General features: G+C 40.1%; 3 protein-coding genes and 1 long non-coding RNA gene across 4 annotated transcripts in view; 1 reads left to right on the top strand and 3 right to left on the bottom strand.

The window, feature by feature from the left end:
• Positions 1-24,272: 24,272 nt before the first annotated feature.
• On the bottom strand, positions 24,273-39,295 carry LOC114479761 (zinc finger protein 2-like). Its single transcript, XM_028473604.1, has 2 exons — positions 38,599-39,295; positions 24,273-26,123 (listed from the first exon to the last, which is right to left on the bottom strand). Exons 1-2 carry the CDS (start codon positions 39,002-39,004, stop codon positions 24,664-24,666), a joined length of 1,866 nt encoding a protein of 621 aa, XP_028329405.1. The 5' UTR covers positions 39,005-39,295; the 3' UTR covers positions 24,273-24,663.
• An 11,495-nt stretch (positions 39,296-50,790) lies between these two features.
• On the top strand, positions 50,791-54,538 carry LOC114479760 (zinc finger BED domain-containing protein 4-like). Its single transcript, XM_028473603.1, has 2 exons — positions 50,791-53,486; positions 53,691-54,538. Exons 1-2 carry the CDS (start codon positions 52,243-52,245, stop codon positions 54,367-54,369), a joined length of 1,923 nt encoding a protein of 640 aa, XP_028329404.1. The 5' UTR covers positions 50,791-52,242; the 3' UTR covers positions 54,370-54,538.
• A 15,932-nt stretch (positions 54,539-70,470) lies between these two features.
• Positions 70,471-71,177, bottom strand: LOC114479767 (uncharacterized). Its single transcript, XR_003676016.1, has 2 exons — positions 70,989-71,177; positions 70,471-70,863 (listed from the first exon to the last, which is right to left on the bottom strand). It is a non-coding gene; the product is annotated as an uncharacterized LOC114479767 (long non-coding RNA).
• A 672-nt stretch (positions 71,178-71,849) lies between these two features.
• LOC114479765 (zinc finger protein 239-like) overlaps positions 71,850-72,089 on the bottom strand; it is a 26,064-nt gene continuing 25,824 nt past the window's right edge. Inside the window, exon 2 of the mRNA XM_028473616.1 lies at positions 71,850-72,089. This exon is cut by the window's right edge and continues 1,111 nt beyond it. The gene's annotated coding sequence lies outside the window, so the exon portion shown is untranslated.

Genomic DNA, 72,089 nt, shown 5'->3' with positions numbered 1-72,089 from the left:
GTTACATGGACAAATGTGCACAAACACTTGATGGCCTGAACCTGATGCTCTATTCCTTTCATTTTCATTATTTTATTAAACTCTTTACCAAAAACACACATTTCAGTGCAGAATAAAACAATATTATACTGTGTGTAAAACAATGTGTGACGTCTGCTCACTAGTGGCAGATTTGAATTAAAACATTTAACTTAAAGTAAAGCTGGGATTATCAGAGATGGTCACACTGCTTAGCAAAATCAAATCCTATTTGCCTCACGCCGACCTGGAGCGTGTCATTCATGCTTTTATTACGTGTCGCTTAGATTATTTTAACTCTCTGTACTGTGGGCTCGATCAAACTTCCATCCGGCGTCTGCAGTTGGTTCAAACCGCAGCGGCGCGTTTGCTCATGGGAAGGAGGAAACGTGAGCACATAACTCCTGTGTTGGCCTCTCTGCACTGGCTTCCAGTCAGTTTTAGGATTCAGTTCAAGATACTGTTGATGGTTTTTAAATGTCTGAATGGGTTGGCTCCATCCTACCTTTCGGAGCTTTTGTTGTTTCGTGATCCAGGTCGAACACTGAGATCATCCAATCAAATGACTCTGGTGGTGCCTATAGCTAAGCGCAAAACCAGAGGAGACCGGGCTTTTGCCGTAGCGGCTCCGAGTCTCTGGAACAGCCTTCCTCTGAATGTCAAAATGGCCCAGTCCATTCATGTTTTTAAGTCTTTGTTGAAAACCCATCTTTTTGCTTTGGCTTTCAACCCAAGTTGAGCAGATCCCATGTATTTTATTATTATTGTTTTATACTGTATATTTTGTGACTATTTTTACATTGTATTTTATAATGTTTGCTGTACAGCACTTTAGGCAGTTGTAGCTGTTTTGAAATGTGCTATATTAATAAAGTTGACATTGACATACTGTCTCTGATGTTTGCACTGTTTCTTTAAAAGGTTCTAAAATGTAAAGTAAAAAGATAAATAATAGAAAAGTTACATGTGACCTAAGAATTTTCAGAATATAATTACATACATCCTGGTCCCATTGAGTAACACTGTTTCTGTGTTCAGCCTCACTGTCTGTAATCAAATCTACAGATGTACCATATGTTATAAAACAGGATGATTCAGTTATTTTTCCCTTAAATCTTTCCCTCAGGTTCAGTGAGCAGCGTTTAGTGGCAGTATGAACAACAAAAGCATGTAAACACTTAAAGAATTCCTAATTATATTTACAGTATTAAAGTGAACAATCCAGGCTGGTAATATATTAGTGTCTACAGTCTCCCTGCTCACACACTCCTGAATCTGATGAAGTGTCACTAAACAGATGTGTGTGTTAAAGAACACAGAGAGCTGAAGTCATGGATTAAAAACCAAGTCACACTCCTGTAACTACCATCTGTAGTAAAAGAGGAGACAAAGAGAGCAGTGGTGCAGGTCAGGATGGATGAACCAGAAGGAGCACTATGATCTCTTTTCATTATTGGGGGGACATTAAACAGTACAAATTCAGAGAGCAATTGCTGAGGGGACAGACATAAAAATAAATGCTATACTTTTTGCAATCAGAATATATGTTAATCTAAAGCTAAAGACACAAACCTTTGTACAAATTATAAAGTGCAAATGACTATGCCACAAAACTTAGAAATATACAGAACTTTAGTATATTAAAAAAAATATTTTGGCATGAATGGGTAAAGTCAACAGCTAGTTAAAATTATTATCTTTTTTTAAAACCAAGGAATGTAGAATGTAACATCAAACTCAACATAACATTAGCCTACATGAATAATTTGTAAATCTGGACAGCTATCTGACTATTGAAATATGTGTCATATTTGAAGTAAGTAAATAAGTAGTTTATTTATAAAGCGCTTTTTGCAGATAAAATCACAAAGTACTGTGCAGAGTTGTGGTAAAAGTACAAGTGCAACACAATAGAATAATAAAACAAATATCATAATAACAGCAATATTAAAGGACAAATAAAAATTAAAATTCAGTTAAGTAAAAGCTTTTCTGTAAAGTGTAGTCTTCAGCAGTTTTTTAAAAGTGACCACACAGTTGAGCTCCCTGAGAGACTGGTGCAGGTTATTCCAGAGTCTGGGAGCTACAGCCTGGAACGCCAGGTCTCCTCTGGTTTTAAATTTAGTTTTTGGGGTCTTTTGGAGACCCTGACCTGAAGATCGAAGGTTTTGCCCTGAAGTGCAGGGGCACAACAAGTCCGAGATATATTTAGGGGCCTGACCATGTAATGCTCGGAACGCGAGAACTAATATTTTATATTCTATGTGAAACTTAACTGGAAGCCAGTGCAGAGTAGCAAGAAGATGATGTGGGATGTTCTAGAAGCACCAGTTAAAAGTCTGGCAGCAGCGTTCTGAACGATCTGGAGTCTGTTTAGGGTCGACTTATTAAAACATGTAAAAACAGAATTACAGTAGTCAATACGAGATGATATAAATGCGTGTATGACCAGTTGCAGATCTGATTTTGATAATAAATGCCTCACTTTAGAGATATTTGTCAGGTGGTAAAAACAGTTTTTAGTCAGCTGATGACAGTGTCCCTCCAAAGACATGGACTGATCAAAAACAACCCCAAGGTTTCTGAGGCTGGTTTTAACAGATGAGCCCAGATCACCAAGAGAGTTTTTAATTATAGGGATCTTTTTATCAGGAGCAATGATCAGAGTTTCTGTTTTGTTTGAATTTATCTGGAGATAATTTGATGACAACCAGTTTTTGATACAGGATATACAGTCTAAGAACTTTGATAAAAAGTGAAACTCAGTCATTAAAGGAGCAGTACAACTGGATATCGTCAGCATAAAAATGATAAGACACATTTTTAAAACCACGGATCAACCGACCAAGAGGCATCAGATACAATAAAAACAAAACAGGCCCCAGAACAGAGCCCTGGGCTACTCCACATGACAGGTTGGACATATTAGACATTACATCATTAATAGCAACATTAAAGGTTCTTCCATTAATGTAAGAGGTAAACCACTGGAGAACAGTACCAGAAAAGCCCATCTCAGATTTGAGTCGATCAACCAGTATACTGTGATCTACAGTATCAAAGGCAGCTGTCAGATCAAGTAAAACTAAAACTGTGTAACGACCAGAGTCAGCGGCCATCATCACGTCACTAGAAACTTTCAGAAGAGCAGGTTCAGTGAAGTGGATTGATCTAAAACCAGATTGATATTTATCATAAAAATCATGTTGTTCCATGTATGAGGTTAGCTGCTTAGCAACCATTTTCTCCATGATTTTAGACATGAAGGGAAGCTTAGATATGGGCCGGTAGGTTATAGGCTCCCCCGGATCAAGATTGGGTTTTTTTAAGAATGGGGTTTATTATCGCATGTTTAAAAAAGCTGGGGACCGAGCCAGATAACAGTGAGAGGTTTATCAATTTTACCACCCAAGGACAGACAACATCAAAAACATTTAAAAGCAGAGAAGTAGGAACAATGTCTACAGTGCTCGATGAGGGTTTCATCTTTCCTACTAAAACCTGAACATCCTGTAGGCTGACAGGAGTGAAGGAGGACCATGAGCTCACAGGGGCCAATGCACTGCTCAAGCTAACCAAGGGAGGTGTGATGCTAGCCCTGACATCTTGTACTTTATTTACAAAGAAATTTAAAAAATTGTTACAGTCCTCCTGTGTGTGTACAGGCACATGGGACGGTGAGGGTGCAACAAGATTTTCAATAGTATTGAACAAAACCTTGGGTTTTCTCTTATTTTGCAAAACAAGATTAGTAAAATAAGCAGAGCGGGCATGCTTTATTAATTCATTTAGCTCCATTATCTTTTCTTTTAAATGGAGTCCGTGCACCTCTAGTTTAGTGGTTTTCCACAACCGTTCCACTTTTCGGCATCTTCTCCTAAAGCTAAAAATAGCTTCATTCATCCACGGACAAGGTTTCTTATTAGAGCCTGGAGTATTTTTAGCTGGTGCTACTGTGTCCAAAACAGACAGACAATGGCTATTGAAGTTTGTCATAAAAGTGTCAACATCATCACAACTAGCAAATGTAGTTGGATCAAAAGAGGCAGAAAATCCACTGATTACTGCTTCATTAAGAATGCGTCTCCGCTTTTTCATATTAGAAATAGTCTGTACCAGTGTTATTGACAGATTAAATTTGATACAGCAATGGTCGCTTATTTGTAAGTCTTCAATACCTAGATGGTCAATCATTAAACCAAAAGAAAAGACCAAATCTAAAGTATGACCTTTAGTGTGTGTTGTACCTGACACATGTTGCACAAAGTGAAAAGAGTCCGATAGAGACATCAGCTCAGCTGCCATAGGACAGGAGGAATTATCAACATGTAGATTAAAATCACCAAGGATTAATACACTCTCCAGCTAAACAATAGATGACATAAACTCAGAGAATTCATCTAGGAATAAACGAGCAGGACCAGGATTTCAGCAGATTAAAACACAGTAAAAAGAGTGTTCATTTCCAACCTTACACATCTGGAGCTCGAAGGAGTTGAACGTGTTCATGTCCAACAGTCTGCAGCTGAAAGCGTCTCGGTATACGAGCGCTAATCCTCCTCCACGTCGTATAAGCCGTGGAGTTCCAAACACGGAGCAGTCCGGAGGGCACAGCCCATTAAGATTAACGTAGTCATCTTCCCATTGCCATGTCTCCGTAATGAACATCAGATCCAATCCGCGGAACATAAAAAGGTCATTCAGGAGGTGCGATTTGTTGGCTAGCGATCTAGCATTCTGCAAGCCGAGGCGTAGAGTCACTACTGGCTTTGCAGCGGTACCACCCTCGTCCTCGTCTGATGTTCGGTTCTTGAGATATTGCAATTTTTTGAATTTTCGTTAAATAATAACTTTTGAACGGAAGCTCGTAGAGACTCGTGGGTGATACCGTTGGAAAGCCGTACCCGAATTATAGCAGACGGACGTTGGTTGCATCCTTCTAGCACCTTCCTATCAAAAGATACAGGCCATTTTGTACCTGCCATAGGCGGAGACTGGAGGCGAAAATTGACTTAAGTGTTGACTTTGTATGGAAAATTGTGATATTCACAGAAAACCCATTTCTGGGCCCTCTGAGTCGATTGGACACAACTTCCGGTTTTTGGTTGAAGTGAGTGTAACTCCGCCCCCTGACTAGATAGGAAGGCGGGACCAGAGTCTGCCTTTATTATAAGGGACTGGCTTTCCAACAGTTTTGGTCCCGTGTCTCTGGGACATTCCTATCAAAAGTTATAGTTTTTCCCACAAGAGACTGCCAGAAACAGATATTTTAAAGGTTTTTGGGCTATAACTCGGCCCCCTTTAGGGTTAGAGAGACGGGACCAAGACTTAACCCCACATTATTGGGTACTAGCTTTCCAACAGTCTTAGTCCCATGTCTCTCGGACATTTCTATCAAAAGTTATACTTTTTCCCCACAGGAGGGCGCCAGAAACCAATATTTTAAAGGTTTTGGGGCCTTAACTCGGCCCCCTTTAGGGATAGAGAGACGGGACCAAGACTCAACCCCACATTATTGGGTATTAGCTTTCCAACAGTGTTAGTACCATGTCTCTAGGACATTCCTATCAAAAGTTATACTTTTTCCCCACAGGAGGGCGCCAGAAACCAATATTTTAAAGGTTTTTGGGCTTTAACTCGGCTCCCTTTAGGGTTAGAGAGACAAGACCAAGACTCAACCCACATTATTGGGTACTAGCTTTCCAACAGTCTTAGTCCCATGTCTCTAGGACATTCCTATCAAAAGTTATACTTTTTCCCCACAGGAGGGCGCCAGAAACCAATATTTTAAAGGTTTTTGCATATAACTCGGCCCCCTTTAGGGTTAGAGAGACGGGACCAAGACTCAACCCACATTATTGGGTACTAGCTTTCCAACAGTCTTAGTCCCATGTCTCTAGGACATTCCTATCAAAAGTTCTACTTTTTCCCCACAGGAGAGCGCCAGAAACCAATATTTTAAAGGTTTTTGGGCTATACATCGGCCCCCTTTAGGGTATGAGAGATGGGACCAAGACTCAACTGCACATTATTGGGTACTAGCTTTCCAACAGTCTTAGTCCCATGTCTCTAGGACATTCCTATCAAAACGTTATACTTTTTCCCCACAGGAGGGCGCCAGAAACCAATATTTTAAAGGTTTTTGAATATAACTCAGCCCCCTTTAGGGTTAGAAAGACGGGACCAAGACTCAACCCCACATTATTGGGTACTAGCTTTCCATCAGTCTTAGTCCCATGTCTCTATGACATTTATATCAAAAGTTATACTTTTTCCCCACAGGAGGGCGCCAGAAACCAATATTTTAAAGGTTTTTGGGCTTTAACTCGGCTCCCTTTAGGGTTAGAGAGACAAGACTCAACCCACATTATTGGGTACTAGCTTTCCAACAGTCTTAGTCCCATGTCTCTAGGACATTCCTATCAAAAGTTATACTTTTTCCCCACAGGAGGGCGCCAGAAACCAATATTTTAAAGGTTTTTGCATATAACTCGGCCCCCTTTAGGGTTAGAGAGACGGGACCAAGACTCAACCCACATTATTGGGTACTAGCTTTCCAACAGTCTTAGTCCCATATCTCTAGGACATTCCTATCAAAAGTTCTACTTTTTCCCCACAGGAGAGCGACAGAAACCAATATTTTAAACGTTTTTGGGCTATACATCGGCCCCCTTTAGGGTATGAGAGATGGGACCAAGACTCAACTGCACATTATTGGGTACTAGCTTTCCAACAGTCTTAGTCCCATGTCTCTAGTCTAGTCTAATCTTATTTATAAATGTTTAAATCTAAATAATATATGTTAAATCTAAATGTTTAAATCTAAATAATATATGTTAAATCTAAATGTTTAAATCTAAATCTAAATGTTATATATCTAAATGCTTAATCTTATATCTAAATGTTAAATCTAAATCTAAATGTTAAATCTAAATCTAAATGTTGAACTGAAATGTTTCACACATATGCTAATTGACCCCGCCCCTTGTAACCTCAACCAATACACAAGCAGAGACACAGAGTCGATCCCACCCAGCTCTTCACCCTTCGCCGATGCCTGCCTGGGTGATATGTATGGCTGGTTCTCTCCCGTCGGCGGAGCTCGAGCACGCAGTCATGGCAGGTGGACGAGCTGCACTTCACAGTACACTCCCAACACAACAGTGCAACACAGTTATTAAAATGTTTTTAATGCTGTAGTTTGATGTGACACACTGAGTTCTTCTGGGTATATGTGGTTTCCGTAGCTGAAGAGATAACTCTCTGCGTTTGAAGGCAAAAGGTCTTGGGGTCAAGCCCACCATTGACCACCTTTCTAATTTTGTCTTTTTGGGGATGTCTAGGAAGTTGTAAAGATTTTCATTCTGCACCCACCAGAGACGTCGTCTCAACTTCAGGCCATCACGTCATTTCAACGTTGGGCTGTTCAGCAGACGTATTCCAGACATCCCAAAAAAGACAAAATAAAAAAGGTTGCCCATTTTGGGCTTGAACCCAAGACTTTTTGCTTACAAGCATAGTGTCTTATCTATTCAGCTACCGTAACCGCATTTAGCGCAGGCGATCTCAGCGTGTCAGTTGAAACCACAGTATTAAAAAACATTATAATGACTGTGTTGCACTGTTGTGATGGGAGTGTACTGTGAAGTGCAGCTCGTCCACCTGCCATGAAGATTGTTGAAGATGTTTAAGGGGACATAAAACAAACAAAATTGTATCCTAAATTCATCGTGGTGCTGTGAGGATTACATTTTTGGACTTCTCCAGCGCCTTTAACACCATCCAGCCTCTGCTCCTCAGGCACAAACTGACAGAGATGGGAGTAGGATCAGACCTGGTGGCATGGATTACAGACTATCTGACTGGCAGACCTCAGTACGTCCATCATAGACAATCCACACCATCCACTGTACAGCGCCATCTCCTGGCAGAGGAGCAACTTCAGTGACAGACTGCTGTCATAGTCCTGCTCCACTGACAGACTGAGGAAATCGTTCCTCCCCCACGCCATGCGGCTCTTTAACAACTCTAGGGGGGGGGCGATAAAATCAACCATAGAACACTGGACTTAATGCTAATCACACCATGCACCCTCTGTCACACACGCACTTTATCACACACACACACACATCTACAAGTTGGACTCTAAGTATGTACAAACTGACCATTACGCAACTGTATCTTGCACACTGTCATCTGCACAACTGCACTTGAACTGGACTGGCAGACACTATACTGTATTTCGTTTTTATACCATTATATTTTACCTTAGTACTTTTTTTGCACTGTTTTAAATTTTCACATTGTACTTTCCCTGCATGCCCCTGTGTTCCCATACCTGTAAGCTGCTGGAACTGTGAATTTCTCTTGGAGATGAATAAAGTATCTATCTATCTATCTATCTATCTATCTATCTATCTATCTATCTATCTCTAATCAACAAATTCCCACTGTAATCATATTGGGTTTTTTATGTAAATAAAGTTGTAAAAAAAAAAAAAAAAAAGAAAAAAGCAAGGTAGTTAGTTCTGTGAGTTGCCAAGTTCACTATTTTTTTCCCGCTATCTGTCAGTTTTAAAAAAGTTACTTAGTGAGTAAACAGTGAATGAAGTTGGTCAAAAGTGGACATTTATGTTGTTATTTGGATGATGAAATTGTGGTTTTTGGGGCATTTCCGTGGATATTCAACATAATTTATGCAGGGAATCGTCGGCTATATCTGGCAACCACTGTGGGTCAGGAACACAGCAGTGAAATGGTGGACGGAGAGAGATGGAGGTGCTGATGGTAGAATGTTCTTCTAAAGGTGCTGAGGATTGTAAAGTGAGCATCAGGACAGCTGGAAAAACCGTGGGAGAGAAAACACAATGGACGCTAATTTACCAACGCGCTGGATGATGACTGCCGTCAAACTGTGAAGAAACACACTCCTCTATGTCAAATGGTTTTCTTTAATGACAGAGATGAATGAGACCTGCAAATACAAAAGTGCAGGAGCTTATAACTCTTATATAAAGCTAAAGCATATACAAGAACATAGAGAACAAATATAAATGAGCAAACACATGAAATAAGTGGAACAGCTCACAAACACGTCTTAGCAGGAGGGAAGCAGCAGGAAACATGGATGCCTCCTGACTAACTCAGACACCAACGAAGCAGAGGCCTACAGTGGCCTCTAGTAGCCGGTGGTAAACCCTGCATCCCCCCCAGTCCGTAAAGCTACAAACTTTAATAGGTGAACGGACTCAGTCCTGTACCCAACGGCCCGACTCCGGCTCATAGCGCTTACGCTGCCTCCTCACGCGGCCTGACAGCAACGGCAGGGAAAGCAAAGGCAGGGACGGAGAAGCGGAGGGCGAGAAGGGCGGGGTGATGGCCGCAGTTACATTGTCACCACCATGCGGTGGAGAAGGGGCATCGGTCGCAGATTCACAAGGCCCATCCACCTGTGGGGCAACCTCACACGGGACCATAGTACCTGGGTGGGCAGGTTGGGGCCCCGGTTCCAAAGACACTGGTGGCAGTAACATCGCAGCTGGACACAGACTGGCGCAGGGTGAAGCCGGTGTAAAGGCACGGAGGAACCTCCGATTGCACAAGGTCAGGCGCCCCGACCCGTCGACCCTGACACGATACTAATCATGATCCAATGACTCCACAACCACCCCTGACCTTTCCCATTTGTGGGGGCTTGGGCCCTGTTGATTCTGAAGGAAAACCGTCTCCCCGAGCGCCAATGGGCGAAGTGGCCTTGAGTGGGCACGCAGGGGCACACTATGGTAACCGTTCCAGGCATCAGTGACAGTCTTCCAAGTGTCTTTGGGGATACGGCGAGCGAGTTGGAAAGGGAACTCAGTGGCGAAAGTCTCACGCTGGCAGAACTTGTTGCGAGGGGAGAGGTCCACTGTACTGCGGGGAGAACCATCATGCTTCCGGGTGACTACCATACGATAGCACCACGTCACAGGTTCACCATAAGGCACACGTTCAATGACACCAAGGGCCTCGTCCCGGAGGAGATCATCATAGACCCTCTGCTGCCAGTGTAGGGGCACGGTGGCTGCAGTGTGGCTGCGGTGTGGCATGCTTTGGGTGGGGCTGTTGGGTCCACATGTATCTCGACAGGTGGCCCCTCCATACATGGCAACGCTCGATGGGGGCAGGTGTTAAATGTAGATGAGGCGTATCTCTCGAGCAGCCAACCCTTCATCCTGCCATTATATTCCGGTGTGCAAGGGAACGACAGTCCAGTGGGCCATGCTGGTGGGGCTGTACGCGCGAGCACTGAGCAGGATGAGTACTCTACTCTGAAAAGTCACTTTCTGAGCAGTTCTGAAATCGGGCCATTTTGGCCTACTTATGCATATTCATGAGTGGGTGTGTCTACAGACACTCACTCACTTCATGTCTCGCTCTTTTACAGAGTGATCAGTGATTGCCAAAGGGATTTTATTTTTGCTATCCACACACTGTTGTTATTGTTTTCAGCCAAAAAAACTGCACATTACAGTAAAACATTGAGTCCATCTCAGTGCTTGGTGTCTCACAGCAGCAGTCATTCAAACTCTCACCGGAGTGTTAATCTGCTAAGTCACTTTCTCCTCCTCCATTGCTCTTCTAACTACAGGAACAGTGCATTTAATGTGATAATCATTTGTTTTCTACAACCGCTGCATCGCATTGTGTCACAAACACCAATCAGCGATACAAGGCGATATAACAGGTTCGCTAATGCGCCGAACCACAAGACCAGTGTACACCTTTGCATGAACAAATAGTGCTTACACTACAGTGTATGTTCACCTTGGAGGCGCGGCACCAGCAGCTGTATTTAGTTTTACCGGTAGCCATCAATTCTTCGCTAGCGAGAAAAATAATGGCGGACTTTCGCAACAATTTTCATCAGATTGGAGTGGAGTCCATGGGTAGAGTTACAAGTGGAGGGGAGGGTATTTTCTTTCTCGGTTTCATTTGTGACGTCACAAATGTGTAAAATTTAAAACGGAGCAATTTTCTCTGTGTTGTAAGACTTACAAAGACCACAAACAAACGACTGGATGGATTTATTTAATATTTTGTGTTGTTTGTGTTTGTGGAGCAAATTTCTCCATGAATCGGTCTGTTCGACCGGAAACTTTGTCGACGGCTTCCATATAGCCCAAGTGTGTGTGTGTCTGTTATTTTGGACTATTTGGTGATTTCAAAACATTCATTTTAATTTCATTTCGCTCGGACGGCACATTCATGTTCACCCAGAAGTGAAACCTATGCAGCTTTTGACCTCAGTGTGAGGGGGAGCTGGCGCACCATCTTTATGTATTTCACTGCACAGCTCTGCTCCGGTGTGTGTGCCAGAGCTAATCACAGTGGCGAGCCAGAGCTAATCGCTAAAGACCTGGAGTAGCACCAGATGTGCGCGCACACAACCAGCAGACATGGTCCGCAGGCACATGATTGAGAGAGAGGAAGAGAGTTTAAGGCTCTTTCACAAGTTTTGAGCTCCTGTGGACTTCTCTTTTGAGGAAACATACTTTTTGACTGTTCCTTATTTGGTGATTACGTTTCAAAACATTTATTTTCATTTTATTTTGAAATCAATGTGGGTTATACGGAGGATTAGACCAGAGAGGGGGGAGGGGCGTCTGAGCAGCCGTGCTCATACTGATATACTAGCAAAGCTCTCATGTCTCACTTATTGGGCGTGAGAGGAAACCTGAGGGGTATTTCATCAAAACCAGTTCACAGTTAACTCCAGGTTAAACCTGAAAGTCTGGCTCCGTTTAAGCTGGGTTCTAACTGGAACGATGGTTTCATCAATGAGAAAACACCTTGGGTCAAACCTGCTCCTGACCAGGTTTAAGCAGCAGACATGGCTTAAGCTGCAGACGCACTCTCATGAAACCACATCATCATTTTGAAAGAAGTCATTTAGTGATGCTTTAAAACACTCAATATAGATCTAAAAAAGGAAAAAGGAGTCAGAAAGACTTGTTATACTTTTTTTTTTTTTTTTAATACTGCTTTAATACAGTATTTTAAAAGGAAATTAAACAGAATATCATGGTAATTTTTTAAATATGATTTTAAATCCAAAAACATGATGATAGAATCATTGTCTTATTACATGTTTAATGTGTACCGTATTTTTAATGAGATATTACAGTCTCCATGATTTTAAACCATCAGTAATAATGTATTAGGATACATACGTATCCATTGCCTCCGTTTACCACACGGTATAAATGTGTCAATTAATTGATCAGAAATTAATAGTGAGAAAGCTGTGGACATACAGAGAGGGAGGGGCTTCAGGGTCAGTCATAGGGCAGAGCACTAAGGCTCCCAATGACAAAGATACACTATCGCTTTTCGGGATGTGCACAGCTCACCTGCAGCATCTATAGTGTTGGATGTGACATCCAACAGCATCCAACAGCACTGCTGCTGTGCCCGCTGATCATTTCGTGCTGAGTTCAACAAACTATTAATCAAACACTCACAAGTCTCATAATTACATATTATTTAATTGTGAGTTACATAATCTCTTTTATTAAACGCTATTGGTGTTAAAAAAAAAACTTATCAGTGATCACATGCTTCACTTGTTTGCTATGATAAATTGACTAAATAACACCTTCTTTAACTAGGGATGTAACGATTATCGTAAGGCAGTTAAAAATCGATTCATAGGCATGGCGATTCAAATCGATGCTCTGAAAATTGAATCGCAGTACTTTTTTTAAACAGCAAAGGGCGCTATCTATACTTCTCGTCTAAAAGTGTAGGCGGCGGGCCGAATCTGTTACTACTTTCTTTCTGGTCGCCATTTACTCTTAAACATGTTCATAAATTATTCTTTACCCCTTTAGCACCGAAAGAATATCTGTAATATGATGTGAATATCTGTAAAAGTCAGGTTTTTCTATTAGCTCTGTCTGCTAGCATACATAGCATCTCTTTTTCACTGCAAGGATATCTGCATCCCAACCGACCACTGGGTTACCACCGCCCTCTGCTGGTCCAAACAAATATCTGACGTAAATACAGTGCAGACTGTTTTTTTTTTTTTTTTAAAGTCCAATTGCTAAGGCACAAAATACATTTTCAGTTGCACTTTAAAAAAGAAAAGGAACTATTATGTAGTTTTGCATTGTTTACTATAAAACCAGAATTTAAATTAATAGGCTTCTTCTTCATTTGTATTATTCCTTTATTTCATTCAAGATTTATTTTTAGTTAAATTGCATTGTTTTGAATATTTTATCAAGGGATTCTTTTGACAATTAAATATAAAAGGAAAATAGTACAGTATTTTCTAGTTTTTTCCCCCTAAAAAATAAAGGAATATTTGTCTACATTCCCTTTTTGTAAAATAAATCGTGAGAGAATTGTATCGGGAACCCAGTATCGTGAATCGAATCGTATAGGGAGTTGAGTGAATCGTTACATCCCTATCTTTAACCCTTTACTACTTTTAAAATGTTAAAACCACAGTCGGTCCTTTTTTTTTTCCTTTTTTTTTAACGTGTCCTTCATTTATTTTCACTTTTATTTCAGTAACAGATGACGTGACGTCCTGTTGGTCTCAGCATTGGTTCCTATTGGCTTCTCATTCATCGTAAAAGCGGCAGCTCATGCGCTGTCACTCTCTAATCAATAAATCTGTGATTGATCTCGTGGGTCTTATGAGGACAAGCACTTAAACTAAACACTGTCAGCTGGCTCGGCTTAGCTGGGGAGCTCCAATCTAAGAAGAGTTTGGTGAAATGGTAAAAGCCAGCATGGTCACGGACGGCTTAGCTGAATCAGGTTTAAACCATAAGCCTGGGTCTACTGAGAACACTTTGATGAAATACTCCACTGGTGTGAGTCACTGAGTGCTTGCATGTGCGTGGCTGAAGCGCTTGAGTGTGTGTGTGTGAGCCACAGAGGAGTAGCAAGACACACACACACCATGTTTCCTCTGGAAGTGTGAGGCACACACATGATTTAAAGGCAAAGTTATTCTCAGCCTGCTCACTAAGTTACATCTGTTTGTAAAATAATTACTAACCGTGGATGATGATCACCCCTGCACTAGGAAATGTTAAATGCTAACTAAATAGTTTGATTTGTACAAATTTGTGTCTTTTATCTTTTACCGCAACTGCAGCCAAAGTCTCACTCTGAACTGAGTTCAAAACTTGAGAGCCCTGTACTACTATTACAACTACTACTACTATTATTATAACGTACAGGGAAAGATGATTAACGCTGATATTTTCACCATGTGTTTATAACCTAATGTAAATGAGGAAAAACAAAAGAGAATAAATAAATGGTACACATGAAGAGGAAGCCTATTTATTTAAATTCCGGCTCTTTTTAAAACTGCAACTGAAAATGTATTTTGTGCCTTAACAATTGGACTTTAAAACAAATCCCATATCAAAGAAATAATATAAATAAACAAACTATGGCTTTCATTCTCTCTCTCTTGTTTCTCCCTTTCCTCTCTGTTCCCCTCTAACCTTGGATTTCACATGTTCTTCTTTCTCACATCTTTCATTATTGTCTTGGGGAAACAAAAATGCTTCCACACTTCTGATTTAATACACGGTGGTGCGTCCTGAATTTCAAATTGTAAATAGATAGTGGCCTTTGCTGTAAAAAAAAAATAAAATAAATAAAAACATTAGTAGCAATGTGAACCGTGTCACCTAAAACGTTACTGCTTTGGTTACATTAGGCCTGGGTGATATTACGGAGCGTACTTCTGCCCTGTTTAAGCGCTTAATAATTATTTGGTGTCTGTAATGCTGACATGTTGACTAGTAGTGGTGCTACGGATAAAAAAAAAACTCACGGTTCGGATCGTATCACGGTTTTGAGTCATGGATCGGATCATTTTTCTGTTCAGCAGAAGAAAAAAAAAAAGACCAGACAAATAACTTTGCTCTCCATTTATTTTGTAAAACACTTAGTGCAACCTTTTTCTGCTCATTAAATACAAACAACATTTAACTTGAGGTGTCAGTTCAATGCTTAAATAACATTTTGAATCATATTAAAAAAAATTAAAGTGCAATATAAGGCTGTCATGCCTTTTGACAATTACATCAACGTGTATGGGAATGATGTAACACCTTATACCTTCATCCTTTAAACAGGAGATTACCTGTAATTACCATACACGTAAGTGTATGGAGAGAAAAATATAAGTTATGACACCTTCTTTTTTAAACATTTAATATTTATTTATTAAGAGCTTTAAAAGACATGGATGGAGGAGGCATGACGACATTCACACAGACTTATTACACACACAGAACTGTTCCTTTCTGTCCCTCCCTCTTTGTGCGTCTCTCTTCAACTCTCACGCAATCACACACAGATACACAACCAGCGTGGGTACGTTCGCTCTCAGTCATGCGTGCGCACACACAGACACGCACAAGCACACACACACACACACACACACACACTGATGTCGCAAACGGAACAGGCTTCATCAAGACATTAGTAATGATGCGCGGATCATTATTTTCATTTTTTTCTTCTTCTGTCAACCAATCTGCGGACTACGAACCGTGGAGCTAGATCGATGCGGATCACGGATCAATGATGATCCGTTGCACCACTACTGACTAGCAAATGGTGTGATTTGGCAGAGAAAAAACCTTTGAATGTGCTGTGTATGGACCACAGACGGCACCGCAATGGTTAAAATGTGACGGTTCTACGATCGTCGTCATGTTTTAATCCATAACGATCTAATATCGTCAGATCACACACCCTCACTGTGAAGCAACGCCCGTTCCTGGTGAAGCTACAAACGGGGAGGGAGGGGCTTAGCAGCATCTGTCAGCTTCACCTGCTCACAATGTTTACCGGTAATTTGAACAACATCTCATCAAAGCTACAGAAGATCTGTGAGAACAAGTTGTGTGTTGTTGTGGATGAGACTGATTGTAGAGTCTGAAACATCTTAGGTTCATGACAACTTGATAGTTTCTAATATTCTGACCAATCGTGATAGAATAACTGATGCATCTTGTGTCGATTTATTTTTGTCTAATCATCTGGAATAATATCACCAGGATCATTTAAAATAGGGTATTTTAAATTAAGTTGATCAAAACTTAGTAAACCTGCTCAGATTCAGTAAAGTGATGATCCCTGAGGAGAAATTGGGTGACATTAATGCTGCTCTCATTTATACATCTTTATGACATTTTAAATAATTAAAAAGTAGCAGTACCTTTCAATTGGAGTTTACACATGGTTTTAAATTACACTTTTATTTTGACATACAGTGGATTTAAAAAGTCTACACACCCCTGTTCAAATGGCAGATTTTTGTGATGTAAAAAAATGACACCAAGATAAATAATTTCCCCTTTAATGTGACTTATAACCTGTACAATGCAATTGAAAAACAAACTGAAACCTTTAAAGGGGAAAAAAAAAAAAAACTTAAGATAAGTTTGGCCACAGCCAAACAGTTGTCCTGCAGCTGGATTCAAGTTTCCTACAGCTTATGGTGGTCACAGGAGTGAGCTCGGATATGACTTGCCCCCCCCACAGCAGCACTCAAGCATGTCAAGGTCACAACAACTGCCCGCTGGACGGCCTCAGGGAAATAATTACCTCATCTCAGAGCCAAGTTTCCATGGGCCACGCCCAACTATCCCTAACTTCTCAAGTCGAGACCCAAGTGAGTTTGCTCGGCTCAAGATCTCACTGGAGAACCTCTTACCTCAGACTGCAAGCGAGCTGTTTAAGTATCAGGTGTTGGTCGATCACCTGCACCTAGAAGAGGCCAAGCTCTCTCCAATGCCCTTCTCAGACACGATGGTAGCCCTGAATGACAAGTACGGCCAACCACATCAGATAGCTCTGAAGCGTATAGCTGCTGTGTTGGACGCACCGGACGTCAGGCGTGGAGATCTGGCTGCATTCGAGAAGTTTGCACTCCAGATACAGTCACTGGTAGGAATGCTGAAAACATTGGGGCACGAAGGAGAAATTGAATTACAGTGTGGCTCTGATGTTGCTCGTCTGCTAAGTAAGCTGCCACCTGAACAGAGAGCAGAGTTTCGCCACTGCATGTTCCATCAGGGCACACGCACCCACACATTACCGGACCTTTCAGAATGGCTGAAATATGAGTCTTGGTGCCAGGACTCTGAAGGACAGACAGTGGGGAGATGGGCCAGAGAGAAGCCGGTGTCCAAGCCGGAAGGACAACATGGCAAACGATCCATCACTGTCCTTCATGGTGCGAAGGAAGAAGCTAGGAAACCCGAAGTTCCAGTGCCAGGGAGCTCCTTTAAAGAGAACAAAAGCCGGCCATACTGTCCATTCTGTAACAATGAAGAGCACTACCTCTGCCAGTGTATAGCAGTATCCAAGCTGAATAAGGAGCAGCTGACAGAGTGGATTAGGAGTAATAAAAGGTGTTGGCGCTGTGCACGGCCACACCAAGCAGCCCAGTGCAACTTGAAAAAGACATGCAGTCTCTGCCAGGGGAAACATCTTCAGGTTCTGCATGAGATCAATGTGAGACCCCCTAAGTCATCTGCGGTGGAGAACCACGATACAAGGGCCACGACTGAGGTACTATACCTAGACAGACCAAGAGAAGGCAGCAGAGTTCTTCTGAAAGTAGTCCAAGTCCACATTCACCATGGTGACCAAACACTCGACACCTTTGCCATACTGGACGATGGTTCAGAGAGAACTATGCTGTTGCCAGAAGCAGAGGAGAAGTTAGGTGTGCAAGGGACCCCAGAAGACCTACCTCTACGTACAATCAGACAGGACATACAGACCCTCGGCGGTGCATCGGTGTCATTCACAGTTTCTTCTCCGACAAAGCCAAAGAGAAGGTTCAAGATTTCAGGGGCATTCACTTCAGCTCGCATCAGGTTAGCTGACCATACATACCCCATCAAGCAACTTCAGCAGAAGTACAAACACCTTATTGGCCTTCCCCTGCGTAATCTCACAAAGGTGGAGCCCTTGCTTCTCATTGGGAGTGACCACCCCATCTCATCACTTCCATTGAACCTGCCAGGTTGGGCCCTCCAGGAGGGCCTGCTGCCATTCGCACTAGACTGGGCAGGACACTGCAGGGCCCAGCTAGTGTAGTCTGTGACCTCACCCGACCACATCAGTGTCTATTCACCACAGTAGCCCCCCAGGTGAACGAGTTGATGAAGAACGTCGAGAGACTATGGCAGGTTGATACTGTTCCATTCAGAAGTGAGAAACTGGTTACTCGTTCAAAGCAGGACCAAGATGCCATCAGTATCCTTGAGTCCATAACCACCAGAGTAGAGGTTGACGGCATACTACGTTATGCCACCCCTCTGCTTCGTCGAAAGGACATGCCGCTCCTTCAGGCCGCTAAAGAAGCCGTCATCCCCAGTCTACGAAGTGTAGAAAGGCGACTGGCCAAAGATCCTGCAAAGGCTGAATGTTATCGAGTGGAGATGGAGAAGCTGATCAAGGCAGGCTCTGTCATTAAGTGTGGCCCAGAAGTACCAGTAGAAGAAGGCCATGAGACGTGGTATATCCCACACCATATGGTGAGTCATAATGAAAAAAATAGGCTGGTGTTCAACTGCTCTTATCAGCATCAAGGGCAGAACCTGAATGACTACCTGTTGCCTGGGCCAACTTCGGGAGCATCACTTTTGGGAGTCCTGCTACGCTTCCGGGAGCATATCGTGGCAATCAGCGGAGACATCAGAGGTATGTTCCACCAGGTTCGCCTCCTCCCAGAAGATCGTGCCCTGCTCAGATTCGTTTGGAGGGATGTCGGTTCAAGAGAGCCCCCTGCAGTATATGAGTGGCAGGTGCTACTGTTTGGAACGACATGTAGCCCCTGTTGCGCCATGTTTGCCCTCCAGCACCATGTCACCGCCAACAGCCAGCCAGATGACGAGGTGAGGGTCTCAGTTGAGAAGTGTTTTTATGTGGATAATTGCCTCCAGAGTGTTCCTACCATCACTGAGGCGAGGTGCCTTGTCAACGAACTACGAGCCCTCCTAGCATCTGGAGGCTTTGAGCTGCAGCAGTGGGCCAGCAATGAACCAGATGTGATAAGCCACCTACCAGAAGACAGCCGATCTGCGAGTGTTGAGTAATGGATGGCTCAGAACAAGACGGATGCCCCAGAATCCACCTTAGGGCTAAGCTGGCTTTTTCACGCTGATGTCCTAGGCTACAAGTATCGTCATGTAGAGTATGGCGTACCCACTATGCGTAATATTTACAAAGTGTTGGCAAGCCAGTATGATCCCCTGGGGTTCATATTACCCTACACTACCAGGGCCAAGATACTTGTCAGGCGCCTTTGGGACAAGCATCGAGGATGAGATGACCCATTGCTACCTCAAGAGCTTCTACAGCAGTGGGAGGCCTGGGAGGAAGAACGACAAATCCTGCCTGAGGTTACCTTGCCCCGGCCATACTTGCCAAAGGAGGTGGACATCTCAGGTCTGCACAGAGAGATACATATATTCTGCGATGCCTTGGAAGAAGCTTATGGTTCTGTCGCGTATCTCCGGACTACTGACAGACATGGTGGAGTGTATCTGTCATTCCTGATGGCCCGCTCTCGTGTCTAGCCCAAGCGGCTTCACTCCATACCCCGATTGGAGCTCTGTGCCGCGCTCACTGGTGCCCAGTTCTCACGAGTACTCGAGAAGGAGCTTACCATCAACATCGACCAGACAATCCTGTGGTCTGACTCTACAACAGTGCTGACATGGCTGAAGTCTGAGTCCTGCCGATTTAAAGTCTTCGTCGGCACTCGCGTGGCCGAGATCCAAGAGTTGACCGACGGGCACGTCTGGAGATATGTAGACTCAGCGAGAAACCCCGCTGATGACTTGGCACGCAGAAAAACGCTGAGGGAGCTTGTCGAGTCCAACAGATGGAGTCAGGGACCCTCCTTTCTCCTGCTACATCAAGACTCGTGGCCGGAGGATCACGCTGTGCCCCAAGCCGAAGATACCTCAGAGTTACGGAAGTCTGCCTTCTGTGGGATCACTGTAGATGCATCAAGTCAGCCTACTCCAGACCTGAGTCACCTCAACTCTTGGAGGGAGCTGGTAGAAGTGACAGTGAAAGGGTTGCATGGGGCGGCCAACTCCCAGGGTCCCCCCACTGCCGAAGATTACCGACAAGCAGAGCGGTTGATCTTCCAGAGGGCTCAGATGGATAGTTTCCAGCAGGAGTACAGTCTACTGAAAGCTGGTTAACCGATCCCTAGGAGCAGTCGACTCCTCACTCTGTCTCCGGAGCTGGATGAGAAGGAACAGCTCATCCGTGTCGCAGGTTGACTCTGTCGAGCAGAAGACCTCGAATTAGCAGCTCTACACCCAGTCATCTTCGATCCAGGTCATCAAGTAACCAAGCTCTTGATTGAAGATTTCGACCGCAGCCTCAGCCACCCAGGCCCAGAGCGGGTGTTCGCTGAGCTTCGACGATCTTTCAGGATCCTGCGGGGGCGTGAGGCTGTTCGGCGCCACCAGTATAGCTGTGCAGACTGCCGGCGATGGAGGGCCAAACCCGCTGTACCAAAGATGGCAAACTTGCCAGCGGCACTTCTGCGCCTATTCAAGCCTGCTTTCTTTTTTTTTTTTTTCCTTTGTCTGCACATGCTGTTGAAGGTTAACACTACAAGAAGTGCAATCTTTTAACAGCAATGCATATTTTGTTATTGCAATTAAATAAATTTATTTATTTCATTGCATAATTGTGACCATCACCAGCCCTCCCTAGGGAAGGGTAAGAAATACTTTATTAAAGGGAGGATGTAAAAAAGAGAGGGCAGTGTTACACCAAGGTGAGGGGGTGGAGGGGGGTGGGGAAGTTAACAGGGAAGAGGGATACAAGATAGGAAATGGAATGGGTGGGGAGTAGTCGATCAAGTGATGCGATGTAAAATTGTGGTTGTGTATATTGTGCTTATTGTTGTGTTATCAAGCCAGTTTGGTGACCAGTGTGCGGCTTAGGAATAATGGCGGTGGCTGTGAACAGAGGAAGAAGTGAGTGGAAATTCCATAAAACAGGTATTTGGGAACAACGTGTCTATGGTTGAGCCCAGTATGAGTGTTATCCCACAGCCCAAGGCCAGTGCATCCATGACAAATGTATTTCCAAGAACCGCCACTGCAAAACCCACGAGCCGCCCCCGGGCCCGAAGAAGCAGTCAGGCCAGCAGCAAGAGCGGGCAATCTAGGGGCCCCCGGCGACCACCCCATGGCCAAGCAGCCCCCCGAACGCCCGCAAGATCCCAAGCCGAGAGGCAACCATCGCCCCCCCATACACACCCGAGAAAGCCCCAAGGAGCCAAGGACCCAGCGCACCACGCCACCGATCCAACCCCCAACCCCCAGACCCCACACCCCCGCGCCCAACCCCCCGAGGGGAGGGCCCAGAGAGCTCCCCGCCCGAGACCCCAGCGGAGGAGCCGAAGCCCACGCCCAGCAGACGACCAGAGCCACGCCGAACGGGCAGCCGGCGGGCACCCGCCGCCGAGCCCAGAGCCAGCAGGGACCCGACCCCAGGCCAGAGGGACCCGGAACGGACGCAGCACCAAGAGCAGCCAGCCCAGGGAGGAAGACCACACCCCAAGCCGCATAAGGCACCAAGCCTGCTTTCTACTCTATGGGGGATGGACTGCTTTGGGCCATTTGAAGTTAAGGTGGGCAGGCGCCGGGAGAAGAGATGGGGTATCATCTTCAAGTGCCTCACTATCAGGGCAGTTCACCTGGACCTCTTCACCAGCATTGATACGGACTCTTTCCTGATGGCCCTTCGCCGATTTATTGCCCGCAGAGGAACGCCAGCAGAGCTGTTCTCAGACCAGGGGACGAACTTCAAGGGAGGTGAGCGAGAACTCCATGAGACCTTCAAGAGAATCTCCCCTGAGTTACAAAGGCTTCTTGCACCACAGAAGATTGTCTTCCGATTCAAACCCCCCAGCAGCTCCCCACTTTGGAGGGGTGAGGGAGAGGGAGATACGCTCTGTTAAGAGTGCACTCTATGCCACAGTGGGTGCTCAGCCTCTCTCTGAAGAAGTGCTTAACACTGTGCTTATTGAAGTGGAGGGGATTCTCAACAGCAAGCCTATGGGTTACGTTTCTTCGGATGCCAGCGACCCAGATCCGGTGACTCCCAACGTCCTTCTGATGGGGCGGCCCGATGGTTCTCTACCTCAAGTAGTCTACCCTGAGAACGAGCTCCTCAGTCGCCACCGTTGGAAGCATTCGCAAGTTTTGGCGGACCACTTCTGGGCTCGTTTCATTCACCTCTACTTGCCAAGTCTTCAAGCTCGCCAGAAGTGGCAGGCTACACCAGCTGACATCGTACTGGACAGTGTGGTGATGATCGTGGACCCACATCTTCCCAGAGCCTTATGGCCGATCGGGAGGGTGGTCAAAACTTATCCCAGCTCTGATGGGCACATCAGGTCAGCTGACGTGAAGGTGAATGGCAAATGGTAAATGGATTTTATATAGCGCTTTATCACCACACTAAAGCAGTCTCAAAGCGCTTTACATATCAGCTCAATCACCCAATCGCTTTCACATTCACACACCAGTGGGACAAGACTGCCATGCAAGGTGCTAGTCGACCACTGGGAGCAACTTAGGGTTTAGTGTCTTGCCCAAGGACACTTCGACACATAGTCAGGTACTGGGATCGAACCCCCAACCTCTCGATCAGAAGACGACCCACTACCACCTGAGCCACGGTCGCCCACCGTGAAGAAGAGAGTCTACACCCGGCCGGTTGCCCGGCTGGTGGTGCTTCCCGCACTTCCTTCGGGAGAAGATGTGGACCATTCCACTCCAGCAACCTCAACTCCACCTTAGCACTTTGTTATTCTGTCTTTATAGAAACCACACACACACACACGCATGTAAATCAAGTAACGAAGAAGTTAAGCCTGAAACCTCTCTCGGCTCTTTTCTCCATTATACTTCGAACGGTGGCCTTAAGTGGTGTTCTGGCCGACACCCTGGTGTGAACCTAGTGCATAACATAGAACCAGTGCCTAGCCTGAGCTATCATCATTATCTCCACTACAAGGATTGAATTATATTTCCTTGTTTCAAATAGTAAAAATGAGCATGTAGTAAAACACCTTTGAAATGAAATTCACAATAGTTACATTTCAAGTAAAACACTTTTTTTTTCAGTCCCAGGGTGTTAACTCGGTCGGTGGTGTGGTGTGTGAGGCTGGGGGCTCCACAGCACCTCGTCCACTCTCCCTGAGAAGCCTTGTCCTCATGAGCGTGGTCCTGTAAATAGGTCTCGCTGGTCTCTGAAGAGCCGCTCTCTAAGGAGTCTTCAATTACTAATATTAATATAGAACTATACTTGTAGGCGTATGCATGTCACTCACTCCCTGGGACGTCAATATAATGTCCTTTGTTTTTGCAAGTATACCCTTCATATATGATATGTGTTGTGAAATCTGTAATATTTGATTATTTCACACAAAGGTATCAATTTTACATGGATGTCTTTAATTTCATCCTTCCCGTTGGGGTCGGAGTTTCCCGTTTCTCCTAATTTTGTGCATACGGCAGGGTCAGAGCTGCCTTAGGGATACGCACATTCTCCCAAACATTACTTACAAGTGGCTTACGCTTTTTTTTCCCATACATATGTGTTTAGAAATGAGCTGCTAGACATTTCAACAGTTTATTCCCATGAGCAATCAGGGCCCTAAACATATAAGGACACATTGCCCCCCACTACCCCTCCTTGAACTCTATAGCGCTATCCTCTTGCTTTTTGAACATTGTCTGTTGGCACACTATGTCTGATGTCTTGTCCGTACCTATTGTTTGACTGTTGTGTGCATCAAATGGCTGAGAAAAACATTTGTACTAAAGTGCACTGAAATGCCGAATAAAGAACCTTGACTATGTATGCATGTGCGAGTGAAAATTTAAGTATATGAAAGGAGAATTAATGTATCTACAAGGGCCAGAATGAATTATGTCTTGCGCGGTCCCTCGTGTAAAAAAGCTATTCCCAAAATGTAAAACTGTTTCATTTTCCATTATATCAAATTCAATTTCAACAATTCATTTCTGAAGCAACATAACATCAAACAACATTTTTGATTTTTTTTAATGTTTTTATGTAATGCAGATACAAAAACCAAAGTCTTAGCATTTCTTCTAATATATATTTACCAAAACATGATTTAATGTTCCAGATTAAGAATTCTCACGGGATTAAACTAAATTCTTCAATCAGGCACAACTGACAGATTGTAACGCATTGGCAAAAGTTATTTCAAAATAACACAGATGAGGCTTCAATTTTCAAAGGTAAAATAATGTATACAAAATGTTTCCTTTAACTACCAAAACCAATTTATCTAACAAAACAATTAAAACAAAAACAGTAACCAAAATTTAATACAAAATAAGTATTTTCTTCGGACAAATGAATAGATATATTTACCATATTATCGTACCCAAAGGGTTTCTCGTGTGTCGCTTGTCATTTACATATCCAGGTTAGCCTTTAAATTTTGTAGCAAATATCACATCTATTACGTTTTTTTCAAGAGTGGATTATGATGTGTCTAACGAAGTGAATACAATTACAACAATTACTTCATTAATCACATATGAAAGGTTTCTCTCCTGTGTGGACTCTACTGTGGACCTTCAGCGTAGAGTTTTGTATAAAACATTTGCTACAAACATCACATTTGAAAGGTCTCTCTCCTGTGTGGACTTTAATATGAAACTTCAGCTTAGTCTTTTCCTTAAAACATTTACTACAAAAATCACATTTGAAAGGTTTCTCTCCTGTGTGGACTCTACTGTGTATCTTCAGTGAAGAGTTTTGTACAAAACCTTTACCACAAACATCACATTTGAAAGGTCTCTCTCCTGTGTGGGTTCTCAAGTGGACTGTCAGGTTAGACCTTTCTTTGAAACATTTACTACAAAAATCACATTTGAAAGGTTTCTCTCCTGTGTGACTTCTCATGTGTGACTGTAGGGCACACTTTTGGACAAAACATTTACCACAAACATCACATCTGAAGGGTCTCTCCCCTGTGTGGAGTCTCTTGTGAATCATCAGCTTAGGCTTGTCTTTGAAACATTTACCACAAAAATCGCATTGGAAAGGTTTTTCTCCTGTGTGATTTCTCATGTGTGAATTTAGGTAACACTTTTGGATAAAACATTTACTACAAACATCACATTTGAAGGGTTTCTCCCCAGTGTGGATTCTCTTGTGGATCATCAGTTTATGCTTTTCTTTAAAACATTTACTACAAACATTACATTTGAAGGGTCTTTCTCCTGTGTAGTCAGTAACAGTTGAATCTGTATTGAATGTCACTGTCTCATCATCCACACATGCATTGGAAGTCTTAAGTGATTCAGATTTCAGTTTTTCTTGAACTTTGTTTGCACGAATCTGCTGAAATAAAATCATCTGTGATTTGGCAGCTTTACATTCCATTTCAGCATTTGTATTTGAGTCAGATATCTTCCTCTTTTTACTGGTGGAGTCAAAGTCATTGGTCTCAACTTCAGAGACTGACAGAGGTTTCTGCCAACAATCACCGTCTCCATCATCATTGTTACCATCCCCAGCCTGAGATGAGTCTGTTTCCATTCCATCAGCACCTTGTAGAACTAAACTGCGTGAATCTGGGTTTCCTGCTGCTTCTGGTTCTTTGTTGTTAATTCCTACAGTTTGTCTCTTCATTAATACATCTAAACTGGAGGTTGAAGGTTCCTCCTTAATGTTGATTTCTGGTTGTTGTCTCCGGTGTATCATCTCCTCTTCATCTTCACATTGATCATTGAACAGAACAAGCCCATTTGTCTCCTGCTGCCTACAAAGGTGGTCTCCCTCTTGACCTTCACTGAGCATTTCTGTTTCCTCCTTTATGTCGAGATGCTCTGGGAGCAGCTGCTGCACATTTTTCCTCTCACTGGAAACGCAATGAATAGGTGACGGCTGCTGAAGCTGTAATCTGTGCAGCTGAACTTTGGGCATGAAGGCAGCCAGCACAAGTTTTTGTGTTGGATCTGTTTTTGGAACAGAATGGGAACCTGAAGGTAGACAAAAAACACAGGATTATAATAAAACTCAGACAATGTTTCTACTTCTTTGACTCCAACATGAAAATCCTAACTGGTGTTTCAGTCTGTATTTCATGTATTTTATGGATTTTTTAAAGTTATGGTTTAATCAAACTCTCAAACAGCAGGATGTAAAAATGCTTATTATTTAATTTTTTTTTAAAACACACAATATCTTTAATGTGGTTTCTCACCAGTGGTATTTGCTTATTCATCAATGAGGACATACCTTCTATGTATTCAGATGTTATTAAATACAGTGCTGCCCCGATTGGTCGATGTATTCGAGGTCATCGACCATTAAAATATCAGGCTTCCTGTCTCAAACGGCTTTGTAATTCACTTCCACATCACTGTGTGTGCTGTGAGCACGCTGCTGCTTAATCAGCTCCTCCTTGTTCCCTCTTCCTTCTTTCCCTGCTTAGATCAGCCCTTCTCAAATAGTGGGGCGTGCCCGGGTGCAATGCCGGGGGGGTCATGTACTAAAGTAAAGTGTAATTGCATATCCACTAAAGTAGGCAGGAGTGGTGCTCTCTATTATAGCATAGAGACAAACCCTTAAAAAAAGGCAAGTCAGTTAAAGCCACATGTCAAATGTCACACAGGGACCTTTATTAACAGAGGTATAGAGAACAATATCAAAATGTATAAATCTAATTATGTGCACATTTTAAAAACAACTTCAGCTGACCACGCACACGCTATTGGGGGTGGACCCATTCTAAATTAATGTGCACCTGTCACTCAAACGCATACCCTGCACCTGCAAAGACCTCTGCAATCTAACCAACGTCTGACACTACATCTACATTTTCCATAGAATGGGTACACGGACACAAGTCACGTTAATGCGTTAACACGTCTGCAGACGCCACACCCACGCCACGTGCGCACGTGCAGGTCCGTATGCTTGTCTGAGAACAGGATATTCACCGTTTTTCATTTATTTATTAATTTAATATTTATTAATTAATTAAAGTCAATGTTTGTCTTATTTGATTAGGAATATAGCGAAACTGTAACTCATTTTCTGTCAAATAGGATTGACACTGTAGCTTCACTCACGCCACTACACCTAACTATTTTACAGTAATGAGGTAAGTTTAATGCAAGTAAGGCAGGCAGGTACATGTTAAATGGACTGGTGCGCATTAATTTAGAATGGATCCACTCCCTACACACGCGCACGCCGATGATGGCCTTCTGAGGACTGTCCCTTTAAGGGCCATGGTAACATGAGGTCAGAGTTGAGTCAGATCTGCCTTCTTCCTGATTTGTACTGAGCGCATGGACAGAGTTTTACGTGACTTTTCTGTTACCGTCATGTCTGAAACGACATATGAGCGGTGTTTGAGCTTCCCCTGCATACAATAAACATGCCGTGTGACGGTAACGAGTCCTGTTTAGAATGTTATCAAGTGGAGCCCCCTTGATCTCTACAGTGCGCACACACTTGCACACAGTGTTTTACTGAGCATTATGCTGGTTATAGACCTTCTTATTATGGGTCTTTAGCGATATGGTAAGCCACAGCTTTGGTAAAATTTTGAGTCAGATATTTTCAGTCGTTTGTAGGACACACCATGGGCCAGTGAAGCTTGCAGCAGGGTTTGTTTCGGCGCAGCAGGCTTTGTGGTCTGGGTCACAGGTGCTGCACGTCGTCTTACACACTCCTCGTACTGATCTTTATGGTGGGTTTGTCGTGCTCGAAGCTTTAGTTGAAACTGATTTTCGACATTCCTGAGAAAGCACACTTTGATGCTGATCATCAGCCAAACCATTTCCAAATTATTGAACCATTCTTTTATTTACTAACCAACTCTTCAGTGGTGGACTCTTGTGTGAGTCTGAGCAAAGCTACGTTACGTTTGTCTGAAAAATAAATGCACACGCCGCCGATCCACAAGCACATATAAATATATACACAATAATTTATGATAAATACACACACACACACAAATGGTAACACGCGTAAATTGTGGATATATTTGTGGATCTGAAAAATGTGAAAATCTGAAAAATACATGTGAAAAATCTATTTGTGAATATTTTTGAGACAAATCTCTCCCCTAAAGGCTCAAACATACTTGGGATGGACACCCGCAAGGCAGACTCCGCGCAGATTTTACTACTGCGAGGACTTCTCCATGAAGTTGGTGTCACACAAAACACTGCTCAGCATTGTATCCACCCGCATTAAATGTAACACCGACCTGCATTTCACCTCGTGGTAAAACAGAGCACGAGCTTAGACAAGAGAATGACAGATGAGCTTCAAAAGTAGAAACACCTTTAAAACATGTCCCAAGAGTACAAGGACTACAGGACAGTGCTTAGAATCATGGGATATGTAGAATTTTAATGGAAACTACTACGCGGCGGTGCATATGTAAGCTTTGCCTACAACACAGCAGAGCTTCCATTCTTACTCAGAGTATGTACAGTAAGCTCTGAGGACGTCCACACAGAGTCTGTTGTGCGTTTACTAAGCAGCTCAGGGGTGGAATATTCAGGAAGTGAGTAATCGTGGCGGTTTGGCTGGGCCCCTGGGGGTGGGTGGGGCGGCGGGGGGACTTTAGCAATAACTGAGGCGCATTGCGCTGGCGGTGTCAAAAAATGGTGACCTGGGGCGCTCTGGGGGGCTGGGTCGGTGCGGCGTGCAGCGTCCCCTCATTGCTCAGGGCGGCCGGGGGTTGTGGTCGTTGTCCTCGGGCGTGCTGCTCGCGGTGCTGCTTCTATTCGGGGTCCTTCTGGCCTTGGGTCCGATCCCTGGCTCCACTGGCGGGTGCCCACAAGCTGCCCGTTCGTCGCGGCTCTGGCCGTCTACTGGGCTCTCTGGGCCCTCCCCTCGGGGGATCACTTTACAGTAATCAACTCTTCCCTACCCTTCCATTTCTCTTCCTTGAATCGCTCCTCCCTGCTCTATTGAACAGAAAGTACCTGTATATGAGAGCGCTTCGCTCCACTCTTAACTTGGACCCTCAGTTCTGTCCCCACATAAAGTAAGCAATGATGATTAATGGGGTAATGATATGTGTGATTAATATTTGTCTTTACTCTTACAATGTGCAACTAAATTCTTTTTGCAGTTCGCACAGATGTTTTTACAGTAACAATATTATTTTTTGAGTAACGAAGTAAATTAACCCAATACACTTGAAATATTGGTAACGTAATTACTTTAGGAACAACTGTCTGAATATACTTTCTGGTGTTACCCATTTTTTCTGACGTATGGTCTGCTAAGCGGTAATAGTAGACACACACTCCAGTGTAGTCAGCCTACCATAATCCCTGCTAAACTAGCAGAGCCATTCCCCACCTCAGTAAGGGAAGTTTTCAAAACAAACTTCAAGAGTTGTGGGCAGAGTGAATAGACTGATGCACACACAGCGTTTCAAACAAGGGACTTTAAAGACCTGCTGCAGCCTTAAACCTGATTTATGGTTCTGCATCAAGTCGACACCTTAGCCGCAAGTAGCTCTCTACGTCAACCGCCAAGCCTTAACCTGACGTGCGGCTCCCAAAAACCCTGTTGTTTCTACAGTGCAATGAGTCAAAGAAAGAACCTAGATCGACAAAAAGTGACAGACTTTTATTATCTCCTTTCATGGCTACAGCACGTGAAGCACCGCCAAACGAAGTCAATCACAGACAAAAGGTGTTTGCTACTGTTTACTGTTATTATCACTACTCTGCCTTATCTCTGTACCTACTGAGTGTTTGTGTGTGTGTGTGTGTGTGTGTGCGTGCGCGTGTGCGCGTGCGTGTGTGTGCGTGCGCGTGCAGAGCTAAAAAAAAAAACATTTTATTTCTAAGGTACATGTTTTCCGCTTATTTACAATTTTGTACAATTTTAAATTTTTTCAGAAAATATTCGTTTTTAACTTCTGTGAGGACACAAAATAAATACTAATAAAAAAAAGAACACCATTGAAAAAAATGTATGTAAAAAATAAAACAGTAATTCAAAATAATGATACAATTAAAAGATACAGTAGATATAAGTTGTGCTGACATGGATTATTCTGACTGCTCCTTTTTAATCATTTATGTCATATAAATATGTACGAGAGCAGCATTAATATCACACACGTTCCCCTCAGGGATCAATGTTTTACTGAATCTGAGGAGGAAACATACAGAGGCACAGCTTCAGAGTAAAACATTATACAAAAATATTAAGGAGAACACATAAATCAAAAGTCTTGATGGGTTTCATATTAGTGGAGTGTTTGATGGTTATCAATAATGCATAGACGATCTGATATCGTTCAACACATGAGTGTTCAGAGCCCTGCTACATCTTTCAGAAATCACTGGCAGCTTTTCCAAAAGAGTTGCCAACGTAATACGGACTTTTCGATAGATTAGGAAGCCACCAGCTCCGATCAGCAGCAAGCCTACTATCATTATTTCACTCATGAAGATGTCCTCCACGTCTTCCACGGAAAGACACGACAGACACACAACCAGTGCATATCAAGCCGCAAATGTCCTGCTTGGACATGCGGGTTCAGCACCCCCGGTTCTTTTTGTCGAAAAAATCTGGTCGATAGCACTGAGAGACCAACTAATATATTCCATTATTCCAGTTTTTGGATGAGTCGCAGAGAGAGGCTCTTGTTAGGCTCACAGGACCAGACAAAGCAGCAGCAGGGAAAGATAAGGGAGGGAAAAACAGAGAGTGTGACTACCTTCGTTGAGAAGCAGAAGAGAAACGCACTATTGAACCTGCAGCGACCTTTTGCGCGTAATGCTGTGTTCAATGCAGCTGGGAAAATTGCAATTCTTCCACTCATTCACAGCTACAAGGTTGCTCTGGACCGAAACATGGTACTGTTTGATTTTACGTGAATCGGTACCAGGTAGTTATATTTATTAGTTTATTTAGGAGGGATAGAACAGAGAGCATTGTTAAATTTTTAAAAAATAGCAACCGATGCCATGTCCATGGGCCATCTAGCCAAAGGCTAATTTGCAGACACAGTCCCCAAAGGCAAACAGTGATACATAGTGGTAAACTACCATGGAGAAACGAGGAACTAAATAAACTCAAAAGAAATTGTAGGGGGGCAGAGAGGCGGCGGAGAAAAAACAAGACATCAATAAATCGACAAATACTGTGTGATAAATTAAAAATGTACAACAATGCTGTAAGGAAATCAAGGAACTTATTTTTTACCAAACTAATAACTCAAAAATGTAATCTAAAAATTGTGTTCTCCACCTTCGACCACTTAACAAACCCTGATTTCACCAGCTTAAAGACCTTACTGTTGTTTTTAATACTGTTTTAGCTTAAATTTTATTGTGGTTTCATACTATGTTGTTTTGGTTTTATCATGTACTGTTAAGTGACCTTGGGTGGCCTGAAAGGCACTGAATTTCAAATAAAATGTATTATTATTATTATTATTACACCATCAGAGCACCTTTGTGAGCAGTTTGCAGACCACTTCAGAGCAAAGATTGACACAATTAGATGCAATATGTTATCGAATAGCAGTATGGATTTTACTATTGCTAAGTGCCAATCTTTGCCTGAGGAAACACTGGACAGTTTTGTCCTGGTTGATGGTGAGATGCTTGATAGTTTTCTCCACTGTAAAAGCCACCACATGTCTTTTAGACCCAATCCCGACTTCACTTTTTAAATCATTTTACGGATGAACTTTTAAATATTATACATTGCTCTCTTCAGACAGGCACCTTCCCTGCTGACTTTAAAGCAGCCGTGGTGAGGCCCCTTCTGAAGAAGAGCAATTTGGATTTTAATGACTTCAAAATCTACAGGCCAATATCTAACATACCCTTACCCTTACTTCATCTGATTTGAATATTTTGGAAAAGTATCAGCCTGGTTTTAGGGTGAACCACAGCACGAAGATGGCCCTCCTTAATATTTTAAATGATGTGAGAGTAAACTTTGACCGTAAAAGTCAAACAGGGTTGGTTTTGTTAGATCTTAGCACCGCTTTCAACACAGTAGACCACACCATTCTTATACATAGATTCAAACATCTGGTGGGCCTCTCTGGTGCAAGACATAGATAGTTCTTATCTTACCTGACAGACAGAACTTTCATGGTAAGTTTAGATTTGTTCTCCTTTAAGGTTCGTAAAATAACATTTGATGTACCACAGGGATCAATTTTGGGCCTGTTTTATTTAATCATTATATGCTCCCTCTTGGTGACGTTATCAGGAGACATGGAGTAAACTTCCACAGTCATGCTGACGATACACTATGCTTGGGTGGTATCCAAATTTTTATACCGTCAAACCTCTGCCTTCTTTTATCGCAGTATACAGTATTACCGTGACTAATTAAAAATGATGACATAGGGCTCAGAGAGCGTCACCAAAGTTTTGACTTGTGCTTTCACCGCTCAGTAACTGAATACCAAAAGCAAATTTGATTTTTTGTTTGTTTATTCACATTACTATTTAAAATGTGACCTGTATCAGACTGCAGTGTGAATGGTTTTTTAGATGATTTTCACTGCTTTTTAAAGACCTACAGAATATTTTGTACTATGACAATCTGAAACACCAGATTCTGAAAGATTGAAGTCTCCAATTTCATCAGTAAAAATAATCTTGTTTCTAGCTTCGTTCTTCCGTAATGAGCAGTTGAATAGAGCCAAGTTTCACACAAATTGCAAGTGAAAGTTGCGGATTATCATTGATTATTATAATAGTCAATGAACACAGCTCCATACATGTCACTCATCTCTGTAGTAACTATTGTGCAATACTGTAGTAATGTTTCCATGAACAATTCACTAGTCACTTTACCTGCTGTTTATTCTGTCCAAGTCCTTATGCTGCTGATACATAAACATAAGTCTGCATCACTGTAAACACTTTAGTCTGAACCTACAGCTAATGGCATACTCTACTTGCTCTTGGTACTTATATAATGAAGTGCAATTATAGTTTTTATAGCCTATACCTTAGGTAAGATTTTTAAGCATAAAGAGTCAACTTATTCCTAATATTTCAGATGTTTATATTGCTATCTTATTTATCCTGTTTGAGGGCTCCTTTTTTATTCCTGTTCTGTAGGGTTTCCCCACTGTGGGATGAATAAAGGTTCTCTATCTACTGACTCTGTCATTAACCAGTAGTAATAACGTGCAATACTGTAGTAACTGGAAGAATGCAATACTCACTTCACTAGTCAATAAGTGCTATTTGTTTTGTCCATATCTTTCGTAGCCTTCACTGAAAACATTACTCTGGAACCCCGAATTTCGGAGTGTAGGGCATATACAATTTTTTTTTAATTAGGACTAGTACAGTGCCCGTCGGAAGTATGCATTCATGTGGGAGCATCAGTACAGTTGTCAATTATGACCAAATAAGAATGTGTTTGAAGGTTGGATGTACAAAGAGGTGTACATACTCTGTACTCTGTAGTGTTATAAAGGTGTTTATTTGCAGGTGCAAAGTTAAATAGCGTGTGCGATATCCTTGGTTTAATTTTATGGGACATGTGCATGATAAATGTGTTGTTTTTTTAATACTAATTTTTATATTATTTTTGTTTGTATGTATTTTTCTGTAATGTATGTTTTTGGAGTTATTATGTGTATTTTTGCATCTTTCTGTTGTTTTTTGTGTATTTTTGTATACTTAGAATTTTTTGTTGCCATTGTAGTGTGATTCGGGAGTCATATTGTGTATTTTTGTATCTTTTTTAGTGTAGTTTTGTGCATTTCTATTGTCTCTACATCCATCTCCTCCGTGCGTTATCTCTCTCACACGCGTGCGCGTCTTGCACATAATCCGTCGCAGATTGTTAAGAGAGAAACGGAAGTACCACAAAAATTGAACGTTTTGCAATGCATAATAATAACAACATACTCTGTAGCTTTATAAAGGGGTATATTTGCAGGTGCAAAGTAAAATTGCGTGTGCAATTTCTCTGGTTTAATTCTATGAGACATGCGCAAGATGAATGTGTTGTTTTTTTACTCATTTTTATATTTTTTTCGTTTGGTGTATTTTTCTGTAATATATGTTTTTTTGGAGTCATTATGTGTATTTTTGTATCTTTCTGTTGTCTTTTTGTGTAATTGTTGTTTTTTGTTGCCATTGTAGTGTGACTCTGAAGTCATTTTGTGTATTTTTGGGTTTTTTTTCGCGTATTTTTTTTTCGCATTTGTCTTGTCATTTTAGTGTATATTTTTGTAAAAATAATTGGTTTTGTGTATATTGAGTTATTTTCATAATTTTGTTGTCATTTGGTGTATTTTTCTGTAATATATGTTTTTTGTAGTCATTTTGTGTGTTTTTAGAGCCTTTTTGTATATCATTTTGTGTACTTCCTGTATACATATTGCTTAGTTTTTTGTTTTTCGTCATTTGTGCATTTTTTTGTATAATTATTGGGTTTTTTTTGCATTTGTAGTGTGATTCTGGAGTCATTTTGTATCTTTTTATGTGTAGTTTTTTTGCATTTCTGTTGTCTTTTGTGTATTTTTTGTATAAATATTTAGTTTTTTATATTTTGAGTCATTTTCATATTTTTGTTGTCATGTTTGTTGTGTGTGTGTGTTTGGGGGGGGGTGAATCCATTCTCAATTCATGCGCACCAGTCCATCTACGTGTACCTGCCTGCCTAACTTTCACTAAACTTATCTACGTTTTGATTAAGTTTATAATAAATGTTTTTATAAAATCATCATGCTTTGACTGGACTTCATCATTCAACCAGAGCACATATCATGTTTCCAAATGAGGTGAACTGTAAGTTTGCCCTGACACCCCTGTTCTGACAAATCTTTTCAACATGTCACTCAGGAAGTGCACTTTTCTACTGAGCTTCAAAAGATCAACTATAATTCCAGTGCCCAAGAAGACACCTGTGACGTGTCTGATAGACTATTGGCCAGCGGCCCTCAAATCTGTCTTGATGAACACCCTTGAGCGATTGGTGCTGGATTATATCAGAGATACCGCTCCAATTTGCGTACAGAAAAAACAGAAGTGTTGCTTTGCTTTGAATTCACTCAACTCTCGATACGATTCTCTCACGATTTATTTTACAAAATGGGACTGTAGACAAATGATGTTTGAAAAATATTCCTTTATTTTTTGGGGGGAAAATACTGTACTATTTCCTTTTATTTATAATTGTCAAAAGAATCCCTTGATAAACTATTCAAAACAATGCAATTTAACTTAAAATAAATCTTGAATGAAATAAATAAAGGAATAATACAAATGAAGAAAAAGTACTGCGATTCAATTTTATGAAAATCGATATGAACCGTGATACCTATGAATCAATTTTTAACTGCCTTACGATTAATCGTTACATCCCTAATCTTGATAATAAGAAATCATACAATAGAATGCAATTCATAGATTACAGTTCAGCTTTTAACTCAATGGTCCCAACGAAGCTTTTTTATAAACTCAAATACCTTGGACTTGATGATGCCATTTGTAAATGGATTTTTAATTTTTTAATACACACAGATAGTGGAGCCCAGAGCTCACAGTAAACATGGTGATGCTGTGTTTAGTTGTTATGCTGCAAAGAAGTGGAACAAACTGCAGCAGAGCTGAAGTCAGCATCACATGTGAACATTTTTAAATCAAAGTTAAAGGCACTTTTTTTCTCTACTGCATATGATTGAGAGAGAGAGATTTATGGTCATGTTGTTGATGTAATGTGTTTGTTGATGATTTTAATTGATTTTACCGATGATTTAAAATGTTCTTATTGATTTTAAACAATTGAATGTTTTATTATGTAAAGCACATTGAGTTGCCTTGTGTATGAAATGCGCTATACAAATAAATTTGCCTTGCTCCGCCGGACCAAACTGAAACCGTAGCCAGACACACACAGAAAAAATAAATAAATAAATAAAGAGAGACACACCCCAGAGACACACACGGCAGAGAGACACACACACGTCGCGTTCTGAACGCATCTTATATAAACCCTGCATTAAACAAACACAGCAAGCCGCAGAAACAAACTAGTGCGGGCATTTAGGAATCGAAAAAAAGAATCATCGTTTCTGGAACCGGACGTTAGGAACTAGTTTCTATTTGGAACCGGTTCTCGGTGCCCAACCCTACAGATGATACAACCATCATTGGGCTTATCAACTCAAAAGATGAATCACTTTATCGTGAGGAGGTAGAGAAGTAGTGTAATGGAGTAAGGAAAACAACTTGCTTTTTAACACATCAAAAACTGGTGAACTTGTTATTGACTTTTGTCACAATACAATTCAGTTGCCTATTACTATCAATGATTGTGATGTGCACATTGTTGAGAAATGTAAATTATTGGGCGTGACTTTTTCTCATGACTTGAACTGGAGCTCTAATACCAGTAACAATGCTAAGAAAGCAAGACAGCGCCTCTTCTTTTTACACAAGATTTGTGACTTCACCCAAAATGCTAAGATTATTTTAAACTTCTACTATTGCTTAATTGAGAGCGTTTTAACCAATTGTATTACTGTGTGGTTTCATAATCTCACTGTGAAAGAAAAAAATGCTTTAAACAAAGTGGTTGGCTCAGCCAGCAGGACCATTGGCTGTACTCCTGGAGGCCACACATAAAGCTGGACTCTTAAATCGAGCTTTACAAATTGTGAATGACGCCTCAGGCCACCCTGCCAGGGCCATCTTTGAAATGCTTCCTTCAGGGAAAAAGTATCACTGTATCAAATGTTCTACTGCTCACCATTTGAACTGTTTCTTCCCACAAGCTGTGACAACTCTAAACAAGGCACTTTAATTTTGTATGGACTTTTTATTGTACAGAATCGACCCACACAAAAATGACCTTACCCACAGATGTGGGTACATTTCTGTGAAAAATAAAACTCAACCAGGCACTTTGAAAAGGTTCTGATGCTGGGAGACAGTGTAATGAAGCGTGTGGGTTACTACATCCAACAACCGAACATTTTGACTTATCCTCTCGTAACTTCGGCATCCTTGAGCTTGGACTACAAAATAAAAGCGAGAAATAAAAATGGCGGATTGCTCTAAGTGTTGGACCTGGAGTTGATGTACTAATTTGGCAGTTCCGCTGAAAATACTGTGATGTAATAGTTCAAAAAACGTAATAGAGAATAGAAAAATCGAAAGATTGAAAAATAGAAATGAAAAAACAGAATAAATGGACTTGATTTTATATAGCGCTTTATCACCACACTGAAGTAGTCTCAAAGCGCTTTACATATCAGCTCATTCACCCAATCACTCTCACATTCACACACCAGTGGGACAGGACTGCCATGCAAGGCGCTAGTCGACCACTGGGAGCAACTTAGGGTTCAGTGTCTTGCCCAAGGACACTTCGACACATAGTCAGGTACTGGGATCGAACACCCAACCTCTCGATCAGAAGACGACCCACTACCACCTGAGCCACGGTCGCCCTATATAAAGATATCTACGGAGCACCTGAAGAGACTAATTTGATTTTTTCTGTACTTCTAAGCACTCTAAATATACAACAAAATGCATTTAAGGGCTAAAAAAGTGGATTTAGCATGATATGTCCCCTTTAATACAGGCGATTGGCTCGAACACTTCCGTCTTTACCTGAGGACCCCTTTGTGTTAGATCAAATTGAATTAGCTGAGCAAGCTAATATTTTAGTCATTTTTATATATAAATATGTATTTATTTTGCAATATGATTAATGTTAGATTTGGTGATTTGATTTAAATAAAGATAAAAGTGATTATTTTTTTCAGTTACTTTAATGAATGGATATCTACACATACTGTATACCTTGTTTAGTATGAAATAGCCACAAAGTGAGGAAAAGAAAAAAAATATGCATATAAAATTGTGATATCATTAGCATCGCAATAATCTCCGATTAATTGAATTGTAGCACCCTGAAGAAACCGAATCGAATCGTGAGGTCACTTATATTGCACACCACTAAAAGTTAGGCAGTAACAGATTTAAAAAACTACTTTAGCTTTACTTACCAATTTTGGCCCTTCAAGAGTTATACATTTCAACATTTTTGGCACCGCTGGCCACGCCCCCTATGCTGTGAAAACTTCCTGGTGAAAACCCGAAACATCAGTGTAGTCGACATGGCAAATAGTTGGTTAGTAACATCCTAATGACTGACACTGTGGCCCTTTAATTATCTATAGTTTCATGTATGTCTGTTTGTTATTAACCGTTTTATTTCAGATTTTATTATACTGGTTTTTATGTTGATATATACAAACTCCATTTTTACTTTAATCCAAGATATTACACTTGAATTCCATTGCTGTATGCACATATTCATAATCTTGTTATATTAATTAATGTTAATTTATTGGCTATGTTATTGTGCCATTATATATATATATATATATCAGCAGTGCACCCAGTTTGTCTAAACAGCATTCATTCTGTTGAGCTCTCTAACTTCCCAGTGGAAAACACTTACCGACGTGTTTCCTGGTGTTATGGTGGAGACGCTGGTCAGGAAGGATGCTTTTCATTTCAGCATCCAAAGGAACTTCTCCTGCTCCATGTTCAGTGTTCATGGCTTGTGACGGAGTCTTTTCTTGCTCTGTTGCTCTGCATATTTCTATTGCTCTGTGTAACGTCAGCCCACTTTCCTGTAACAGTCTCGCTTTCAGGTGAGAGTCTGTGATGCTAAACACAAGCTTATCTCTGAGCATGTCATTCTCAATCATTCCAAACTCACAGTCTTTGCTTTTCTGTCTCAGCTCTGTGATGAATCTGTCCACTGGTGTCCCTGATGTCCTCTGATGGCACCACAATTCATGTCGTTCAAACACAACATTTTTCTTTGGACCGCAGTCATTTTTAAAGGCTTGAAGCTCCATTTCCTCTCTCCGTTTATGCTATCTTTAGTTTTCTTTACGGTAGCGTCTGGGCAGTGTTAGCTCCTCTGCTAGCTTGGTTAGCAGTGTCTCTGAAACGCCGTCTTCTCACACCGTGTTGTGCTGTATAACTTCCCGGTGGACTTTGAGGGCACTATTACTGTGTCTGACTCCAATTGTAGGCTGGATATTAATTACGTTCATTGAAAGACTCACACATACATCGGCGTTCAGATTATTACAACAACGACAACTACTGCTGCTGCTGCTGCTGCTGCTGCTGCTTCTTCTTCTTCTTTGTTGTTTTTGGTGGTGGCGGCGGCGGTTCTTCTTCGTCTTCGTGTTTTTCGGTGGTTTGCCTCCGAGTTGTTGCCTTACCGCCACCTGTTGTCACAGTCTGATGTAGTTTTATTATAATCTTTTTTTTTTTTTTTTTGAGAATTTAAATAAACTATTCCTATTCGTATAGAGATTGCTACATGACACACTATTACTTACTCAAGTTGTTGACCGAGATTGTGACTCAGAAAAAAAGTCTAAAAAGGATTTCCAACAAGTGTTTTATTTTTATCCAAACAAAATAAACGTAATAATAAAAAAAATGCATAGAATAAATTATAAAACATTTTTATTCCAAACTCAATACATGTAATAATAAAAAAACTGCATAGAATACATTTTAAAACATATTTCTTTTGTACAAACACAATACAGGTCATAATAATAAAACTGCATAGAATATATTTTAAAACCCTATTTTTTTTTTACAAACTCAATACATGTAATAATTGAAAAAAAATGCATAGAATAAATTATAAAACATATTTATTAGAAGATTGGAATACATTATATATATATATACATATATATACAGTATGTATATATATATATATATATATATATATATATATATATATATATATATATATATATATATATATATATATATATTACAATCCAAACACAATGCATGTAATAACAAAAGAACAGCACAGAATGTTATTTTCTTGTCGGTGTCTGGTGATTGCGTGCCCTTCATTAACCTGATTACCTGTCTATCCTTTATTAGTGGCATTGGAACCTCTCCTGCCTCGTATATGGAACATTTTTTCCCAAGAAAAGGAGCGATTCAGCACTCGTCAAATAATATTAGCTTTGAACCTTAGCTTTGAAATTAAATTTTTAATCTCAGCACGGCAGAAGTAGAAAAAAGCTACGCGTAAGTAGCATGAATTCATTTTCGGGTGGTGCGCATGCTCATAATCAATCTCAGTACAAGGTAAACTCAGACCGTGACACCGGCAGACTAGAGTAGACGCATCAGAGGCGTATTGCCTTGTGTTTCCCCACATGTAATCCATATCTGTGCTCAGTTTACCCTTTGCTACTGCAGTTCTGTTCCTTATGATTAACTATGCTCGCAACGAGCGCTCCTCAGTCACAGACTGACACTGGACACTCATCACTCCTCTATGTAATCATTTCCTACTTCTTGCCACCCTAAACTCTTAATTCCCAGGAATTTTTCTGCTGACTTTATGATTATTTGATTAAACAGATTTGTTTTAGAAAGTTTACAAAAACAAAATCTAGAAAAGCATGAATGTAGCTTACTTAAAATTCAAGTTTGTGCCTTGTGAACAATGCAGTCATAATATTTCTTATTCATATTGCACATTATTATGTTACCACTCAATGATGAAAATACTAAACATAATTGTGTTGTTTACCTTCATTCAGTCATATACAGAACACTATTTAAATTGGAAAAATGTTGCTTCTCGTGTCATATTAATTTAGATTAATCAAGGTTAATAAATTACAAAGACTCTAAGTGACTAAGTGAGTAACAAAGTGAATAACTATGTAACTAAGTGAGTAACTAAGTGGGTAACTATGTAACTAAGTGAGTAACTAAGTGAGTAACTATGTAACTAAGTGAGTAACAAAGTGAGTAACTAATTAACTACTGATAACTAAGTAACTAAGTGAGTAACAAAATGAGTAACTATGTAACTAAGTGAGTAACTAAGTGAGTAACTAAGTGAGTAACTAAGTGAGGAACTAAGTGAGTAACTATGTAACTAAGTGGGTAACTGTGTAACTAAGTGAGTAACTAAATGACTACCGGTAACTAAGTGAGTAACAGAGTGAATAACTATGTAACTAAGTGGGTAACTATGTAACTAAGTGGGTAAACTATGTAACTACCGGTAACTAAGTGAGTAACAGAGTGAATAACTCAGTAACAAAGTGAGTAACTATGTAACTAAGTAACTAAGTGAGTAACTAAGTAAGTAACAAAGTAACTAAGTGAGTAACTAAGTAACTAAGTGAGTGACAAAGTAACTAAGTGACAAAGTGAGTAACTAAGTAAGTAACTAAGTAAGTAACTAAGTGAGTAACTAAGTGAGTAACTAAGTGAGTAACTAAGTGAGTAACTATGTAACTAAGTGAGTAAATAAGCGAGTAACTAAGTAGTTAAGTGAGTAACTATGTAACTAAGTGAGTAACAAAGTAACTAACAAAGTAACTAAGTGAATAAGTGAGTAACTATGTAACTAAGTGAGTAACAAAGTAACTAAGAGATTAAGTGAGCAACTAAGTAACTAAGTGAGTAACTATGTAACTAAGTAAATAAGTAACTATGTAATTAAGTGAGTAACTATGTCACTAAGTGAGTAACAAAGTAACTAAGTGAATAAGTGAGTAACTATGTAACTAAGTGAGTAACAAAGTAACTAAGTGAATAACTAAGTGAATAACTAAGTAACTATGTAACTATGTGAGTAACTAAATAACTGAGTAACTAAGTGAGTAACAACGTGAGTAACTATGTAACTAAGTGAGTAACTAAGTGAGTAACAAAGTGAGTAACCAAGTGAGTAACTATGTAACTAAGTGGGTAACTGTGTAACTAAGTGAGTAACTAAGTGAGTAACTAAGTGACTACCGGTAACTAAGTGAGTAACAGAGTGAATAACTATGTAACTAAGTGGGTAATTATGTAACTAAGTGGGTAAACTATGTAACTACAGGTAACTAAGTGAGTAACAGAGTGAATAACTATGTAACAGAGTGAATAACTATGTAACAAAGTGGGTAACTATGTAACTAAGTGAGTACCTAATGAAGTGAGTAACTAAGTAACTCAGTAACAAAGTGAGAAACTATGTAACTAAGTAAGTAACTAAGTGAGTGACAAAGTAACTAAGTAACTAAGTGAGTAACTAAGTAAGTAACTCAGTAAGTAACTAAGTAAGTAACAAAGTAACTAAGTGAGTAACTAAGTAACTAAGTGAGTGACAAAGTAACTAAGTGAGTAACTAAGTAAGTAACTAAGTGAGTAACTAAGTGAGTAACTAAGTAACTAAGTGAGTAACTATGTAACTAAGTGAGTAAATAAGCGAGTAACTAAGTAGTTAAGTGAGTAACTATGTAACTAAGTGAGTAACAAAGTAACTAAGTGAATAAGTGTGTAACTAAGTAACTAAGTGAGTAACTATGTAACTAAGTGAGTAACAAAGTAACTAAGTGAGTAACAAAGTAACTAAGTGAATAAGTGAGTAACTATGTAACTAAGTGAGTAACAAAGTAACTAAGTGATTAAGTGAGCAACTAAGTAACTAAGTGAGTAACTATGTAACTAAGTAAATAAGTGAGTAACTATGTAATTAAGTGAGTAACTATGTAACTAAGTGAGTAACAAAGTAACTAAGTGAATAAGTGAGTAACAAAGTAACTAAGTGAATAACTAAGTGAATAACTAAGTGAATAACTAAGTGAATAACTAAGTGAATAACTAAGTGAATAACTAAGTAACTATGTAACTATGTGAGTAACTGAATAACTGAGTAACTAAGTGAGTAGCAAAGTAACTAAGTGAATAACTAAGTAACTGACTATGTAAATAAGTGAGTAACTAAGTAACTAAGTGAGTAACTGAGTAACTAAGTGAGTAATAAATAAAGCAACTGAGTAACTAATAAATTACCTAAGTGTGTAACTAAGTAACTACCGATAACTAAGTGAGTAACTAAGTAACTCAGTAACAAAGTGAGTAACTATGTAAGTAACTAAGTGAGTAACTAAGTGAGTAACTAAATAACTAAGTGAGTAACAAAGTAACTGAGTAACTAAGTAACTAAGTGAGTGACAAAGTAACTAAGTGAGTAACTATGTAACTAAGTGAGTAACTATGTAACTAAGTGAGTAACAAAGTAACTAAGTGAATAAGTGAGTAACAAAGTAACTAAGTGAATAACTAACTATGTAACTATGTGAGTAACTAAATAACTGAGTAACTAAGTGAGTAATAAAGTAACTAAGTGAATAACTAAGTAACTATGTAAGTGACTATGTAACTAAGTAACTAAGTGAGTAACTAAGTGAGTAACTAAGTGAGTAACTAAGTGAGTAACTAAGTGAGTAACAAATAAAGTAACTAAGTGAGTAACAAATAAAGTAACTAAGTGTGTAACTAAGTAACTAACTATGTAACTAAGTGAGTAACAAAGTAACTAAGTGAATAAGTGAGTAACTATGTAACTAAGTGAGTAACAAAGTAACTAAGTGAATAACTAAGTAACTATGTATCTATGTGAGTAACTAAATAACTGAGTAACTAAGTGAGTAACAAAGTAACTAAGTGAATAACTAAGTAAGTGACTATGTATCTAAGTAACTAAGTGAGTAACTGAATAACTGAGTAACAAATGAAGTAACTATGTAACTAAATAAGTAACTAAGTGAGTGACAAAGTAACTAAGTGAGTAACTAAGTAACTGAGTAACTAAGTTAGTAACTATGTAACTCGGTATGTAACTATGTAACTCGGTATGTAACTATGTAACTAAGTGAGTAACTAAATAACTAAGTGAGTAACAAAGTAACTGAGTGACTAAGTAACTAAGTGAGTGACAAAGTAACTACGTGAGTAACTAAGTAACTAAGTGAGTGACAAAGTAACTGAGTAACTAAGTAACTAAGTGAGTAACAAAGTAACTAAGTGAGTAACTATATAACTAAGTAAGTAAGGAACTAAGTGAGTGACAAAGTAACTAAGTGAGTAACTAAGTAACTGAGTAACTAAGTAACTGAGTAACTAAGTAACTGAGTAACTAAGTAACTGAGTAACTAAGTAAGTAACTATGTAACTCGGTATGTAACTATGTAACTAAGTGAGTAACTAAGTAACTGAGTAACTAAGTAAGTAACTATGTAACTCGGTATGTAACTATGTAACTAAGTGAGTAACTAAATAACTAAGTGAGTAACAAAGTAACTGAGTAACTAAGTAACTAAGTGAGTAACAGAGTAACTAAGTGAATAACTAAGTGAGTAACTAAGTGAGTAACAGAGTAACTAAGTGAATAACTAAGTGAATAACTAAGTGAGTAACTAAGTGAGTAACAAAGTGAGTAACAAAGTAACTAAGTGAATAACTAAGTGAGTAACTAAGTAAATAACTATGTAACTAAGTGAGTAACTCAGTAACCAAGTAACTAAGTGAGTAACTAAGGAACAAAGTAACTAAGTGAATAACTAAGTGAGTAACTAAGTGAGTAACAAAGTAACTAAGTGAATAACTAAATGAGTAACAAAGGGTGTACTCACACTGGCAACCAGGGCCGTTCCTAACCAGCTCTGTGCATGTGTGAAACCATGGGGGGCCATTGTCTGGCCTGTGTAGGTGTGAACTGCACCACAGGTGGGTTAACGGACCGATGGTCCTGCTGGAAGAGGTGGTCCAAACAGAGTGCCAGACTGGCACGGTTGGCCGCGCATGCGCACGCACAACTCGACTCGACCCGCGCGCAAAATTTGATGACGTTGGTACCGCGCGACGCTTTACGGCACATAAACATCCGCATTCCGCAATGATAGCGGTGTCAGAAGTGCTCGTTAGCCGATGAAAAGTTCAGAATTGGCGTTACCTGATATATATGAACGACACCACAGATAACTCATGGAGGAAGAGGACAACATGACCGTCAGGACTTCTCTTTATTCAGCCGACAGCGGGACAGTAACGGAGTGTAGCAGCTCATCATCAGGTCCGGGTATTTCCGAGGATATAAATATACATATAAACACATATTACTGGTATATTAACCCATATAAACCAGAAAATATGGAAATGGGACATTTTTCTGCTGCTAATGTATAAATAATATAAATATATATATGGTGTTTCAGTGTTCTGGGACACATACTCACAAACTCTGTAGAATGAAAACAAACACAGTGTCTTGGGGAGCAAAGTGTAGTGTATTAATTTATTAATCTAAATGTAACCAAAAACAGAACATCACAAATACAAGCCCAAATAAATGAAATGTCTGAAAGAAAGGGTAATAATTTTCCAAACAAAAATCAATAAGCCAGAAATAAAGTGCAACCTTTTGCAAAATGTAACATGAACCTTAAAAACAAAACATTTAAACATTGGAAGTACAAGGATGGGAATATTATGACAGCAGAACCCGGAACAAGACTACAAATTGTTGCAACTATTTATTTATTTTTAATCTTATTTTATTTCTTTTCTTAGGTCGTGTCGTGTTAGTGCACATGTGGCAATACCAATTTTCAGTATGTGGAGTTCCTGTTAGTCCTGCACAACTATAATGAATTGTTCAGAAATCTACACGTGTCCTGTTCTCAAAATACCAGTAATATGTTACACATTTGCAGCAGTAAAATGTCACATTTCTATATTTTTTGGTTTATATGGGTTAATATACCAATAATGTGTTTATATGCATGTTTATACCCTCAAAATTATCATGGAATTCTGGGTTTTACTCTGACCCCTCATCATCACGTCTCTGCAGAAGAAGACCCTCCGCTGCACCTCAGCACTTTAACAACTCACTAATTTCACAATTTAAATAAACTATTTCTACCTTTGTTTTTCTGTTTGCATGTCGTTTGCTTTGTATTTAATAAAATGATTTCTCCAACAGTTTGTTAAATCTACACATTTATACTGTATATAATGCACATGCAGGATGATGTGTAACAATAATCAATAAAATTAGCTGTAAACACATTTTTTAAAACTAAATATAAGGTTATGCTGTGAACAGAAAGAAAGGAAGACGAGCCAGATAATTCTAAACTTTAGAATATAATACAATCATAACTTTTAATCATAAATATGACTCTTCTCAAAACAAACTTTGATATCTTTGTCACACAATATCTAAACTTCCAGTGATTAATTTACAACAAAAAAAAGTTCACTGATGGTGACATTGAGATCTCAATGTCACCATCAGTGAATTTTTTTTTTATTTGTAAATTATTCACTGGAAGCTTCTCTGGTGGCGTGTGCAGTGGTTGTTGTTATTATTGTTATTGTATGAAGCCAACATTACTGTAGCTCTGCACATCATTGTTGTCCTGTTAAAGTCTTTTTATACAAAGACTTAAAAACAATCTGAAATTAGTGCTGACTCAAGTAAATCACCTTTAATAGACTTTAAAGTTCTGCTGCTGGTGTATAAATCTGTGAATGGGTTTGGTCCAGAATACATCAGTGACATGTTAGTCAGGTATGAACCCAGCAGGTCTCTCAGATCTATGGACACAGATCAGATAGTGGAGCCCAGAGTTCACAGTAAACATGGTGATGCTGCTTTTAGTTGTTATGCTGCAAAGAAGTGGAACAAACTGCCAGCGGAGCTGAAGTCAGCATCCAATGTGAACATTTTTAAATCAAAGTTAAAGGCACTTTTTTTCTCTACTGCATATGATTGAGAGAGAGATTTTTTGTCATGTTGTTGATGTAATGATGATTTTACTGATGATTTTAATTGATTTTACTGATGATTTTAAATGTTCTTATTGATTTAAATGTTCTTATTGATTTTAAACAATTGAATGTTTTATCATGTAAAGCACATTGAGTTGCCTTGAGTATGAAATGCGCTATATAAATAAATTTGCCTTGCCTTGCCTTGCCTTTATTATGCATTATAACAATCTGTTCCTTAAGTCTCTAAATTATTGAAACAATTAAAAACATCTCCTAAAAAATAAAATTACAGAAAATTAAATAATCATTTAATATATATTTCAATAAATAAGCACATCCCATGTTCCCATGTTGACTCTGAGCTTTATTCTGTCTGTTGTCGGTAGAAGTGATGGGTCTAGACCAGATGATGGAAACTAGGATCAGCTCATGGTTTTAATGTCCAGGGAGGGGCGTGTCCACTCTGCATGGACTTAAAGAAGAAGAAATAAAAGAAGAGTTAGATAATGTCATGTTCATCAAAAGGAAAACTGAAAGTGATGGAGATAAATATGCTCAGATGGACACACACACACACAAAGTTTAAACACACACAAATACTCTGTCCTAAATTTTAACACACATTAAAAGCATCTATTTACACTTATATTAATGTACATAAAGACTAGCTCCACAAAATCAGAACGATGTTTATTGATCCAGAAATTAAACTGATCTTACCTTTATAGGCTCAGTTTCCTCCTTTGTTTTTAAATCCATTTGAACCTCCATTCATGGTGGTTTTTATCGTCAGAGAGTCTTTCATTTTTAATAAATCCACCGTTATTTGGTCTGTTTTTTTCTTTCTTTCTCACTCACTTGGTTCTCTCTGTTCCTTGTGTCAATTTCGTCAAAACAAAGCGGCATCTTTAATGTTTCCGTTACGTGTGAGTAAAATTACCGCAATGTACCGACACTGGCTGTAAAGAGCAACTTATTATCTTTCATAAACTGATGGAATTTCTCCGATTGAGCAAATATGAGCAGAGTTACGGTCATTTCAATTAACGTGATGCGTTCAGGGGCCCTGGGAAACCCAGTCCGTGAAAAGAGCACGTGTCTGGGTAAATCTTGGTTTATAGTTACCCTACGCAACAGAAAATATGAAATTAACAGAATGTACTGTCAACAACAAACCCAGAGTTGCTTAATGGTGACGTAACGCCATACGTGTGTCATAAATTAACGTGATGACGTGTTTCTCTGTGGGTACCGAGTTGAGCTGGTGATCACATCCGTTCTACCGTGCCAGAAAAGGGACAGGGAAGGGGGGATTCCTGCTGTGAGCTTGGAACGGCCCCAGTTGCCAGTGTGAGCACACCCTTAGTAACCAAGTAACTAAGTGAGTCACTAAGTGAGTAACAAAGTAACTAAGTGAATAACTGAGTGAGTAACAAAGTAACGAAGTGAATAACTAAGTGAGTAACTAAGTGAGTAACAAAGTAACTAAGTGAGTAACTAAGTAACCAAGTAACTAAGTGAGTAACTACGTGAGTAACTAATGTAAGTGAGTAACTAAGTGAGTAAAAGATTATAGGCTACTACTGTATTATACAAGTAATTATACAAATCATGTAATCTCGTTAGGGTGTAAGTGACCTACTATAGGAGCACAGGGAGCTGTGATACCACAGTACTAGTTTCCTATGATGGAGCATCAACGAACCATGATCCCACTGGTGTGTGAATGTGAGAGTGAATGGGTGAATGAGCTGATATGTAAAGCGCTTTGAGACTGCTTCAGTGTGGTGATAAAGTGCTATATAAAATCAAGTCCATTTACCATTTACCATGTGATTCTGCATATGGAAAAGTATTTGTAGTGTAGTTTTAATGCACATGTGTATGAACTATGAGCACATGTGACATCAACCTGTTAAACTTTAAAGGGGAGATATCATGGTTTTAAATCCTTCCTTTTTACATATATATCATACAGTTGTGGTCTATATAAAGCAGAACTGCACTGCTTGGGTCTGAATTCCTCATTATTATAGCTCCACCCCTTTTCTGATGTGCTTCTGAGAGCAACTCGTTTTGGTGCAGTCTCTTTAAATGCAAATGAGACACTTCATACCCCGCCCCCTCTCCAGGTTCAACTCCACCCTGCTGCCTGCTCGGCCATTTTGTAGTTTGATAGAAGAGATACGGCTATGTAGCGGCGCATAAACTTTTTATTCAGAGGTTATTTACAAAATGTCAACAACAGAATACTTGTCCATCCAGCCTTACATGTTTGAGCCAGAGTCGGACCCAGCGGAGCGAGATGAAAATGAAGATGATGAACCTGCAGAACCCTAACAAGTGAGCTAACACAAGCACCGAGCTAACGCTAGTGCCAAGCTAACGTCACAAAATGCATTTTAATAGTCTTTTTGGAGACAAAAACGGCAAAATGAACTGACTAATGAAAACTTTAGACTTAAATTAAATCACGTAGGCCATATCATCAAGGATCTAAAACGAGCACACAGCACTAACATATGAAGTCTGAAGACGGTGCAACTGCTAATGCTAACAAAACAACGACAGGGACGTCTTATCATCACACTTTTTAGCGTTATTTACAGCTTACCGAAGTGCTCTGTTCGTCGTCTCCAAAGATAGAAGGAATTGAACCCTCAATCAGACAAAGTCTTTCGGCAAATCCTTCTTTATACTGGTGGAGGTTGCAGAAGCAGTCATCCTTGAAGTGCTGCGCGCACACAAAAATGACCTTACCCACAGATGTGGGTACATTTCCATAAAAAATAAAACTCAACCAGGCACTTTGAAAAGGTTCTGATGCTGGGAGACGGTGTAATGAAGCGTGTGGGTTACTACAGCCAACAACCAAACATTTTGACTTATCCTCTCGTAACTTCGGCATCCTTGAGCTTGGACTACAAAATAAAAGCGAGAAATAAAAAAGGCGGATTGCTCGAAGTGTTGTACCTGGAGTTGATGTCCTAATTTGGCAGTTCCGCTGCAAATACTGTGATGTAATAGTTCAAAAAACTTAATATAGAATAGAAAAAGCGAAACAGATTGAAAAATATGAGCAAAACAGAATATAAAGATATCTACGGAGCACCTGAAGAGACTAATTTAATTTTTTCTGTACTTCTAAGCACTCTAAATATACAACAAAATGCATTTAAGGGCTAAAAAAGTGGATTTAGCATATGTCCCCTTTAAATTGGCTGAAACTCTTGTTGTAATTCCCATTGGAACAGAGTGGCGTGACTATTTTCTTTTTTATAAGGGAATGTATAAAGCATTACCATAAATTGCACATGCCTGCCAAACATAAAATGTCTTGAACATTTAGATATTGTAGCAGAAAACAATTAGCTTTGGACTGTAAGAATCACTTTAATCACATCATATAAAAAAATATTGAAAATAATGTGACATAGTTATTATGAAATGAGATAAAAATATTTTCATGCTTTCATGTGCTACAGATATTAAGTTTTTCATAATGCTATAAATCTTTAAACCTTGAATTTATCCTACTTCTATCCCATTTTACTGTTAAAACACCAACACACGTTAACAAGGAGGTTGTGATAGGGCTATAGCACAAATATAATAATTGTGTCTTTTGAGGAAATCGAAACAATCGAAATCTTTCACGGAGGCACCAACCAATTTATGTCATGTTGTTAATGAGATTCATTTTATACTTTGTATTTCAATATAACATTAATGACGAATCAGGTTAAAGAGTAACTATACCCCAAACTTTTTAGCTGAATACATATGTGTTTGGGTATTAAGTAGTGCTGTTGATTGATCCTGGTCCAACTTTTAACATTTTAGTAAAAGTTTTTACATTTTGTGTATTTAGTTGTAAAATATCAGAGTCACTGCCCTAAAAGGGTTGAATGCTGGCTATGACAATTGATTTTTGCTATTAGCTAAGACGGATTATCGTGTGTCACCAACTTTCACTGTTGGCCCCACCCCTTCTATAAAAGCTGGGAGGAGGGTTTCTAGTGTTGTATCGTTCGTGAACGATTCGTTCAAAATGAACTAATCTTTTATATGACTCGGGAGTAACGAGTCTTCTCAGGGAGCGATTCGTTCATTTTCATGCAGTACCTTCTCTCGCCACATGGCAGCAGCTGCATGAGCTCAGTCAGCAGCAGACAGGAAACAGAAATGATTCGTTCACCACTCACTCAGCTGGATCCATTCTCAGGTCCCAGTTCTTTAGTCACGTGACAGACAGGCTGTCTGTGAGCAGCAAGCACTGCAGTTCGTTCGGTTCGTTCACGATTCGTTCATACGGATCATGACGGATTGCTCTTTCGTTCATTCGTCACGTGACAGCTGTGGCTCAGACAGCTACGGGGCTGGGGGGCTGTTGACTGAGAGCTGAACAAGGAAATGATTGATGTCTGATATCTACAGTTTATTTGTCATGTGACACCCGATATAGATTATTTATTCACGAAATCATAATTATAGTGGTCTTCAGTCCTTGTTGTGTTATTGTATAGCCTATATAATGAATGTGTTTGTAAATAAATACTTTCGAAAATTATATCAACGTGTTAACTTTGTGTTATTTGCCACACAATAGTAAAATACCACAATACGTTATTCATTCATGAAATCATAACTAATCAGCGGTCTCCGGTTCTTTTAACCTTTTTTATTTGAATAATATAATTTTAATTACGTTAAACATCTAGGCTGCACTTAATAGCTCCGGTTACCCACTCTGCTTTTGCTCATGTTCAAAACTTTCTGCACACGTCTGTGTTCTGTGACATGTCCGGAGAAAAAGTCACAATTTCATGAGATTTTTTTATTTTTTATATAAGTCTACCTGCGCTATATTAATCTGTGTATTGCTCTGCTCGTCTGCTGCTGCAGTATCGCTGTCAGTCTGATAGCCTACATAACGGGTTTGCATCGGATGAGAAAAGGAGGTGGAAACGCACCACAAATTCTCACTAAATGTTAACTTTAGAGCCTCTGATCAGCAGCTCACATAGCCCAAATTTGCATACTGGTTTAAGAGCACTTGAGAGCATAATTAGTCGTACACACTTTCACACAGCGCAACAGGGGGTTCACTCGGTTATAGTCACGGCACATGCCGGTGTCGCATCCACTCCCACTGTGCGAAACTAATTCACGTCACAAGTTGGCGTAATTATTTATACATTTTTCTACTACCTGAGCTAAATGGGGTTTGGCATGAAATTGTGTGCAAAGTGGCAATTGTTTGACTCTAATGATATAGCTTTTTTCACCTCGTCACATTTTAATGTCGCACAGAGTGAACTACTAGGAGTGACGTGATTCTGGGCCACAAATTGAGCGCTACTGTCATTCAAGGCTCCATGATGGGCAGTTACCCATCCCCCCACCCATCACCTACATTTACATTAAGTGCCAGGTAAAATCAGAACACAAACAACAGGGGTCTGAGCAGGTCAGAAAAATGAGTGGAAGGAAAAGGAGTGACATTTGGAACCATTTCAGTGAGGTTTCAGCCACTAAATCCAAATGCAATATTTGCAAAAGGATTTTATCAACCCAAGGAGGAAGCACTTCAAATTTGAGAAGACACCTTAAAACGGCACATCCAACTGTGCAGTTAGCACAAGTGAGGGGGGAGAGTGACGATGGAGCCACTGCAGCAGCTGCAAATATCTCCACCAGTAGCACTTTATCTGGACCTCAAATCACTGCTGCTGCAACACTGGCTACAGCTTCTGCAATATCCAGTACACCAGCAGCACCCACCACCACCACCCAAACAGCAGTTAGACCACGGAGGCCACAACAAACACATATGGGCACTTACATTACAAGGCCAATGGATCCACTCAGGCAGAGCAAACTGGATGAAGCACTGGTTAAAATGATAGCTTCTGACTATCAACCATTCTCCATCGTTGAGGACAAAGGCTTCAAAGAATTCACAAAGACCCTGGACCCTTCATACACTCTGCCAAGCAGGAAAACACTTTCTCAAACTCTACTGCCAAAGATGTATGGAAAGATAAGAGCTGAGTTGTTGGAGAAAATCAAGAATGCTCCTGCTGTATGCCTCACAACTGACTGCTGGACATCTGTAACAACCACAAGCTACATGTCTGTGACCTGCCACTATGTACAGGATTTTGCAATGACATCCCATCTCCTGGACTGTTTTGTCTTGACAGACAGACACACTTCTGCTCACCTGGCAAGTGAGTTGAAGAGAGTTGCAGATGAATGGGGTGTCAGTGACAAAGTTGTAGCTTGTGTCACAGACAATGCCAGCAACATTGTGGCAGCCCTGAGAGACCACCTGCACTGGGACCACATACCATGCTTTGCTCATGTTTTAAATCTTGTTGTGAGAGCTGCACTTAGAGAGGTTCAGGGTACAGTTCATAAAATAAAAGCTGTGGTGGAATACTTCCACAGAAGCACAGTTGCTTCAGACAAGCTGAAGGCCACACAGCAACAGATGGGCCAGGAGCAGCTGCGCTTGAAGCAGGATGTGGTTACAAGGTGGAATTCCACATTTTATATGGTGAAAAGGTTCATTGATGTCAAGGATCCAGTCATCTCCACCCTGGCACTTATCAATGCACCCCTATCCACACTGTCCACAGAGGAATGGGAAATTGCTCAGGAAACAGCGGACATCCTCAAACCTTTTGAGGAGGTCACCGTTGAAGTGAGCGCTGAGAGGTATGTAGTTAAAGTAATTCATTTATATTAAACTAACTCACTTTTAATAAGCACAAACTTCATATTTAAAAATATATATATAGTTAGTGATGGATTTTAACTGTATCCTTACTGTTAACAAAGACACATGACATTGATCTGTGATAGTACACTGTTATAACTGCTTTTGAGAACAAAATATGAATAATTGAACTCTGTCTGTAGGTTTGTGACTGCCTCCAAAGTGATTCTGATGGCAAGAGGTCTTCAGAGGATTGTTGCTCGCCATCAAAGAAGCCCGTCAGTCCATGAACCTATTAAAAAACTGGTGGACAGCCTGATGTCTGAAATGCAGAAGAGGTTCAGCAAGGTGGAGCACATTGAGAAGCTTGCTGATGCAACTTGTTTGGACCCAAGGTTCAAAAAGCAAGCTTTTGTTAACAGCAAGGCTGCAGAGGACACTGTGAAGAGAATCACAGCTGCTGCAGCACACAACCACCCCAGTCACAGTGAGGAGGAGGAGTCTCAAAATCCCTCTGTGGCTGCCAGCACAGGGGCCATGTTTTGGGAAGACTTCGATGAGAGGGTTGCAAGCACCAGGGCTTCCACTTCCTCAGATTCTGCCACATCGAGCACCTCAACTGCTGCCATGATGGAGATGCGGGCCTACTTGGCAGAGCCACTCCTATCCCGCTCATCAGATCCTCTGGCATGGTGGAGGATGTGCTCGCCCGTATTCAAAACTCTGTGTGAGGTGATGAAAACTAGACTGTGCATTGTGGCCACATCTGTGCCCTCTGAGAGAGTTTTCTCAAAGACTGGGCAGATAATCACAGACAGACGGAACAGGCTCAGCCCCTCCAAGGTCCGCCAGCTTGTGTTTCTAAATGCCAACTTGCCTTAAAGCTGGCCTTTAATATACATGTGTCACTTTTAATTGTGCAATATTGTTGGTTTGGTTTGGTTTGGTTTTTATTTAATTTTATTCTTATTTAACTTTTTCTATTTAACTTTATTTATGTCTCTTAGATGTGTATAGTGTTGTGTATGTAATATACATGTGTCACTTTTAATTGTGCAATATTGTTGGTTTGGTTTGGTTTGGTTTTTATTTAATTTTATTCTTATTTAACTTTTTCTATTTAACTTTATTTATGTCTCTTAGATGTGTATAGTGTTGTGTATGTAATATACATGTGTCACTTTTAATTGTGCAATATTGTTGGTTTGGTTTGGTTTTTATTTAATTTTATTCTTATTTAACTTTTTCTATTTAACTTTATGTCTCTTACTCTTAGATGTGTATGTTGTGTATATAATACACATGTGTCACTTTTAATTGTGCAATATTGTTGGTTTGGTTTTTATTTAATTTTATTCTTTAACTTTTTCTATTTAACTTTATTTTTGTCTCTTAGATGTGTGTAGTGTTGTGTATATAATGTAAAGTGTGTTTTATATATAAGTCTCTTTAAAAATAAATATTTTCGAAAATTATATCAGCATATTTATTGTGTTATACTCTGCCACAAAATAATCAAACATAACAATGATAACAACAAACACAATAAAAATAACAATAATAGTAATAACTAGACAATTTCCGCGGAAATCGTGGGAGGGGCTCGTGGGCGGTTGCCGGTTCGAAAAGTTCAAAAATGGCCAAACAGTTACAGTTTAAAGTTTTATGTGTTTAGCATTGCACTAGCGTTAGTATTGCGCTAGCATTAGCATTGCACTAGCATTAGCATTGCGCTAGCATTGGCATTGCGCTAGCATTAGCATTGCGCTAGCATTAACATTGCGCTAAAATTAGCATTGCGCTAACATTAGCATTGCGCTAACATTAACATTGCGCTAACATTAACATTGCGCTAACGTTAGCATTGCGCTAACGTTAGCATTGCGCTAGCGTTAGCATTGCGCTAGCGTTAGCATTGCGCTAGCGTTAGCATTGCGCTAATGTTAGCATTGCGCTAACGTTAGCATTGCGCTAGCATTAGCATAGCGCTCACGTTAGCATTGTGCTAACGTTAGCATTTTGCTAGCATTAGCATTACGCTAACGTTAGCATTGCGCTAGCATTAGCATTACGCTAACGTTAGCATTGCGCTAATGTTAGCATAGCGCAAACGTTAACATTGTGCTAACGTTAGCATTGCGCCAATGTTAGCTTTGCGCTAACGTTAGCATTGCGCTAGCATTAGCATTGTGCTAGCATTAGCATTACGTTAGCATTGTGCTAGCATTAGCATTGCGCTAGCATTAGCATTACGTTAGCATTGTGCTAGCATTAGCATTGCGCTAGCATTAGCATTGCGCTAGCATTAGCATTGCGCTAGCATTAGCATTGCGTTAGCATTGCGCTAGCATTAACATTGCACTAGCATTAGCATTGCACTAGCATTAGCATTGCGCTAGCATTGGCATTGCGCTAGCATTAGCATTGCGCTAGCATTAGCATTGCGCTAGCGTTAGCATTGCGCTAGCATTGCGCTAGCATTAGCGTTACGTTAGCATTGTGCTAGCATTAGCATTGCGCTAGCATTAGCATTACGTTAGCATTGCGCTAGCATTAACATTGCACTAGCATTAGCATTGCACTAGCATTAGCATTGCGCTAGCATTGGCATTGCACTAGCGTTAGCATTGCGCTAGTGTTAGCATTGCGCTAGCATTAGCATTGCGCTAGCATTGCGCTAGCATTAGCGTTACGTTAGCATTGTGCTAGCATTAGCATTGCGCTAGCATTAGCATTACGTTAGCATTGTGCTAGCATTAGCAATGCGCTAGCATTAGCATTGCGCTAGCATTAGCATTGCGCTGATATTGCGCTAGCATTAGCATTGCGCTAGCATTAGCATTGCGCTGGCATTGTGCTAGCATTAGCATTGCACTAGCATTAGCACTGTGCTTGCATTAGCATTGCGCTAGCATTAGTATTGTGCTAGCTTTAGCATTGTCCTAACATTAGCATTAACCTAGCATTAGCATTAACCTAGCATTAACATTAACCTAGTATTAGCAATAACCTAGCATTAGCATTACACTACCATTAACATTAGCCCAGTAAACAGTAAAACCATTAAACCCAGCATAACCAGTATCACCAGTTATAAGTCCAGTTTATACAGTAGTATGTGTACAAACCCCAGTATGAAGGGAAAAAGCAGTGTAACCAGTTAGAAGTTCAGTTTAAACAGCAGTATGTGTCAAAATCCCAGTTTGAAGGGGAAAACCAGTGAAACCAGTTAGAAGTCCAGTTCACACAGTAGTGTGTTTAAAAATCCCAGTATGAGCTGAAAGTGAACAAACAGCTGAACATGTCAAAGTTTGAATGGTGGAAATCCGTTGGAAAATGGCTGAGCTGTGAAAGAACTAATTTGTGAGTCTGAATGAGAACCTGCAAACCCCACACTGAAGGAGAATTAGTGATGAAGAGGATGGGGGATGATGAAGAGGTGAATTTTTGACACAATTCAAAGTTTGAATGGTGAAAATTGGTTAATAAATGGCCAAACAGTTAAAGTTTAAAGTTGTAGGTGAGAAATGAGAACCTGCAAACTCCACACTGAAGGAGAATTAGTGATGAAGAGGATGGGGGATGATGAAGAGCAGAATTTTTGACACATTTCAAAGTTTGAATGGTGAAAATTGGTTAATAAATGGCTGAGTAATTAACAATTTAAGTTTTATTTGTGAAAGGAGAACCTGCAAACTCCACACTAAAGTCAAATTGATGATGAAAAGGATGAGTGATGATGAAGAGCTGAATTTTTGACAAATTTCAACATTTGAACGGTGAAAATTGGTCGAGAAATGGCCAAACAGTTAAAGTTTAAAGTTGTAGGTGAGAAATGAGAACCTGCAAACTCCACACTAAAGGAAAATTGATGATGAAGAGGATGAGTGATGATGAAGAGCTGAATTTATGACACATTTCAAAGTTTAAATGGTGGAAATCGGTTGAAAAATGGCTGAGTAATTAACAAATTAAGTTTTAATGGTGAAAGGAGAACCTGCAAACTCCACACTAAAGGGAAATTGATGATGAAGAGGATGAGTGATGATGAAGAGCTGAATTTATGACACATTTCAAAGTTTAAATGGTGGAAATCGGTTGAAAAATGGCTGAGTAATTAACAAATTAAGTTTTAATGGTGAAAGGAGAACCTGCAAACTCCACACTAAAAGGAAATTGATGATGAAGAGGATGAGTGATGATGAAGAGCTGAATTTTTGACGAATTTCAACATTTGAATGGTGAAAATTGGTTGAAAAATGGCTGAGTAATCAACAATTTAAGTTTTAATGGTGAAAGGAGAACCTGCAAACTCCACACTGAAGGTGAATTTGTGATGAAGAGGATGAGTGATGATGAAGATCTGAATTTTTGACACATTTCAACATTTGAATGGTGAAAATTGGTTAATAAATGGCCAAGTTATTAACAATTTAAGTTTTGAATGTGAAAGGAGAACCTGCAAACTCCACACTTAAGGAGTATTGGTGATGAAGACGATGGGTGATGAAGAGGAAGAGTGAATATGAAGGTTTGACTGGTTGAAATTAGTTGAAACCAGTCAGAAACCCTGTAAATTCCCCATTGAGAAGCAGTTTTGGGCTGTCAGAGACCTTGTTGCCATGGTTACCCCATTCATTTCAATGGGAGACTCCTGTTTTTTGGTGAAATTTTCCTAAGTGTTTTTGAAAAATCTCAGGTTTCAATTCATTTCAATGGGCCTTAAAATCGCACTTTTTTGCGATTTTTTCTGCGATTTTTTAACGAATCGCTTATAAAAGTCATAGCACTCGATTCCCGGCCGGGACGCACGTTTTGATGTAACTTTTGTGTGGGTTTTCTCAAAACTCTGGGACTAGTTACGCGCCAAACTTTTGGCGGAAGATGAAAAATTATAACTAGACAATTTCCGCGGAAATCGTGGGAGGGGCTCGTGGGCGGTTGCCGGTTCGAAAGGTGGAAATCCATTCAAAAATGGCCAAACAGTTATAGTTTTAAGTTTTAGGTGTTTAGCATTGCTTTAGCATTAGCATTAGCATTGTGCTAGCATTAGCATTATGCTAGCATTAGCATTGCGCTAACATTAGCATTGAGCTAGCATTAGCATTGCGTTAATGTTAGCATTGCGCTAGCATTAGCATTGTGCTAATGTTAGCATAGCGCTATTGTTAGCATTGCGCTAACGTTAGCATTGCGCTAACGTTAGCATTGCGCTAGCATTAGCATTGCGCTAACGTTAGCATTGCGCTAGCATTAGCATTGCGCTAGCATTAGCATTGTGCTAGCATTAGCATTAGCACTGCGCTAGCATTAGCATTGCGCTAGCGTTAGCATTGCGCTATCATTAGCTTTGCGCTAACATTGACATTGTGCTAGCATTAGCATTAACCTAGCATTAGCATTAACCTAGCATTAGCATTGCGCTAACGTTAGCATTGCGCTAGCACTAGCATTGCGCTAACGTTAGCATTGCGCTAGCATTAGCATTGCGCTAACGTTAGCATTGCGCTAGCATTAGCATTGCGCTAGCATTAGCATTGCGCTAGCATTAGCATTGTGCTAGCATTAGCATTGCGCTAGCATTAGCATTAGCATTGCGCTAGCATTAGCATTGCGCTAGCATTGGCATTGCGCTAGCATTGGCATTGTGCTAGCATTGCGCTAGCATTAGCATTACGCTACCAATAGCATTGCGCTAGCATTAGCATTGCGCTGGCATTAGCATTGTGCTAGCATTAATATTGTGCTAGCTTTAGCATTGTCCTAGCATTAGCATTAACCTAGCATTAGCATTGCGCTAGCGTTAGCATTGCGCTAGCATTAGCATTGCGCTAGCATTGGTATTTCGCTAGCATTGGCATTGTGCTAGCATTGCGCTAGCATTACCATTACGCTAGCATTAGTATTGCGCTAGCGTTAGCATTGCGCTAGCATTAGCATTGCGCTAGCATTGGCATTGTGTTAGCATTGCGCTAGCATTAGCATTGCGCTAGCATTAGCATTGTGCTACTATTAGCATTGCGCTAGCATTAGTATTGCTCTAGCATTAGCATTGCGCTGGCATTAGCATTGCGCTAGCATTAGTATTGTGCTAGCTTTAGCATTGTCCTAGCATTAGCCTTAGCCTAGTATTAGCAATAGCCTAGCATTAGCAATAGCCTAGTATTAGCAATAGCCTAGCATTAGCAATAGCCTAACATTAGCAATAGCCTTGTATTACCATTACCCTAGCAATAGCATTACACTATCATTAACAATAGCCCAGTAAACAGTAAAACCAGTTAACCCAGTAAAACCCGTACCACCAGTTAGAAGTCCAGTTTATACAGTAGTATGTGTACAAACCCCAGTATGAAGGGAAAAAGCAGTGTAACCAGTTAGAAGTCCAGTTTAGACAGCAGTATGTGTATAAATCCCAGTGTGAAGGGGAAAACCAGTTAAACCAGTTAGAAGTCCAGTTCACACAGTAGTGTGTTTAAAAATCCCAGTATGAGCTGGAAGTGAACAAACAGCTGAACATGTCAAAGTTTGAATGGTGGAAATCCGTTGGAAAATGGCTGAGCTGTGAAAGAACTAAGTTCTGAGTCTGAATGAGAACCTGCAAACTCCACACTAAAGAAAAATTCATGATGAAGAGGATGAGTGATGATGAAGATCTGAATTTTTGACACATTTCAAAGTTTAAATGGTGGAAATGGGTTGAAAAATGGCTGAGTAATGACCAAATTAAGATTTAATGGTGAAAGGAGAACCTGCAAACTCCACACTAAAGTAAAATTGATGATGAAGAGGATGAGTGATGATGAAGATCTGAATTTTTGACACATTTCAACATTTGAATGGTGAAAATTGTTTAATAAATGGCCAAGTTATTAACAATTTAAGTTTTAAGTTGGAGAGGAGAACCTGCAAACTCCACACTAAAGGAAAATTGGTGATGAAGAGGATGGGTGATGATAAAGAGCTGAATTTTTGACACATTTCAAAGTTTGAATGATGAAAATTGGTTGAAAAATGGCTGAGTAATTAACAATTTAAGTTTTGAATGTGAAAGGAGAACCTGCAAACTCCACACTAAAGTAAAATTGATGATGAAGAGGATGAGTGATGATGAAGAGGTGTATTTTTGACACAATTCAAAGTTTGAACGGTGAAAATTGGTTGAGAAATGGCCAAACAGTTAAAGTTTAAAGTTGTAGGTGAGAAAGGAGAACCTGCAAACTCCACACTGAAGGTGAATTTGTGATGAAGAGGATGGTTGATGATGAAGATCTGATTTTTTGACACATTTCAACATTTGAATGGTGAAAATTGGTTAATAAATGGCCAAGTTATTAACAATTTAAGTTTTAAGTTGGAAAGGAGAACCTGCAAACTCCACACTAAAGTAAATTGATGATGAAGAGGATGAGTGATGATGAAGAGCTGAATTTATGACACATTTCAAAGTTTAAATGGTGAAAATTGGTTAATAAATGGCCAAGTTATTAACAATTTAAGTTTTAAGTTGGAAAGGAGAACCTGCAAACTCCACACTAAAGTAAAATTGATGATGAAGAGGATGAGTGATGATGAAGAGCTGAATTTTTGACACATTTCAACATTTGAATGGTGAAAATTGGTTGAAAAATGGCTGAGTAATCAACAATTTAAGTTTTAATGGTGAAAGGAGAACCTGCAAACTCCACACTGAAGGTGAATTTGTGATGAAGAGGATGGGTGATGATGAAGATCTGAATTTTTGACACATTTCAACATTTGAATGGTGAAAATTGGTTAATAAATGGCCAAGTTATTAACAATTTAAGTTTTAAATTAGAAAGGAGAACCTGCAAACTCCACACTAAAGTTGAATTTGTGATGAAGAGGTTGGTTGATGATGAAGAGCAGAATTTTTGACACATTTCAAAGTTTAAATGGTGGAAATTGGTTATTAAATGGCCAAGTTATTAACAATTTAAGTTTTAATGGTGAAAGGAGAACCTGCAAACTCCACACTAAAGGAAAATTGATGATGAAGAGGAAGGGTGATAATGAAGAGCTGATTTTTTGACACATTTCAACATTTGAATGGTGAAAATTGGTTAATAAATGGCCAAGTTATTAACAATTTAAGTTTTAAGTTGGAAAAGAGAACCTGCAAACTCCACACTAAAGGAAATTTTATGATGAAGAGGAAGGGTGATGATGAAAAGTTGAATTTTTGACATATTTCAAAGTTTAAATGGTGGAAATTGGTTAATAAATGGGCAAGTTATTAACAATTTAAGTTTTAAGTTGGAAAGGAGAACCTGCAAACTCCACACTGAAGGTGAATTTGTGATGAAGAGGATGGGTGATGATGAAGATCTGAATTTTTGACACATTTCAACATTTGAATGGTGAAAATTGGTTAATAAATGGCCAAGTTATTAACAATTTAAGTTTTAATGGTGAAAGGAGAACCTGCAAACTCCACACTAAAGGAGTATTGGTGATGAAGACGATGGGTGATGAAGAGGAAGAGTGAATATGAAGGTTTGACTGGTTGAAATCAGTTGAAACCAGTCAGAAACCCTGTAAATTCCCCATTGAGAAGCAGTTTTGGGCTCTCAGAGGCCTTGTTGCCATGGTTACCCCATTCATTTCAATGGGAGACTCCTGTTTTTTGGTGAAATTTTCCTAAGTGTTTTTGAAAAATCTCAGGTTTCAATTCATTTCAATGGGCCTTAAAATCGCACTTTTTTGCGATTTTATCTGCGAATTTTTAACGAATCGCTTATAAAAGTCATAGCACTCGATTCCCGACCGGGACGCACGTTTTGATGTAACTTTTGCGTGGGTTTTCTCAAAACTCTGGGACTAGTTACGCGCCAAACTTTTGGCGGAAGATGAATAATTATTACTAGACAATTTCCGCGGAAATCGTGGGAGGGGCTCGTGGGCGGTTGCCGGTTCGAAAGGTGGAAATTCATTCAAAATTGGTCAAACAGTTACAGTTTTAAGTTTTATGTGTTTAGCATTGCATTAGCGTTAGCATTGCGCTAGCATTAGCATTGCGCTAGCATTTACATTGCGCTAGCATTAGCATTGCGTTAGCATTGCGTTAGCATTAACATTGCACTAGCATTAGCATTGCACTAGCATTAGCATTGCGCTAGCATTGGCATTGCGCTAGCATTAGCATTGCGCTAGCATTAGCATTGCGCTAAAATTAGCATTGCGCTAACGTTAGCATAGCGCTCACGTTAGCATTGCGCTAGCGTTAGCATTGCGCTAGCGTTAGCATTACGCTAACGTTAGCATTGCGCTAACGTTAGCATTGCGCTAACGTAAGCATAGCGCTCACGTTAGCATTGCGCTAACGTTAGCATTGCGCTAGAGATAGCATTGCGCTAGCGTTAGCATAGCGCTAGCGTTAGCATAGCGCTAACGTTAGCATAGCGCTAACGTTAGCATTGCGCTAGCGTTAGCATTGCGCTAGCGTTAGCATTACGCTAACGTTAGCATTGCGCTAACGTTAGCATTGCGCTAACGTAAGCATAGCGCTCACGTTAGCATTGCGCTAACGTTAGCATTGCGCTAGAGATAGCATTGCGCTAGCGTTAGCATAGCGCTAGCGTTAGCATAGCGCTAACGTTAGCATAGCGCTAACGTTAGCATTGCGCTAGCGTTAGCTTTGCGCTAGCGTTAGCATTGCGCTAGCATTAGCATTGCGCTAGCGTTAGCATTGCGCTAGCGTTAGCATTGTGCTAGCATTAGCATTGCGCTAGCATTAGCGTTACGTTAGCATTGTGCTAGCATTAGCATTGCGCTAGCATTAGCATTACGTTAGCATTGTGCTAGCATTAGCAATGCGCTAGCATTAGCATTGCGCTAGCATTAGCATTGCGCTAGCATTAGCATTGCGCTGATATTGCGCTAGCATTAGCATTGCGCTAGCATTAGCATTGCGCTAGCATTAGCATTGCGCTAGCATTAGCATTGCGCTAGCATTAGCATTGCGCTAGCATTAGCATTGCGCTGGCATTGTGCTAGCATTAGCATTGCACTAGCATTAGCACTGTGCTGGCATTAGCATTGCGCTAGCATTAGTATTGTGCTAGCTTTAGCATTGTCCTAACATTAGCATTAACCTAGCATTAGCATTAAACTAGCATTAACATTAACCTAGTATTAGCAATAACCTAGCATTAGCATTACACTACCATTAACATTAGCCCAGTAAACAGTAAAACCATTAAACCCAGTATAACCAGTATCACCAGTTATAAGTCCAGTTTATACAGTAGTATGTGTACAAACCCCAGTATGAAGGGAAAAAGCAGTGTAACCAGTTAGAAGTTCAGTTTAGACAGCAGTATGTGTCAAAATCCTAGTTTGAAGGGGAAAACCAGTGAAACCAGTTAGAAGTCCAGTTCACACAGTAGTGTGTTTAAAAATCCCAGTATGAGCTGAAAGTGAACAAAAAGCTGAACATGTCAAAGTTTGAATGGTGGAAATCCGTTGGAAAATGGCTGAACTGTGAAAGAACTAAGTTCTGAGTCTGAATGAGAACCTGCAAACCCCACACTAAAGGAGAATTAGTGATGAAGAGGATGGGGGATGATGAAGAGCAGAATTTTTGACACATTTCAAAGTTTGAATGGTGAAAATTGGTTAATAAATGGCTGAGTAATTAACAATTTAAGTTTTATTTGTGAAAGGAGAACCTGCAAACTCCACACTAAAGTCAAATTGATGATGAAAAGGATGAGTGATGATGAAGATCTGAATTTATGACACATTTCAAAGTTTGAATGATGAAAATCCGTTGAAAAATGGCTGAGTAATTAACAATTTATGTTTTAATGGTGAAAGGAGAACCTGCAAACTCCACACTAAAGGAAAATTGATGATGAAGTGGATGAGTGATGATGAAGATCTGAATTTTTGACACATTTCAACATTTGAATGGTGAAAATTGGTTAATAAATGGCCAAGTTATTAACAATTTAAGTTTTAAGTTGGAAAAGAGAACCTGCAAACTCCACACTAAAGGAAATTTCATGATGGAGAGGATGAGTGATGATGCAGAGCTGAATTTTTGACACATTTCAACATTTGAATGGTGAAAATTGGTTAATAAATGGCTGAGTAATTAACAATTTAAGTTTTATTTGTGAAAGGAGAACCTGCAAACTCCACACTAAAGTCAAATTGATGATGAAAAGGATGAGTGATGATGAAGATCTGAATTTATGACACATTTCAAAGTTTGAATGATGAAAATCCGTTGAAAAATGGCTGAGTAATTAACAATTTAAGTTTTAATGGTGAAAGGAGAACCTGCAAACTCCACACTAAAGTAAAATTGATGATGAAGAGGATGATTGATGATGAAGAGCTGAATTTATGACACATTTCAAAGTTTAAATGGTGGAAATTGGTTGAAAAATGGCTGAGTAAATAATCATTTAAGTTTTAATGGTGAAAGGAGAACCTGCAAACTCCACACTAAAGGAAAATTGATGATGAAGAGGATGGTTGATGATGAAGAGCTGAATTTTTGACACATTTCAACATTTGAATGGTGAAAATTGGTTGAGAAATGGCCAAACAGTTAAAGTTTAAAGTTGTAGGTGAGAAATGAGAACCTGCAAACTCCACACTGAAGGTGAATTTGTGATGAAGAGGATGGTTGATGATGAAGAGCAGAATTTTTGACACATTTCAAAGTTTGAATGGTGAAAATTGGTTAATAAATGGCCAAGTTATTAACAATTTAAGTTTTAAGTTGGAAAGGAGAACCTGCAAACTCCACACTAAAGGAAAATTTGTGATGAAGAGGATGGGTGATGATGAAGATCAGAATTTTTGACACATTTCAACATTTGAATGGTGAAAATTGGTTAATAAATGGCCAAGTTATTAACAATTTAAGTTTTAAATTGGAAAGGAGAACCTGCAAACTCCACACTAAAGGGAAATTGATGATGAAGAGGATGAGTGATGATGAAGAGCTGAATTTTTGACAAATTTCAACATTTGAACGGTGAAAATTGGTCGAGAAATGGCCAAACAGTTAAAGTTTAAAGTTGTAGGTGAGAAAGGAGAACCTGCAAACTCCACACTAAAGGTAAATTGATGATGAAGAGGATGAGTGATGATGAAGAGCTGAATTTATGACACATTTCAAAGTTTGAATGATGAAAATCGGTTGAAAAATGGCTGAGTAATTAACAATTTAAGTTTTGAATGTGAAAGGAGAACCTGCAAACTCCACACTAAAGGAGTATTGGTGATGAAGACGATGGGTGATGAAGAGGAAGAGTGAATATGAAGGTTTGACTGGTTGAAATCAGTTGAAACCAGTCAGAAACCCTGTAAATTCCCCATTGAGAAGCAGTTTTGGGCTCTCAGAGGCCTTGTTGCCATGGTTACGCCATTCATTTCAATGGGAGACTCCTGTTTTTTGGTGAAATTTTCCTAAGTGTTTTTGAAAAATCTCAGGTTTCAATTCATTTCAATGGGCCTTAAAATCGCACTCTTTTGCGATTTTTTCTGCGAATTTTTAACGAATCGCTTATAAAAGTCATAGCACTCGATTCCCGGCCGGGACGCACGTTTTGATGTAACTTTTGCGTGGGTTTTCTCAAAACTCTGGGACTAGTTACGCGCCAAACTTTTGGCGGAAGATGAATAATTATTATTACTAGACAATTTCCGCGGAAATCGTGGGAGGGGCTCGTGGGCGGTTGCCGGTTCGAAAGGTGGAAATTCATTCAAAATTGGTCAAACAGTTACAGTTTTAAGTTTTATGTGTTTAGCATTGCATTAGCGTTAGCATTGCGCTAGCATTAGCATTGCGCTAGCATTTACATTGCGCTAGCATTAGCATTGCGTTAGCATTGCGTTAGCATTAACATTGCACTAGCATTAGCATTGCACTAGCATTAGCATTGCGCTAGCATTGGCATTGCGCTAGCATTAGCATTGCGCTAGCATTAGCATTGCGCTAAAATTAGCATTGCGCTAACGTTAGCATAGCGCTCACGTTAGCATTGCGCTAGCGTTAGCATTGCGCTAGCGTTAGCATTACGCTAACGTTAGCATTGCGCTAACGTTAGCATTGCGCTAACGTAAGCATAGCGCTCACGTTAGCATTGCGCTAACGTTAGCATTGCGCTAGAGATAGCATTGCGCTAGCGTTAGCATAGCGCTAGCGTTAGCATAGCGCTAACGTTAGCATAGCGCTAACGTTAGCATTGCGCTAGCGTTAGCATTGCGCTAGCGTTAGCATTACGCTAACGTTAGCATTGCGCTAACGTTAGCATTGCGCTAACGTAAGCATAGCGCTCACGTTAGCATTGCGCTAACGTTAGCATTGCGCTAGAGATAGCATTGCGCTAGCGTTAGCATAGCGCTAGCGTTAGCATAGCGCTAACGTTAGCATAGCGCTAACGTTAGCATTGCGCTAGCGTTAGCTTTGCGCTAGCGTTAGCATTGCGCTAGCATTAGCATTGCGCTAGCGTTAGCATTGCGCTAGCGTTAGCATTGTGCTAGCATTAGCATTGCGCTAGCATTAGCGTTACGTTAGCATTGTGCTAGCATTAGCATTGCGCTAGCATTAGCATTACGTTAGCATTGTGCTAGCATTAGCAATGCGCTAGCATTAGCAATGCGCTAGCATTAGCATTGCGCTAGCATTAGCATTGCGCTAGCATTAGCATTGCGCTGATATTGCGCTAGCATTAGCATTGCGCTAGCATTAGCATTGCGCTAGCATTAGCATTGCGCTAGCATTAGCATTGCGCTAGCATTAGCATTGCGCTAGCATTAGCATTGCGCTGGCATTGTGCTAGCATTAGCATTGCACTAGCATTAGCACTGTGCTGGCATTAGCATTGCGCTAGCATTAGTATTGTGCTAGCTTTAGCATTGTCCTAACATTAGCATTAACCTAGCATTAGCATTAAACTAGCATTAACATTAACCTAGTATTAGCAATAACCTAGCATTAGCATTACACTACCATTAACATTAGCCCAGTAAACAGTAAAACCATTAAACCCAGTATAACCAGTATCACCAGTTATAAGTCCAGTTTATACAGTAGTATGTGTACAAACCCCAGTATGAAGGGAAAAAGCAGTGTAACCAGTTAGAAGTTCAGTTTAGACAGCAGTATGTGTCAAAATCCTAGTTTGAAGGGGAAAACCAGTGAAACCAGTTAGAAGTCCAGTTCACACAGTAGTGTGTTTAAAAATCCCAGTATGAGCTGAAAGTGAACAAAAAGCTGAACATGTCAAAGTTTGAATGGTGGAAATCCGTTGGAAAATGGCTGAACTGTGAAAGAACTAAGTTCTGAGTCTGAATGAGAACCTGCAAACCCCACACTAAAGGAGAATTAGTGATGAAGAGGATGGGGGATGATGAAGAGCAGAATTTTTGACACATTTCAAAGTTTGAATGGTGAAAATTGGTTAATAAATGGCTGAGTAATTAACAATTTAAGTTTTATTTGTGAAAGGAGAACCTGCAAACTCCACACTAAAGTCAAATTGATGATGAAAAGGATGAGTGATGATGAAGATCTGAATTTATGACACATTTCAAAGTTTGAATGATGAAAATCCGTTGAAAAATGGCTGAGTAATTAACAATTTATGTTTTAATGGTGAAAGGAGAACCTGCAAACTCCACACTAAAGGAAAATTGATGATGAAGTGGATGAGTGATGATGAAGATCTGAATTTTTGACACATTTCAACATTTGAATGGTGAAAATTGGTTAATAAATGGCCAAGTTATTAACAATTTAAGTTTTAAGTTGGAAAAGAGAACCTGCAAACTCCACACTAAAGGAAATTTCATGATGGAGAGGATGAGTGATGATGCAGAGCTGAATTTTTGACACATTTCAACATTTGAATGGTGAAAATTGGTTAATAAATGGCTGAGTAATTAACAATTTAAGTTTTATTTGTGAAAGGAGAACCTGCAAACTCCACACTAAAGTCAAATTGATGATGAAAAGGATGAGTGATGATGAAGATCTGAATTTATGACACATTTCAAAGTTTGAATGATGAAAATCCGTTGAAAAATGGCTGAGTAATTAACAATTTAAGTTTTAATGGTGAAAGGAGAACCTGCAAACTCCACACTAAAGGAAAATTGATGATGAAGAGGATGGTTGATGATGAAGAGCTGAATTTTTGACACATTTCAACATTTGAATGGTGAAAATTGGTTGAGAAATGGCCAAACAGTTAAAGTTTAAAGTTGTAGGTGAGAAATGAGAACCTGCAAACTCCACACTGAAGGTGAATTTGTGATGAAGAGGATGGTTGATGATGAAGAGCAGAATTTTTGACACATTTCAAAGTTTGAATGGTGAAAATTGGTTAATAAATGGCCAAGTTATTAACAATTTAAGTTTTAAGTTGGAAAGGAGAACCTGCAAACTCCACACTAAAGGAAAATTTGTGATGAAGAGGATGGGTGATGATGAAGATCAGAATTTTTGACACATTTCAACATTTGAATGGTGAAAATTGGTTAATAAATGGCCAAGTTATTAACAATTTAAGTTTTAAATTGGAAAGGAGAACCTGCAAACTCCACACTAAAGGGAAATTGATGATGAAGAGGATGAGTGATGATGAAGAGCTGAATTTTTGACAAATTTCAACATTTGAACGGTGAAAATTGGTCGAGAAATGGCCAAACAGTTAAAGTTTAAAGTTGTAGGTGAGAAAGGAGAACCTGCAAACTCCACACTAAAGGTAAATTGATGATGAAGAGGATGAGTGATGATGAAGAGCTGAATTTATGACACATTTCAAAGTTTGAATGATGAAAATCGGTTGAAAAATGGCTGAGTAATTAACAATTTAAGTTTTGAATGTGAAAGGAGAACCTGCAAACTCCACACTAAAGGAGTATTGGTGATGAAGACGATGGGTGATGAAGAGGAAGAGTGAATATGAAGGTTTGACTGGTTGAAATCAGTTGAAACCAGTCAGAAACCCTGTAAATTCCCCATTGAGAAGCAGTTTTGGGCTCTCAGAGGCCTTGTTGCCATGGTTACGCCATTCATTTCAATGGGAGACTCCTGTTTTTTGGTGAAATTTTCCTAAGTGTTTTTGAAAAATCTCAGGTTTCAATTCATTTCAATGGGCCTTAAAATCGCACTCTTTTGCGATTTTTTCTGCGAATTTTTAACGAATCGCTTATAAAAGTCATAGCACTCGATTCCCGGCCGGGACGCACGTTTTGATGTAACTTTTGCGTGGGTTTTCTCAAAACTCTGGGACTAGTTACGCGCCAAACTTTTGGCGGAAGATGAATAATTATTATTATAAGAGACACACGGGAGAACAATAGTGGCTCGAGGCTTCGCCTCGAGCCACTCACTGCACTCCATGTAATGGAGTGTAGTGAGTGGCTCGATGCGATGCCACGAGCCCCTAATAAGAGACACACGGGAGAACAATAGTGGCTCGAGGCTTCGCATCGAGCCACTCACTACACTCACACTCACTGCACTCCATTACATGGAGTGCAGTGAGTGGCTCGAGGCGAAGCCTCGAGCCCCTAATTATAATACGAAACGGGAGAACTATAGTGGCTCGAGGCTTCGCCTCGAGCCACTCACTGCACTCCATGTAATGGAGTGTAGTGAGTGGCTCGATGCGATGCCACGAGCCCCTAATAATTATAAGACGCGAACGGAAGAACTATAGTGGCTCGAGGCTTCGCCTCGAGCCACTCACTGCACTCCATGTAATGGAGTGTAGTGAGTGGCTCGATGCGATGCCACGAGCCCCTAATTATAAGACGCGAACGGAAGAACTATAGTGGCTCGAGGCTTCGCCTCGAGCCACTCACTGCACTCCATGTAATGGAGTGTAGTGAGTGGCTCGATGCGATGCCACGAGCCCCTAATAATAATGTCACTTTTTGGACACAATAAATGCACCATGTAAACATAGGCAACTCATCAACTATTATTTTTTGTTTTAATTGTATCATTAATTGTCAAAATTAGTTTTACATTCGCTGTCCTCTCCCCAGCTGTCATGTGATCGACTGCTCAGCCGAAAGGGTCTCTGTCTGCTCAGGCTGTGGAGCAGAGCAGTACTTGTTCTCGTTCATCCAACTCGTTCATTTGTCACGAGTCTGACTCGCGGGCTGACCGGGTCTTTCTCGTTCATCGTTCACAGCTCAGTACTTCGTTCTCGTTCGTCCAACTGGTTCCTTTGTCACATGACTCGCGGGCTGACCGGGTCTTTCTCGTTCATCGTTCATCGGTTCACAGCTCTGGCTCAGGCTGAGCTCTGCGCCAGCAGCATTACTTCTCTCTGATTGGTCTGTTTTCACTGTCACGTGACAGTTACCCAGACTGCCGTGCTGTTAAACAATGATAACAGAGAGGATACAGGACACAAGTTACATTATTGTGGTGTGTGTTAGCTTTCCTGGGTTTTCAAATGGCTTGAATAGCTTATGGCATTTTGTGTGTTATACTTTGTCACCTGAAGCAAACCATCTTGTCTACAGTATTTATAGTTGGAGAAAACACGTCGGCGGTATGAGTTCTGCATTGTGCAGGCTTCAGCGCCATCTGCTGTACAAATGAACGAAATGATTCGTTCGGGACTCGTTCAATTTAATGTTCGAGAGTTAAAGAATCGAATCAGAGGAAAGAACCGGTTTTCCCATCACTAAGGGTTTCCTCCAATCACAGCCCTCAGTGAGCATTAACTCCAAGGTCCATGCATTCCTACAGCTATGTTTTTGACTATGTGCTTTTATAAAGAGCAGATTCTGGTCTAATCAGAGGGTTTATCAAGCTGTGTGTGTATAACAGACACATAGTGTGTGTATCCCTGTCTGTATCTGCATGTGCGTGAATGTTCATGTACTTCTCGCTGCTGTGTGTCTTTATGTGTGTGAGTGTGTGAGGCTGTGGTGTTCTGAGGCTCATGGTGGGAGTAGAGCAGGGACTGTTTGTGAGTAATATATCATCTATGGGGTTGTGTGTGCTGTGTGCTTATGGGCTGTGTATTGTGTGTAGTAGTTGAGCAGGCAGTGCTCTGTCACTGCAGCACTGACTGGACGTGTCTTACTGCTCCAGGAGCCCCGCCCCTAATCAAGGCTTTTTTTTTTTTTCATTTCTCCCCTAACATATCCTGATGTCACTTCCTTTCTGATGGTGGAGATGGTCTTAGAGTGGAGGTGGCTGACAGTGGTGGTTTTATTACACTCTTTCAGCTTCACTAAGCACTCAATTTACAGAGGAACCTTCAAAGTTGCCACCTACCCACTTCCTATCCATCCAGTGGAACCCCTTGTTCTTCTCATGAGAACCATGTGTGTTTGACTGGGGATTATGTGCTATGCAGCTTTTTGAAACCAATAAGAAACATTTCGTCTCTCTGACATTTTTCTCTGTTCAAAGAAATTCAGCACAGACAATACCATGTCTTTATTCAAAGGAACAATGCTTCACTGGACATTTAATATCAATACACTTACACATTAAATCATTGTTATTACAGTTCACAGCAGGGCTTAAATATGCAGCTTTGGATCACAATATATTTTAGAAAGCTCCCATCAATCATGTCCCATCT

Source organism: Gouania willdenowi, chromosome 17 (genome assembly GCF_900634775.1).
Source record: "Gouania willdenowi chromosome 17, fGouWil2.1, whole genome shotgun sequence".
Classification (NCBI taxonomy): domain Eukaryota; kingdom Metazoa; phylum Chordata; class Actinopteri; order Blenniiformes; family Gobiesocidae; genus Gouania; species Gouania willdenowi.
Note: the sequence above shows the minus strand (reverse complement) of the source record. Positions and strands in the feature narration are given on the sequence as shown.

What these genes read in the sequence shown, in the direction of transcription:
- LOC114479761 (XM_028473604.1), bottom strand. Translation starts at nt 39,004, where the DNA reads ATGGAGCTTCAAGCCTTTAAAAATGACTGCGGTCCAAAGAAAAATGTT. An exon ending in TAACACCAGGAAACACGTCG is followed by an intron (nt 26,124 to 38,598) that starts GTAAGTGTTTTC and finishes GTCTACCTTCAG; the next exon opens with GTTCCCATTCTGTTCCAAAA.
- LOC114479760 (XM_028473603.1), top strand. Translation starts at nt 52,243, where the DNA reads ATGAGTGGAAGGAAAAGGAGTGACATTTGGAACCATTTCAGTGAGGTT. An exon ending in GTTGAAGTGAGCGCTGAGAG is followed by an intron (nt 53,487 to 53,690) that starts GTATGTAGTTAA and finishes CTCTGTCTGTAG; the next exon opens with GTTTGTGACTGCCTCCAAAG.